General features: G+C 44.2%; 1 protein-coding gene and 1 pseudogene across 1 annotated transcript; one reads left to right on the top strand and one right to left on the bottom strand.

The window, feature by feature from the left end:
• The first annotated feature begins 20,314 nt into the window (after nucleotides 1–20,314).
• On the top strand, nucleotides 20,315–20,763 carry LOC130115998 (protein tyrosine phosphatase type IVA 1-like; annotated as a pseudogene).
• A 5,929-nt stretch (nucleotides 20,764–26,692) lies between these two features.
• On the bottom strand, nucleotides 26,693–71,168 carry LOC130115387 (vomeronasal type-2 receptor 1). The gene is made up of 14 exons (XM_056283018.1): nucleotides 71,014–71,168; nucleotides 68,557–68,848; nucleotides 68,025–68,267; nucleotides 67,424–67,615; nucleotides 66,927–67,052; nucleotides 66,287–66,471; nucleotides 40,592–40,712; nucleotides 40,020–40,247; nucleotides 38,661–38,784; nucleotides 32,091–32,251; nucleotides 29,865–30,060; nucleotides 29,167–29,405; nucleotides 27,228–27,427; nucleotides 26,693–27,014 (listed from the first exon to the last, which is right to left on the bottom strand). The coding sequence occupies exons 1-14, from the start codon at nucleotides 71,088–71,090 to the stop codon at nucleotides 26,693–26,695; spliced, it is 2,706 nt and encodes a 901-aa protein (XP_056138993.1). The 5' UTR covers nucleotides 71,091–71,168.
• Between the last annotated feature and the right edge of the window lie 921 nt (nucleotides 71,169–72,089).

Below are 72,089 nucleotides of genomic sequence, written 5' to 3'. Positions count from 1 at the left end.
AGCCTACGTTGTAATATGTTAAATGTCTTTCGAGGAACCGTAATTACTACTACTGGACAATTGATAGGTGGTTAACTAGAGGGTTGTCCTAACTTGTTCAAAGGCTCCAATGAGATGACTACATTTTTGTGATTAAATGTGCAGACATTGCCATAAATATTAATTAGTTGTTTGTAAGTCATAATTTTACCTTCCTTATTAACAATGTCATTTATAAAAATAATGCTTTTATCAAACATATTTTCCCAAAAATAAGCTTTATATCATCAATATATTAGAGTTTAACCATATGATTTGATGTAATATTTGTTCTGTATTTTCTGGAGGATAAACTGATGCATGCTGATCTTGGGCTGCAACAGCTGAATGTTGGTCTTGGAATAAACTGATAGCAAAGATTCCATCTTTGACAACGCCACATAAATGGGATAGGTGTTGTTAGTTAGCTTGCTTGCTTTAGTTTAGTCCAGCGGTTTGCTCGCCAGTTCAGCAAATTCAGCTATTGTGTGATCCCTGCCAACATAAAACAAAATCGCAATAATGCGATTGTGCACTGGGTGCCTTTCAGACGGTAGACACGAACACACGGTCACCTAAAGTCATTGCATTGCTAGTTTCTCTCAAATTCAAACAGCCACAAACACTGGTTGATGCTACTGTAACTTAGCTAAGTTAGCTAGCAAACGTCAGTTAACCACTAGCTAACATACAGTGACCTGTAATTCAATGCAGCGAAAATGAAGACTGGTCACGATTATAAAATTTGTTTTATTGTGTTGAGTGGTAGAAGTAAAGAAATGTCTAACATATCATTTGTTTGAACTACTTATTGGACTGGAGGTTAATGTTAGCCACCACAGAAAGACCGTTAGATTTCCCACAGGCACTGTAGTACTCAGGAGGAGGAGGGGGGGCGGTGGCAGTGGATCAAACCATTGTGATGTAAAGGGCGGGGGATCGCGATCATTTGAAACTTAAATATGCACAATTAAGTGTCTATAATCGGCACAGGTGCTTTCGTTGTGTGTTATTAATATTATTGAAATTACATAGTTATGTTTATAGTGATATATGGGGGGGGGTATATCATATTTTTCCCAGGATAGGGGGGTCATGTCCTCCCCGCCCCCCCCCCACCGCCCCCGGGATTTCCGCCTAGAGTTGGACAGGTTGACGGACGAGATCAGGCAGGAGTCTCCATGGACGATGATATTTGCGGATGACATTGTGATCTGTAGCGAGAGTAGGGTGCAGGTTGAGGAGAGCCTGAAGAGGCGGCGGTATGCACTGGAGAGAAGAGAACTGAAAGTCAGTAGGATCAAGACGGAATACCTATATGTGAATGAGAGGGATGACAGTGGAATGGTGAGGATGCAAGGAGTAGAGGTGACGAAGGCATATGAGTTTAAATGCTTGGCGTCAACTGTCCAAAGTAACGGGGAGTGCAGAAAAGAGGTGAAGAAGAGAGTTCAGGCAGGGTGGAGAGGTGGAGTGGGTGGAGAAGAGTGTCAGGAGTGATTTGCGACAGAAGGGTACCAGCGAGAGTTAAAGGGAAGGTTTACAAGATGGTTGTGAGACCAGCTATCTTATATGGTCTGGAGACAGTGGCACCGACGAAAAGACAGGAGGCGGAGCTGGAGGTGGCAGAGTTGAAGATGCTAAGATATAACTGCTGTGTTGGCACAGGGAGAACCAGGCCAGGAGAGGCCCATCTTGTTCCTGAGTAGAAAACTTTTGGAACAGGAGAAGAAATATTCTACTGTTGAGAAAGAGGTTCTGGCCATTAAGTGGGCAGTTGACTCCCTGCACTACTATCTCCTGGGAGGGGAATTCCAGCGGCAGACCGATCATCGAGCGCTACAGTGAATACACTCAATACAACATCAGAATGCCCGGATCCTGCGGTGGTGTCTCGCCCTCCAGCCACACCAGTTCACCATTGAGCACTGTCCGGGTAAGAAGAACCTTATTGCAGACTATTTGTCAAGGTTACATGAGATGTGTGTGCCAAATGGAGAGGGGGTGAGAAATGTCATTGAGCCTTCTCCTTCCATTTCCAATATATGCTATGTATGCTGAGAGGAAGGTGCACATTCCTCTCGCTCATCTGATCAACATTCATGTATCTGGTGATGTTTGTGACATGCTTGCTCACTTGCTCTTAGTCTCATTCAGGTTTCCTCTATAGGGGGACTTTTAATTCTCTGAACTGCCTGACGTTTAAGAAGACGTGTACTGTCCCCCTGAAATGGCTTTAGGTTTTGTTTTTGTTTTTTTGCTGAATTATTAGTTAGTTCCAAAGAAGGGAATGTTTGTTTATTAATTTCATTAACAATGTGTGTGTTTTGATTTGATTTTGATTCATACTTTTTACTGAACTACAAAGGAGCACCAACTGAGGGGAGATTGACACCACCTGTGTCAAATTGGTATTTATTACAGAGGCTCTCCGATTGGCAACAGACAGCAGGTGACAGGGTATAAAAGGTGAAGACTGCAAACTGGTTGGTTTGTGTTTTTCCCTCTTCGGGACAATGGAGAGGTTCAGTGTTTTGTGAATCGAGAGGAATTTCCCACGATTTTTTTTTCTGCAGAAGATAAAATGGCTGAAATATTTTCTTTGATTCTATTTTTTGTGGCTGATCTGAATAAATGTTTTATTCTGAACATCAACTCCTCTCTGCTGGTTATTCCTTCCCATTCACATTACTAACCATTCTCAAAGTATAACAACGGGGATTCGAATGTTGGTAGGCAACAGAATGGACCGCTACGCCACTCGGATGCCCCCATCTAAAATACATTTAACACATCCACCTTATTCCTAGTCCCCCATGATACCTTGCGTGAATTATGGGCGCAACTTCTGGCCCGTCCTGTCACTGAACCGGAACCGGCGTTTTCCATGGTAACGGTACGCTAACTGTCTTTCTTAGAGCGATTGTACGGCGTCTCATTCATTCATGAAGCGCTAGACAGCCAAATTAACTAATGATGTGGGAACACAACTTCACGGAGCTCAATAAGGGTGAAATAAGAATACCTTTGCTGTCCGTAATAGATGGTTGGGAAGATGACGTAAGAAGTGGACTTGTATCACGTACGGTAGCATTTTTAGCTATTTTGTTGAGTCCGTTGCCTGTGATGGTAAGGCGATGAGCAATTTCAAATGCTCGAAGGCGTACCAATATCTATACAGCAATAACGTCCGCCGGGTGTTATTTAAGGATGTTGGAAACGACCTTGTCTACCTAAAAGCAGACATAGAGCTGAGTAAGAGCCTCATTAGACTTGGGTCCCAGCATCAGTGACAGGTGACCTACGTACAGACAGTAGGTTGCTCATGTATTGCAGGGCCAGGATGCTCTTGTGGTCATGCAGCAGCAATTCTGTAGAATGTCACTAAAACAATGACATGAATAGATAAAAAAAAAATTGATTTTGTTGTGATATTTTTACAAATAAATTTATTGAACTGAAAATTGGACTGTACTTCAATTAATTCAGTGCTTAATATGATGTCGTTGTTGTTGTGGCACACAACCTCAAATCACACAACCACGTACATTTAGTCAAGTACTGTGCTTGAGTACAATTTTGAGGTACTTATGCATTACTTGAGTATTTACATTTTATACTTCAAGTCAGGTCAGCCGTTGCTGCTACTATTATGATAGTAGATGGTACAATCTGCATTTGTTTCTACTGCCTTGTAGATTTGCCTTTTTAGGCAAAGGCTAGGAGAGGGTAACTCCGAATTCAAATCCAAGGAGGTGCTGGCAGCAGCGCTCGATGGTTTGTGCAGCAGAAGAGCCCGATAGGATCATGAGCCCTATCGGACCAATGGCACAAACATCAGATAGCATGCTGAGGAACCACTCTGTTGGTCAATGGATTGCATCACTTGACAAGTATGCTGTCACTGCGGGGCAACCGCTTTATCTACTGAGCCCGTTGCACTATGGTGTGCCACTTAGGAATGGGTTCTGAGGTCCAGAGAGACTGTTTGGCAGAGACACGACACCGACTGTCTTAACTACTGTGCAAGGCATGATGTGACGAGAACTCGATGGGAAAAGCACTTGCGAGGAGTAGCGGACAGTGTACCAAGCGCAGACAAGCTTCTCATTTTAAGAGACTTCAATGCAAGGATAGGCAAGAACCACTTGGGTGTCATCACAAAGTTTGGCAAGGGCAATAAGAATACCAATGGCGACCGCATGTTGAATTTCTGTGCTGAGCGTGACCTGTGTATCACAAACACCTTCTTCTCTCAGCCCGAAAAGAACTATTTCAGCTGGATGCATCCAAGATCAAAACATTTCCATTTGTTAGACTACATTGTGACTCGCAGGGCAATCCTGACAGAAGTACTCTCAACAAAGGTGATGCGTGGAGTGGAATGCTCAACTGATCACTACTTGGTCCAAACACAGCTGCGAATGAAACTAAAGATGAAGTCATGAAAAACACCCTGTGAAGCACCGAAGAAACTGGATACCAACAAGCTAGCAAGTAGAACATCAAATGAGACTAGCTGCAGCAATCACATCTGCTCTTCAAGATGAAGAAAGGGTTGCAACAGGCGCAAGTAACGTTGAAGAATGCTGGACACAAATGAAAGAGATGATATATAATTCAGCAAAAGAGGTGCTTGGTCATCCAAAAAGAAACTCGCCTGACTGGTTCCAGGATCAAGATGAAGCAATCCAAGAACTGCTACAGGAAAAGCAAATGCTTCACAATGCCTACCTGAAAGAGAACTCAGAGGAGTCAATCAGCCTTCTGGGCAATTAAAGCCAAATTTCAGAAGGAGATTAGGGTGATGAAGGACAACTTGTGGGGCAAGAAAGCAGAAGAGCTGCAGGCCTTAGCAGATCAAAATGATATGCATGGTCTCTTCTCTGCACCGAACGCAATCTACGGCCCAAGAAGCAATACAATAGCACCAGTAAAAATGGCAGATAGAAGTAAGCTGTGTACTGACCTGAAAGAGATCACAGAAAGATGGAAAGAGCACTTCTGCACCCTCTTGAATCAAGAAGGATCAGCAGATCCAAATGCCTGCCAGTGGCTTACAAGAAGGCCGATAAGAGAAGACCTCTGTGAGCTAATCACAATGACTGAAGTAGAGAAGGCACTTAAAGACACCAGAAGTGGGAAGGCACCAGGACCAGATGGCATCCCATCAGACATCCTGAAGCATGGCGGCTCAATACTTAAGTCAGAGCTACTAAAGCTCTATAATGGCCTGCTGGCAGAATCTATGCCTTCCTCAAGACTTCAAAGATGCTTTGATTGTGACCATCTACAAGAAGGGTGAATGAAGCCATTGTGGAAATCACCGTGGGATCTCACTTCTGTCGACTGCTGGAAAGGTCCTGGCTAAGATCATACTGAACCAGATAACGATACTTTCAGCAAACGACTTTGGTCCCACCATGACAGCAGGCTGACAACAAAGATCAAGGTCTACAACACAGCTGTTCGCCCATCTCTACTATACTCCACTGAACGCATGACCCTGTATCGCAAGCACATCAAGAAGCTCACCAGCATACAGCTTCATCATCTGCTGCTGTGAATCAGATCGGAAGACAAGGTGCCCGATGTGGAAGTATTGAGACGTGCTGGTACTGTCAGTGTTGAAGCCCTAATAACAGCCTCCCAGCTCAGATGGGCCGGCCACGTGAGAAGAATGCCAGACAACCGCCTACCAAACAGAGGTTTTCTACGGGGAGCTGTGCCAGGGAAAAAGGAAGCAGCAAGGCCAGAAGCTACGCTTCAAAGATGTGCTCAAGCGCCACATGAAGATCTGCGGCATAGATGACTCCAGCTGGGAGACAGTGGCCCTGGACAGACAGAGATGGCGCTCCACAGTAAGGCAATCGAGAACAGCTGTTGAACAAAAGAGACAAGAAGCCTACGATAAGGCCCGCCATGCAGGACATAACAGATCAACTCAAACAGCATTTGTCTATGACAAATGTGGACGATATTGTCACTCTAATGTGGACCTAATGGCCCATAGGTGTGCTTGCCAAGCATAAACTGTATCACAGTTATCATTGTTTCGATGGACTGCTGAAGATATGTTATATTATACTATACTATACTTAGTGCCACCTTGACCAACTACAACATTAAAATTACCTACTGCTTACATATTTATGCATCAATATGATTCAATAACAATGTAATAGAACTGACAGTCGGCACTGTGTACTACTGAGTACTTTTATCTTTGATTCTTTAAGTATATTTTGTTGCTGACAATTCTGTACTTTTACATGGTTGATCAGTACAAAACACAAAAAAAACATGAAATGTATTGCTTCAGTAGTTATCAATTCAAGCAGATGGAAAAGTACAGAAAATTGACAGAAATTAAATTTACTCTGAAGAGGCATGGCGGGACAGCTTAACTCGTATTCATACGTCTTCATTGTGTATACGACATGGGTTAATTCAGTTTAAGGTGCTTCACCGTCTTCACTACTCGGGGGACAAGCTTGCCAGAATCTTTCCCACCACAGACCCTAGCTGTCCGAGGTGCAGTCATAGTCCAGCCTCGGTGGGACACATGTTCTGGGCATGCCCCTCCCTCAACAGTTATTGGGGACAGATATTTAATGTATTCTCACATATCTGTAAACAGACCATAAACCCCGATTTTCACACAGCCGTCTTTGGCATACCACCCCCTAACTGTAAGGTCACAACTTTGCAGGCAAATGCTCTAGCATTTGCCTCATTACTAGCACGCAGACTTATCCTATTTAACTGGAAGTCAAATAAAGCGCCATCATTTTTGCAGTGGTTGAGGGAGGTGCTGTCCTTTCTACCTTTAGAAAAGCTCCGATATAAAATATGTAAAACCCGCAAAAACTTTACTTTGACCTGGAGTCCTTTCATAGACTTTATTGAAGGGTTTCCCTTTTATTGAATGTACTTTTTATTTACCTGGTTGTAACGAAAATACTTATAGATATATGTGTACAACTTTATATTGTCTTCAAAAATATGGTTATTATGTGGAATTGGAATAAGAAATCCCTGCGTAGTCTTTTTTTTTTTAGCCTTGGGGGGAGGGGGGATTCCTGCATGTTTATTTTTGTTGTTGTTGTTGTTGTTGTTGTTCGTGTGCTTTGTATACCTGTTCCAAAAAAACTTGAAAATTGGAAAATAAAGTTTATAAAAAAAAGAAATTAAATGTACACAAATGTAAAGTACAAACCCCAATTCCAATGAAGTTGGGACGTTGTGTAAAACGTAAATAAAAACAGAATACACGATTTGCAAATCCTTTTCGACCTATATTCAATTGAATACACTACAAAGACAAGATATTTAATGTTCAAACTGATAAACTTCATTGTTTTTTTTGCAAATATTTACTCATTTTGAATTTGATGCCTGCAACACATTCCAAAAAAGCTGGGACAGAGGCATGTTTACCACTGTGTTACATCACCTTTCCTTTTAACAACACTCAATAAGCATTTGGGAACTGAGGACACTAATTGATTGTTGAAGCTTTGTAGGTGGAATTCTTTCCCATTCTTGCTTGATGTACGACTTCAGTTGCTCAACGGTCCGGGGTCTCCGTTGTCATATTTTGCGCTTCATAATGCACCACACATTTTCAATGGGAGACAGGTCTGGACTGCAGGCAGGCCAGTCTAGTACCCGCACTCTTTTACTACGAAGCCACGCTGTTGTTACAAGTGCAGAATGTGGCTTGGTATTGTCTTGCTGAAATAAGCAGGGACGTCCCTGAAAAAGACGTCGCTTGGATGGCAGCATATGTTGCTCCAAAACCTGTATGTACCTTTTAGCATTAATAGTGCCTTCACAGATGTGCAAGTTACCCATGCCATGGGCACTAACACACCCCCATACCATCACAGATGCTGGCTTTTGAACTTTGCGCTAATAACAATCTGGATGGTCCTTTTCCTCTTTAGCCCGGAGGACACAACGTCCATGATTTCCAAAAACAATTTGAAATGTGGACTCGTCAGACCACAGCACACTTTTCCACTTTGCGTCAGTCCATCTCAGATGAGCTCGGGCCCAGAGAAGCTGGCGGCGTTTCTGGGTGTTGTTCGTATATGGCTTTCGCTTTGCATGGTAGAGTTTTAACTTGAACTTGTAGATGTAGCGACGAACTGTGTTAACTGACAATGGTCTTCCGAAGTGTTCCTGAGCCCATGCGGTAATATCCTTTACAGAATGATGTCGGTTTTTAATGCAGTGCCACCTGAGGGATCGAAGGTCACGGGCATTCAGTGTTGGTTTTCGGCCTTGCCACTTACGTGCAGAGATTTCTCCGGATTCTCTGAATCTTTTGATGATATTATGGACTGGAGATGATGAAATCCCTAAATTCCTTGCAATTGTATGTTGAGAAACATTGTTCTTAAACTGCTGGACTATTTGCTCACGCAGTTGTTCACAAAGTGGTGAACCTCGCCTCATCCTTTTGGGGATGCTCCTTTTATATCCAACCATGACACTCACCTGTTTCCAATTAACCTGTTCACCTGTGGAATGTTCCAAACACCTGTTTTTTGATTATTCCTCAACTTTCCCAGTCTTTTGTTGCCCCTGTCCCAGCTTCTTTGGAACGTGTTGCAGGCATCAAATTCAACATGGGTGAATATTTGCCAAAAAACAATAGTTTATCAGTTTGAACATTTAATATCTTGTCTTTGTAGTGTATTCAATTGAATATAGGTCGAAAAGGATTTGCAAATAATTGTATTCTGTTTTTATTCACGTTTTACACAACGTCCCAACTTCATTGGAACTGGGGTTTGTAAAATGTTCAGATAATATGAGTTAATGATTAGTTCATATTATTTGTGAAGGCTCTGGAAAGGCAAATAATAACAAATTAGGGCTGCTTTAAATAAACAATTTTAAACACTGTGCCTTACTTGTAGCTGTTGTCAGACTATTCTCTACTGCAAATAAGCACTCAAAACCAAGTGGTGGTGTATGGGGGACTAGGGTTGGCTAATCAGAATCTAACTTACACACAGACATCAGGATACACAGCCTAGGTTTAATATTTTCAAAATAAATATTCTGTATCTGTTGGTTAAAACAGGGAATGAAATTAGCACCTGCCAAATAAAGGGCAACGTTAAATGTCGGTGGGCCAAGTAAAAATGTCAGGTCACCTTGCCTGTCACCATGGCAGACAGGTTTTTCTTATACGAATAATATATTTTAAAACAATGCTTAAGTTGAGAATAGTCAGGGATCGTCTGATTCTGAAAACTGAAAAAAACGTGGTGTAAACAGCTAGCAAACTAGTCGACGTCACATTAACTTACCTGTTGTGACATGATGAGTCGGCGTCTCTTCTTCTCAGGTGGCCGCTCGTAACCCAGAAAAAGGGTGTTGGGTAAGGGTTATCCAGCGTGAAACGAGCAAACAGAGTTTGAGGGGGCTTTTTTAAAATTTAAGTTCTTTAGCCAATTTCTTTTTGCCTTGTCGTCATGTGGGAGGCAATGGAAAGTGTACCATCGCTGACAGAAAGTCTGATTTAGTTTTAGGCTTATGATCGAAGCACTCCCGTTTAAGCCACTCAAGCTTCGTCTCGTTGTACGTACAACCCCGAACAGCACATGTTGTCCCTGAGCTCTGTAACGACATTTTATATGTAGATTAGCAACTTTAATCGTCTTTTTTAAAACACGAACAGCAATAGCTAACACTTCGTCAGACAAATCTGCAACCGGTCTGTAATACTGCATCCACCGAAGACCGGAAGTATTACCCATAATATTTTCCCCAGTGACCCCCCCCCCCACGAAACTCGTGGATAGTTGCAATAATTAAATGGTCAAAAAGTTCAGTTTAATAAGAAGTAGACTTTTAATTTCCTCTTGCAAGCTATACATACAGAAATTAACTATATCTGACTGAAACATACAAGCATTTAAATACAAACACACATCAGATGCTTCCTACACATCGGACCTTCCTACACATGCTCACAGGTATATGACACTGAATTCTGTCTCACAGTACAGAAGCCAAGTGTGCTGCTTGAATCGCACACATGCTTCTCTGTCCGAGGTCATCTTTGCTTTACTTTAACTACAGAAAAAGCAACAGCAGCAATGAATCTAAGCATCGCCAGGTGTTATTATCTTTTAGCAAAATTTTCAAAGCATTATATATGACATTGTTATATGTATATATAACTGATTATATATTTTACAAGATGCTTGCGAAACCTTTTACACACTTTTCATGCAGCTGACAGTCTTATATGTAGTTATTTTTTGTGAGTTATTTAAAAATTTAACTGCACACGTAATGTTTTTGAAGTGAAAAAATTTAATATATGGCTTTATTTCAATGAAAAACATCAGACATGGATGAAATCTGCATATCCTGTAATAAATCTGCTAACATGGTGCCCCTGTTGGTTGAACTCTACCAAAGCTATACAATTTCAAATGCTTACTTGTCGAACGTTTTGTCCACAGACATCACACATATAAAAAAAAGTAAGAATATTACTGACACCACCGACAAGAGAAATAATTCTAACCACACAACCATTCACTCTTTCTTGTCTATGAAATTAGATGCAATTAGCCCCCCCCCCCCAAAATCTTAAGTTCTGAGTATTTTTCAGAATTGAGAGAAGGGCAGAACAACCCAGCCACTGAGGATGCACAAGCCAGTACATCCTTAGTGCCGGTCCCAAACCCGGACAAATGGGGAGGGTTGCGTCAGGAAGGGCATCCGGCGTAAAATCTTTGCCAAATCAAATATGCGGATCATAAATAAGACTTACATACCGGATCGGTCGAGGCCCGGGTTACCAATGACCGCCACCGGTACTGTTAACCAGCAGGGTGTCGGTGGAAACTATGCTACTGTTGGGCGAAGGAGAAGGAGAGGGGGAAAGCATGTCCAGAGGCAGCTAGAGAGGAGGAAGGGTAGGCATGTGGAGGTGAGAGTTGGAACTTTGAATGTTGGCACTATGACTGGTAAAGGGAGAGAGCTGGCTGACATGATGGAAAGAAGAAAGGTAGGCATACTGTGTGTGCAAGAGACCAGGTGGAAGGGGAGTAAGGCCAGGAGTATCGGAGGTGGGTTCAAACTCTTCTACCATGGTGTGAATGGGAGGAGAAATGGGGTAGGGGTAATTCTGAAGGAAGAGTATGTCAAGAGCGTGCTGGAGGTGAAGAGAGTGTCAGACAGAGTGATGAGTATGAAGCTGGAAATTGAAGGTTTATTGCTGAATGTTATCAGCGCATATGCCCCGCAAGTTGGGTGTGAGATGGATGAAAAAGAAGAATTCTGGAATGAGTTGGACGACATGGTGGAGAGGGTACCCAAGGAGGAGAGAGTGGTGATTGGAGCGGACTTCAATGGACATGTTGGTGAAGGGAACAGAGGTGATGAGGAGGTGATGGGAAGGTATGGAGTCAAGAAGAGAAATGTGGAAGGACAGATGGTGGTCGATTTTGCGAAAAGGATGGAAATGGCTGTGGTGAATACATATTTCAAGAAGAGGGAGGAACACAGGGTGACGTACAAGAGTGGAGGAAAGTGCACACAGGTGGACTATATCTTATGTAGAAGGCACCATCTAAAAGGGATTGGAGACTGCAATGTGGTGACAGGGGAGAGCGTAGCTAGGCAGCATCGGATGGTGGTCTGTAGGATGACTTTGGAGACCAAGAAGAGGAAGCGAGTGAAGACACAGCCGAAGATCAAATGGTGGAAGTTGAAGAAGGAAGACTGTTGTGTGGAGTTCAGGCAGGAGTTAAGACAGGCACTGGGTGGTAGTGAAGGGTTGCCAGATGGCTGGAAAACCACTGCAGAAATAGTGAGGGAGACAGCTAGGAAGGTACTTGGTGTGTCATCAGGACAGAGGAAGGAAGACAAGGAGACTTGGTGGTGGAATGGGGAAGTACAGCAAATTATACAGAGGAAAAGGTTGGCAAAGAAGAAGTGGGATAGTCAGAGAGATGAAGAAAGTAGACAGGAGTACAAGGAGATGCAGCGTAAAGCAAAGAGAGAGGTGGAAAAGGCAAAGGAAAAGGCGTATGGTGAGTTGTATGACAGATTAGACACTAAGGAAGGAGAAAAGGACTTGTACCGATTGGCTAGACAGAGGGACCAAGCTGCAAAGGATGTGCTGCAAGTTAGGGCGATCAAGGATAGAGATGGAAATGTGCTGACAAGCGAGGAGAGTGTGCTAAGAAGGTGGAAGGAATACTTTGAGGGGCTGATGAATGAAGAAAATGAGAGAGAGAGAAGGTTGGATGATGTAGGGATAGCAAGGAGGAAGTGAGGGCAGCTATGAAGAGGATGAAGAATGGAAAGGCAGTTGGTCCTGATGACATACCTGTGGAGGCATGGAGATGTTTAGGAGAGATGGCAGTGGAGTTTTTAACTAGATTGTTTAACACAATCCTGGAAAGTGAGAGGATGCCTGAGGAGTGGAGAAGAAGCATACTGGTACCGATTTTCAAGAACAAGGGCGATGTGCGGAACTGTAACAACTACAGAGGTATAAAGTTGATCAGCCACAGCATGAAGATTTGGGAAAGAGTAATAGAAGCTAGGTTAAGAGGAGAGGTGACGATCAGCGAGCAGCAGTATGGCTTCATGCCACGAAAGAGCACCACAGATGCGATGTTTGCTTTGAGAATGTTGATTGAGAAGTATAGAGAAGGCCAGAAAGAGTTGCATTGTGTCTTTGTAGATTTAGAGAAAGCTTATGACAGAGTGCCGAGAGAGGAGGTTTGGTATTGTATGAGGAAGTCAGGAGTTGCAGAGAAGTATGTAGGAGTGGTGCAGGATACGTATGAGGGAAGTGTGACAATGGTGAGGTGTGCGGTTGGAATGACAGATGGGTTCAAGGTGGAGGTGGAATTACATCAAGGATCGGCTCTTAGCCCTTTCTTGTTTGCAATGGTGATGGACAGGTTGACGGACAAGATCAGGCAGGAGTCTCCATGGACGATGATGTTCGTGGATGACATTGTGATCTGTAGCGAGAGTAGGGTGCAGGTTGAGGAGAGCCTGGAGAGGTGGAGGTATGCACTGGAGAGAAGAGGAATGAAAGTCAGTAGGAGCAAGACGGAATACCTATGCGTGAATGAGAGAGAGGACAGTGGAATGGTCAGGATGCAAGGAGTGGAGGTGACAAAGGCATTTGAGTTTAAATACTTGGGGTCAACTGTCCAAAGTAACGGGGAGTGCAGTAGAGAGGTGAAAAAGAGAGTGCAGGCAGGTTGGAGTGGGTGGAGAAGTGTGTCAGGAGTGATTTGCGACAGAAGGGTATCAGCAAGAGTTAAAGGGAAAGTTTACAAGATGGTTGTGAGACCAGCTATGTTATATGGTTTGGAGACAGTGGCACTGACGAAAAGACAGGAGGCGGAGCTGGAGGTGGCAGAGTTGAAGATGCTAAGATTTTCACTGGGAGTAACGAAGAAGGACAGGATTAGGAACGATTATATTAGAGGGACCGCTCAGGTTGGACGGTTTGGAGACAAAGCAAGAGAGGCAAGATTGAGATGGCTTGGACATGTGTGGAGGAGAGATGCTGAGTATATTGGGAGAAGGATGCTGAATATGGAGCTGCCAGGGAAGAGGAGAAGAGGAAGGCCAAAGAGGAGGTTTATGGATGTGGTGAGGGAAGACATGCAGGTGGCTGGTGTGACAGAGGAAGACGCAGAAGACAGGAAGAAATGGAAACGGATGATCCGCTGTGGCGACCCCTAACGGGAGCAGCCGAAAGTAGTAGTAGTAGTAGTAGTAGAGAGAAGGGCAGAACACAGCTGATGCTATGGGGATGTTACTCTTTAATTTGGCAACTCTCAGCAATTTATGTATCATCAAAAAAAATGCAGAGGCTGAATTCTGTGTACTGTACAAAGCATATAGGAACTTTCATTCGGAATATAGTGTATGACAGCTACTCGGTCCCAAATGACTGCTGACATTAAAACAAAGCATACTGTTTCTCATCAATGAGGTGATTATCACAGCTGAGATGGGACATTTGCCATATCTCTGAGAATGTATTTCATATTTTGTCATGGATGAGGTAAGAGTTTCATATATATACACTACCGTTCAAAAGTTTGGGATCACATTGAAATGTCCATATTTTTGAAGGAAAAGCACTGTACTTTTCAATGAAGATAACTTTAAACTAGTCTTAACTTTAAAGAAATACACTCTATACATTGCTAATGTGGTAAATGACTATTCTAGCTGCAAATGTCTGGTTTTTGGTGCAATATCTACATAGGTGTATAGAGGCCCATTTCAAGCAACTATCACTCCAGTGTTCTAATGGTACAATGTGTTTGCTCATTGGCTCAGAAGGCTAATTGATGATTAGAAAACCCTTGTGCAATCATGTTCACACATCTGAAAACAGTTTAGCTCGTTACAGAAGCTACAAAACTGACCTTCCTTTGAGCAGATTGAGTTTCTGGAGCATCACATTTGTGGGGTCAATTAAACGCTCAAAATGGCCAGAAAAAGAGAACTTTCATCTGAAACTCGACAGTCTATTCTTGTTCTTAGAAATGAAGGCTATTCCATGCGAGAAATTGCTAAGAAATTGAAGATTTCCTACACCGGTGTGTACTACTCCCTTCAGAGGACAGCACAAACAGGCTCTAACCAGAGTAGAAAAAGAAGTGGGAGGCCGCGTTGCACAACTGAGCAAGAAGATAAGTACATTAGAGTCTCTAGTTTGAGAAACAGACGCCTCACAGGTCCCCAACTGGCATCTTCATTAAATAGTACCCGCAAAACACCAGTGTCAACATCTACAGTGAAAAGGCGGCTGCGGGATTCTGGGCTTCAGGGCAGAGTGGCAAAGAAAAAGCCATATCTGAGACTGACCAATAAAAGAAAAAGATTAAGATGGGCAAAAGAACACAGACATTGGACAGAGGAAGACTGGAAAAAAGTGTTGTGGACGGATGAATCCAAGTTTGAGGTGTTTGGATCACAAAGAAGAACGTTTGTGAGACGCAGAACAAATGAAAAGATGCTGGAAGAATGCCTGACGCCATCTGTTAAGCATGGTGGAGGTAATGTGATGGTCTGGGGTTGCTTTGGTGCTGGTAAGGTGGGAGATTTGTACAGGGTAAAAGGGATTCTGAATAAGGAAGGCTATCACTCCATTTTGCAACGCCATGCCATACCCAGTGGACAGCGCTTGATTGGAGCCAATTTCATCCTACAACAGGACAATGACCCTAAACACACCTCCAAATTGTGCAAGAACTATTTAGAGCAGAAGCAGGCAGCTGGTATTCTATCGGTAATGGAGTGGCCAGCGCAGTCACCAGATCTGAACCCCATTGAGCTGTTGTGGGAGCAGCTTAACCGTATGGTACGCAAGAAGTGCCCATCCAACCAATCCAACTTGTGGGAGCTGCTTCTGGAAGCGTGGGGTGCAATTTCTCCAGATTACCCCAACAAATTAACAGCTAGAATGCCAAAGGTCTGCAATGCTGTAATTGCTGCAAATGGAGGATTCTTTGACGAAAGCAAAGTTTGATGTAAAAAAAATCTTATTTCAAATACAAATCGTTATTTCTAACCTTGTCAATGTCTTGACTCTATTTTCTATTCATTTCACAACATATGGTGGTGAATAAGTGTGACTTTTCATGGAAAACACAAAATTGTTTGGGTGATCCCAAACTTTTGAACGGTAGTGTATATATATATCTCAACACGGATACAGGAAAAAAGATTTTAATACAGTGCAGTACAGGCCTGTTTTGTGCGTCTCGCAATCATCAGCTACCTGTGAAAATGTATGTTGATATAATTTGAAAATGTATGTAGGTTTCGGGAAAAAAACGCTATACACATAATCTCGTAATGAAATCCTTCACACGTTTGTGAGAGTACAGGTAGGCTGCGTTCACTTCCCCCCTTTAAATCAACCAGTATACATATAAACTGCATTCTATCTCATAACGACAGCTTTTTGTTCAATTATGTTTCAACGGGGTGGATTTGACAAATCTCTAATGGCAATGGTTACGTTATCGACTTTAGCAGACTGGTGATGATGATGCTGCCATCTACATAAATAATAAACATTATTTGTACAGAACTGTTCTAAATGGGGTTACAAAGTACTTCACAGAACAGGATAAAACAGTTAAAAATGACACAAAAAATTGTAGAGACATTTTTAAAAAGCACTAAGAAATAAAACCATAAAATAAGAGCGAAAGGTAAGAGAGCAATTTGTTAACTGAAACAATTACAAAAATAAATAAGAGTAAAAAATAAAAGCAGTATAAATAAATAAAAACAAATATCGAACATTTCTAAAAGCTTTCATAAAAGAAAAGTTTTAAGATGAGATTTAAAAGAAGCTAGAGACTTGGTTTGTCTTAGTTCAGTGGGAAGGAAGTTACATATTGTGGGGGCTCTAACAGCAAAAGTCCGATCACCCTTTGCAACAAACCATGACCTGGGAATAAATAATAGGGCTCCAATCTGTGGAACTTAATGTTCGAGAGGGCATATACCAAGTCAATGTATGTAGGAGCAAGACCGTTTAAGGCCTTAAAAGTGAGCAGTAATTTTTTTAAATCAATCTGAAATATAACAGGGAGCCAGTGTAGGGAGGCAATTACAGGAGTGATATGGTCATGCCTTTTTGTCCCGGTATGAGCCGAGCAGGGGCATTTTGTACCACTGCAGATGGTGGAGGGAGCCCTAGTTGATACCCGAGTAAAGTGCATTGCAATAATAAAGCTGAGAATAGATAAAAGCATGTAAAACGTTTTGTAGATCAACAATTGATAAAAAAGGACAATTTTAGAGATTACCTTGAGCTGGAGGAAGCATGACTGAAAAACATTTTTGATTCGATTATAAAAACTGAGGTTAGCATTGAATATTACCCCAAGTAGCAGCCTGCTTAAGACAACGGACAGACCATCAAGAATAGTACCAAAAAGGGCTGATGGAATTTGGGGGACCGAACAGAACAACCTCAGACTTATCATCATTAAATTTAAGAAAACTTTTGGACATCCAGCATTTAATATCAGAGAGGCAAGTTGTGACATTTGCTAGGCTGCGAGGATCTGTGGGTTTTAGTGGCATGTATAACTGTTATCAGCATAAAAATGGTAAAACACATCATGATTTTGAATTGCCTGACCAAGACACAGCATGTATATAGAAAACAGAAGGGGGCCAAGAACTGAGCCTTGAGGGACACCAAAACTCAACTGAGCCTTTGAGGAAGTAGAGTTACCTAGAACAACAGAAAAAGTTCTTTTGGTGAGGTAAGAGCGTAATAAACTAAGAGCCAAGCCCTTGATGCCTATTCATGTCTCTAAGCGATGTAAGAGGATCTGTAATTTGTGATTTATGCATCTGTGATTTATGTGATTTATGATGTTTGTTTATCTTTCCTTTTATGTCTGTCCAAGTCAGAGAGTACTGCTGGGGTCGTGTGTGGCTGCCGCTTCCCCCCCTTGCAGCCTCCCCTTCCCATCCACCCCTGTATGTCTGTGTTAAGTTCATCTGTCGTCTTATTTCACTCCATTTATTGTAAAGCGACCTTGAGTACTAGAAAAGCGCTATATAAAATTGATTTATTATTATTATTATTAAAAGGATTGTAAATGTAGCCATAATGTTATTTACATTTCATATTAATGGTTGATTCCATGCTTGGTTTGTACATTGTTTGTTCGTTGGTTGTTGGGTGACACATGGTTTGATTTGTTTGTGATTGTTTCCGTGTGTGCATTTGGGTGTGGTCTCGCGTTGTTTGGGAGACGTGTTTTCGCCTTTTTTCCGGTCGCGCGCTTCCGCCTGCTTCCTAGCGGGATGATGCATGGACTTTCGGGTGGCCCGCGGTCTTTTCTCGTTGTTCGCGGGCATCATGGCTTAATGTTTGTCACGGAAGCTATAAGGACATCAAAGACAATCATTGCAAGTTTCACGGACAATTCCCTCATTCTGGCATGCAGCCAACGAGGTACGTTATGTATGTTATGTGTAGCCCACGTTATGTGCGGTCTGATTTTATGTTAATTGTGCTAATTGTATTGTTTCATGTATACAGTTTTCACGGTGTTGATGGAGATTTGGAGACTTCATTAAACCTGTTCAAGAAAGCTACTTGTGTTCGCCGTGCCTTGGGGGGATTTATAAGGATACTGTGATTGACTGTGTCAAAGGCAGCACTTAAGTCTAAAAGAACTAAAATCAAGCTGTCACTTCCATCTGCAGTTAGCAGTACGTCATTAGTAACCTTAACTAGAGCTGTCTCTGTATTATGAAGTGCTCTAAAACCAGACTGGAAACTGTTAAATACACTATTAGTGTTCATAAAAGAAATCAATTGAGATGAAATTACTCTCTCTAGAACCTTAGATAAAAAAATAAGACTTGGAGATTGGTCTGTAGTTACTTAAAAACAGGCGATCTAAATTAGGCTTCTTCAGCAATGGGTGAACAATGACATGCTTAAAACTATCTGGAAAAGAACCAGAGGCCAGTGAATTATTAAGAATTTGCAGAATAGTTGAAAATACCTCCTTGAGCAGCTTAGTGGGAATGATGTCTAAGATGCAGGAGGAGGAGTTCATATTGGAGACTGTACTCTAACATTGAAATTATAATTGGTTGAAACTGGGTAAAAGGCAGAATTAACATGGGGAATGGAAGGAATGCAAGAGCCAGGTTGGATTTTGGGACCTGACATTCTCCACCTTATTTACACAACTGAGTGAGAATTTTTTTGGAAAACTCAAAAGCAGGTACAAAAAAAGAAGTGGAGGGACCGTTAATAACAATGAATTGCCATAAAAAGAACTTTAGGATTGTGGTTATTTCTTGATATCAGTTCAGAGAAGTACACTGATCTCACATCCTTAACTGCCTTCTGGTAAATTAACATTTGGTTTTTAAGGGTGTTATGTGCTAATTCAGACTCGTTGGCCTTCCATTGTCATTCTGATTTTCTACGGAGTCTTCTAAAGGCATGAGAATGATCATTCAGCCCGAGGATGTTATTTGCTTTTTGTTTCTTATTTTTAAACAGTGCAATTTGGTCAAGGATGGATAGGCTCTGATCATTGAATGAATTTAACAGTGCATCTGGGATTGAGAAGCACTATAGAGGGTTTAAAGGATGATGAATTAAAGGCATCACAGAATTCAATGGCAGAACCAGCGTTGAGAATGCGAGAGCATGTTTTAGGATAGTGACTAGGAATGGAGAGCTGTAATGGAACTTTGAAAACAACAGCTTTATGGTTAGTTACATCTATATCTACCAGATTAAGACACTTGAGAGAGAAACCAGATGAGATTACAAGGTCTAAAATGTGACCTTTGGAATGTATGACCCCTTGAATGAGGTGAAAAGAGTTTATAAGATCTAAAAGAGGTGAAGTCAGGGAATGGGAAGGACAACATATATGAATATTAAATTCACCAAGAATAAGTACCCTGTCATATTTTGGCATGACAATAGATAGAAGCTCAGAAAACTCAGAAATAAAACTAACTGAATTAAGGGGCCTATAAATTAAGATGGCGAGTAACGGGGGAGGGCCAGAGATTAAGAATCTCAAAACCTCAGCGGAGGAAAGAGAAAGTGTTTATGGTGCACAACAATTTAATATTTTTTACTTTTTTTTAGGGACCGGCAGTATGATTAATCTACAATCTACAATGAGTAAGCACATCCCACAGTTCTGAGGTGTTCTAGCTGACACATTTATGGAGTTTCTGAAGGGCAGTGGCGACTACTGCCAGACTCAGCACGCTGCCTATGCAGACGAGTGAACAGCCCAACTTGCTATTGTCCCAATACACTTGAGCCACAGGAGGGACTCCCCTTCCCCATGTGCACGTTGGCTGGACCGGGACACCTCCCAACATGGCCTGAATGGGGTAACTCTACCTACTGCACAGTGACCTCGTCGGCTTTTGCCTGGCCAGAATCGAGGTGGAACCAGTCTTGTTCGGTTTTATTTTTCAAATTTTTTTTTCAATCGAAGGAGGACTTTTTTTTTTTTATTGTCTGTTTATTGTCTGCCCCATTTTGTCCGCCAGCTCCCCACCTTCCCTTCTTCCTCACCAACTTTGTAAAAATAACAGAGGATTTTGTTTTCTGAGTCCCAAGGAGCCCTTTGGGCATTTTGTTTGATATTTCCCTCTGTTTTACTCATTGTTTACATTCACCTTTTTTCAGTTCTGTGGAGGACCTTGATTTTGGGGTTCTTTTGTGTTGTTGTTTTTCCTTTTAATTGACAAAATGGCTCTTATGAACAGACCAGCCCCTGTGGAGATCACCTACAAAAACACGAGGTTCCTGATCACCCATAAACCCACCAACGCCACACTGAATAAGTTGATCAAGGAGTTGAAGGCGTATGGCGTGAGTACTGATGTGAGAGTTTGTGAGGCCACTTATGATGCAACCTTGGTTGGTAAAGAAAGAACCCAGGTTCTGGATTGGCCATTTGATGATGGCACTCCTCCCTGCAACCAGATTGTTGATGACTGGCTGAACCTCCTAAAGGTGATGTTTAGGGAGCAGCCCGGCTGCTGCATTATGAGGATGCGGTCCAGTTTATTTGACAGAAGCGTCGAGGAGCCTTCAACAGTAAGCAGCCGTTCTACCTGGAGAAACATCGTCCAAAGATGTACCTATACTTCAAAGACTGCAACAGCCATAGCAATAAGTACTGCATCCAGTAGAGCCAAAACCTGGACATACCAACCCCCATTACACACACACACACACAAAAAAGAATTTAATATTGCTAGCTTACTACCTGGCAGGCTTCTTTCGTTTTGTTTTTTTTATTAGTTGTTGTGTTGAAGTATTTCCTTTGGAAATCCTCTCAGTAATTCAAGTATTTCCTTCCCTCATCAGTTTCAAATCCAAGTGTCGGGGGGGAAAAAACAGTTGTGTGAAGCAAACTTGCAGTGTGTTCTGTTAATGTACCATGGAGTTTGAAAGAGCAGTGCAGCCAGTGAGTCTTGTATCTTTGTGAAGTGTCAAGATGTTCGTGTCTGAGAGATCACGTGTGCTCTCGGCGGAGATGATAGCTTCAGAAAGGTGCTCTAGTAAATCTGACACTAAAGCAATATTAACAATGATACGACTCCACTTTTATCATTAACAACTTGTTAACAATAGTTTAGAAGCTTTCTTTAACTGATTTACCAATGTTGAACCGTGAAAAAACCGAAAAACACTGCACCCAAAAGATCCAACCCAACCGTTGGTCAGGCAAAGGTGTCCCCTATCAGCTCTGCTGTACTCCTTGTTGGCAGAACCGATAGCGGCACTACTGAAGGGAAATGATAGAATTAGGGGTATAGAGCTACCAGGAGGGCAGGTGAGTTTAGTTTATCAGTATGCAGATGACACAACAGTTACAGTAAAGGACAAGGAAAGTGTAGTTGAGGTATTAGATAGTTTAGAGCTGTGTGGTGGGGCATCAGGGGCTAAAGTAAACATAGAGAAGTCTGGTAAGCATATTTGATAATATGTGCAGGAGCAAAGTCATGTTAATTAGCATATGTTATGTACGGTGATGTCATTATTATGCGCGTACATGTTAGAATGCTTTTGTGAGCATGCGCAGAAAATAAACGGTCGGTGTGAGTTCCCAGACCAAAAGAGACGATGCTGGTGTGTCACTTTTCTCCCGGGAATGAACCACATTAAGATAGAGAAATGTCTATTGCTACAGGTTATGGGCCCAGTCATGCAGGCCAAAAGTGGTTCAGATTATTATTCGACGGTGATGAGAAAAATTATGAACTCTGGGAAACAAGGTTTCTGGCATACATGGAGCTGCGCGGCCTCAGAGAAGTGATTGTGGGAGTCCCAGATATAGATGAGGAAGATGAAGCAGCGCTCGCAGAAGATGAAGCAAAGAATGGAGAAGCATATGCCGAGTTAGTGCAATGTCTAGACAACAAAAGTTTATCGTTGGTAATGAGGGACGCTAAACGAGACGGAAGAAAAGCACTTGAAATTTTGCGCGAGCACTATGCGGGCAAGGACAAACCCTGTGTGGTGAGTTTGTACTGTGAACTTTCCTCGCTCCACAAAGCTAGCAATGAAACAGTCACCGACTACATTATTCGAGCAGAAAATATATTCACGTCATTGAGAAGAGCAGACGAACATATCAGTGATGGGCTGCAAATAGCCATGGTAGTGAAGGGGCTACCGGACTCTTTCAAGCCGTTCGTCGTACACGTCACCCAGACAAATGACACTAACTTTCAGTGAGTTTAAAAGTAAACTACGCAGTTATGAGAGCACTGTAAAATATGGAAAGAGTGACATGAATATAGAGGAAGACAACGTGATGAAGACCAGCGGGACAACGAGATCGCGCTGACAAGGAAGAGGAAAGAAAATGGACCTAGCTGATGTCGAGTGTTATACGTGCAGTAAGAAAGGACACATGGCTAGGTCATGTCCAGATAAATACCAGCGGAGAAGAGAGGAACGAAAGTGGGACACACCACAACGAGGAAGAGGGCGCGGTCGAGGACGCGGCCGCGACCAGGTAAAGAAAGCTGATGGAGAAACGGAGGCAGAGCCTACATCGTTCTGCTTTTTCAAGATGAGTGACTGTCCAACACAAAGAGGAAATAAGAAAGGTCTTATGGTTGACTGCGGTGCCACAACGCACATGATCAACGACTCCTCCAAGTTTAAGACAGTTGACAAGAGCTTCAGACCGGGAGATCACGTGATCAAGCTTGCCGACGGGACCAAAGTTACCGGGATGGCAAAGATGAGAGGTGACGCTGAGGTCTACTTGCTGGACAGCAAGGGACGACAAGTGAAAATGAGGCTCAAGCAAGCACTCTACATCCCATCGTTTCCACAAGACATCTTCTCAGTCAAAGCAGCTACAGCCAACGGAGCTGAGGTCCGCTTCAGGGACGGTGAGGACTGGCTGATCAACAAGGACGGTACCAAGTTCAAAATTGATGTATATGGTAGGCTGTACTACCTTAGCACAGTAGAAGATGAAAATGTTGATGAAGTGAAAGGTTGCCATGAAATCCTATGCCAAACGTGGCATAGGATACTTGGCCATTGTAATTTTGATGATGTGGCAAAGTTAAGAAAAGATGGTTGAAGGAATGTCGATAAAAGGAAAACATGACAAGTCTAATCAAAACTGTGAAATATGCACACAGGGCAAGTTTACGCAGAGCAGAAACAGACAGACAGACACTAAAGCTAAGACAGTACTAGAACTAGTACATACAGACTTATGCGGTCCAATAGAACCAGCTGATAAAGATGAATATAAGTATGCAATAGCATTTACTGATGATCAAGCAGTGTCCAGACGCCACCGGAACAGCCCAGGACCCAAGCCACGCGACCACCATTATCATGTAAAAAAAAAAAAAGGATTTATAAGATATATAAAAAGAAAATGTGATGAGGGGAATGGCAGGCAGTGTCCAAGTGGCAACTACCATCACCAAAGAGACCTGAGAAGAGAACCGACTGCATGCGCACACAAGGGAGACTCACATGACACAATTCATACACAGAAAAAGAGAAAGGAAGAAGACATCATTCAGAGCGTGAAAAGACATGTGAGAGAAGAGAACAGTTTGCCATAGTCATTAGTCATAATCAATTAAGTCATCAATTAGTCATAATCTATATGCTATAATCTTCTGGCAGAACAGTGGTTGGTAAATTCATTGAGACAGAAACCGACCCGCCATGCAGTACAGGTTGTGAAGCACTCAACTTAAAGGCAACTAATTGTAAGCTAAGGCAAAAAGATGAGTTTTAAGTTTGGATTTAAAGGACTCAACAGACTCTTGATTGTCTGATGGCAGCAAGCAGATTATTCCACAAGAAAGGAGCCGGATAGGAAAAGGCCCTGCCACCAGCTGACTTCTTTTTAACTTCGGGTACCCACAGGAGCCCTGTATTTTGAGAGCAAAGAGCTTGAGATGGAATGTACGGTTTAAGGAGATAAGACAGGTAAGATGGGGCAAGCCCATTTAGGATTTTAGAAGTCAGCAGAAGCATCTTGTATTCTGATCTAACATGGATAGGAAGCCAATGAAGGGAGGCAAGAATTGGTGCAATATGGTCAAATTTCCTAGATTTAGTTAGGATTCTAGCAGCAGCATTTTGAACCATCTGAAGACATGTGGCAGACCTGAAAACAGAACATTACAGTAATCAAGTCTGGATGAAACAAATGCATGTATTAGAGTCTCTGCATCAGCCATGGAGAGAAAAGACCGAATTTTAGCTATGTTATGTAAGTGAAAAAAGGCAGTCTTGGTGATTTCTTTAATGTGCTTATCAAAGGAAAGGCTGGGATCAAACATAACACCAAGATCTTTGGCTGCCACACTTTGTGAAACCATAGAGTTGTCAATTGTTATCGTTACTTGATCAAATTGATGTCTGTGTCTAGCAGGGCCAATGACCAGCGTCTCGGTTTTATCCGAATTTAAAAGCAGAAAGTTAAGTGACATCCAATTTTTGAGTCTAAATGACTGACACAGCAGATTTTAAGCTAGTCAGCTGGAACCTTAAAGGGCTTAATCATATCATTAAGGAAAAGAAAGTTTTAGCATACCTCAAGTCATCTAAAGCCGATATTGCCTTTATCCAAGAGACACACCTTAATAAAAGGCAATCAGGAAAAACTCCAATGCTCTTGGGTAGGAAAGGTGTTTTCCAGCCCAGGTTCTAGTAAAAACAGAGGGTTTCTATCCTCATGAGCAAGAAAATTAATTTTACTGAAACTAAAGTATTATCTGACTCAGATGGTCGTTATATAATAGCATGCGGGCAATTGATGGATACTCCGGTGGTTCTCTGTAATATCTACACATCCAATGCTGACAGGCCGGAATTTTTCCATGGTTTATCGCAAACTCCTTTAGAACTCAAATAACAACGGGGTGATTTTAATCAGATTTTGGACCAGAATCTAGATAGATCTCAGCCTAGACATGGCACAGAGGGAAAATCAGCCGCAGAAATGAGACAATTGGCTAGTGACCTAGGTTTGGAAGATATTTGGAAATTGATGCACCCTGACGGGAGAAATTATTCTGTCTTTTCTCCTCCTCATGTTTACACCACAATTGACTATTTTTTAATTTCCCAGTAACTAGTGGATAGCACTCTTAGCTCTAACATAGGTAATATAGTCATATCAGACCATGCACCTGTCTATACTTGCTTCTCCAAATTGCATGGGAGGAATCTCATACCAGATGACTGCTGTTGGAGATGTAAGGGAGCTGAGCCTGAGGCCTCTATTTCACACATACTTTGGTTATGCCTGGCACTAAAGGTCTGGTGGAATAACATTCAACAAGTTTTATTTGAAGTTGTTAAGAGGCAATTCCCAATCACCATAAAGCTGTTTATGTTGGGCTTAACAACGGAACTCAAGAACTCTGGCCTCTCCTCCTTTGAAAAGAGGTGGATTATCCTGACCACTACAACTGCCAAATGTATACTATTGAGACATTGGGGGAAAAAAAGAGTACTCCCCTCCCTATGAAGAGTAGGCCACAAATATGGCTCAGCTGGCTAGTTATGAGAGGGTCTCATACTCTCTTTTGGACAAGATCGACCAATTTGAGCTCACCTGGAGCCCATTTGTGGCTTGGTCAACAAGGACATAGAGGCGGAATTGTGTATTGAATGCTGTATATGATATTGTTACTGAATTTTGAGGGGTAATTTTATTTATTTATTTTGTGTGTGTGGGGGGGGGGTTTTTTGGTTTTTTTTATTATTATTATTTGTATTTATTGTATTATTATTTCTTTTTCTGTCCTATCTTTCTCTTTGAAAAAAGTTAATAAAATTGTTCATTTCTTAGTTTTGCAAACATACCCAAAGATTTTAATTGGCCCGTGTTTACATTGCCTGAGAATCTGCTACAAAGAGCTTTTTTTTTTCATTTCAACTTAAGCATTTATGTACCCCATTAAAATTTTTAAGTTTTGCATTACAAGACTGAAAAAAAATCTTAAAGCCTCAAAGGAGATAAAATTACCAAAAAGTAACAGTTAAGCCACCCCCTCTTCCAGAGGCCCTGGGAATATGAAAATATGCAAAATCAGGGGGCCTAGCCTCAATCAGGGGAACAGTGTCCCCTGGGGAGAGACATGTCTCAGGAATCATATAAAAGTCCAGATTATCACAAACAATAATCTCATTAATGCTAAAGGACTTGTTACCAAGAGATCTCACATTCAGGAGGCCAAAATTGTTTAGTGTCAAAGCATAGTAAAAAGCAACAGTACAGCAAATAGAACGTAAATTGCAGATATCCGCTCCAGATATTCGGTTGTTGTTGTTTCTACTATTAGATATGTAGTGTGGATGAGAAAGCAACAGGAGTACAGCAAATAGAATGTAAATTGCAGATATTTGCTCCAGATATTCAGCTGTTGTTGTTTCTACTCTTAGATATGTTGTGTGGATGAGGGGCACGGTGCAGAACAGCATCTAAAAACTTGAGGGATTGAAACTCCATTTTAAGTAAAGTGGGTCTGTATGTGTGCAGCACAAACCGCTACTAGATTTGCTTGAAATGAAGGAGAACCCAGCCTACCCTTGATGTTCAGCCTTGTCTAGTTTTCTTTAATCATCAATAGCAGTTGAGGCAGTTGTGGCATTGACCTCTGTAGCAGTCGTAGCCAGGGAGGCCGAGGTCCCGCTTGACATGCCATCGCGTGGTTTGGAACGGGGCCTCATCCGCTCCTCGATGTTGCGTTCAGGTTTGACCAAAAGGACGTAGCACTTGGGTAGGAATATGCAGGCCAGCAAGCCGAAACTGGAGGCAAGGATAGCGAAGATCTGGACGGCGACCATGAACTTGCCACGCGTGCTAAGGTATGCAGGGACGAAGGAGATCCACACAATAAAGAAGACCAGCATGCCGAAAGTCATGGACTTTGCTTCACTGAAACAAAGATTAGGTAGCATAAGCGTTCTTCAAACCAGAATAGTTCACGCTGCACTGAATGTTAAAAAGGTTAAAAATAAATAATTATATATCTTTTAAATGATGTGGTTATTGAGCTTTTAAATCCACACAGCATCAAGCTCAAGTATTCCAGCAGCTGACTGCCAGCCTAGATATTCATCATTTCACCAGGTGCCCCGTGTTGTGTACCTGAAGTGGTCCTCCAGTTTACGTGCCATGAAAGCAAAGATGAAGGCCAACAAAGCCAGTAGGATGTCATAGGCAAAGATACAGCAGATGAAGACTACTGAACCTTCATCACATTCCAGGATGATCTTCACATTCTGGGCTGCTGTGTTTTTGACAGGATATGGTGGGAGGATGATGAGCCAAACCGTACAGGCCACCGCCTGGATGAAAGGGGGGGGGGGCGGTTTAGAAAATTGCAAAGTTACACAGTAGACAGGTAAGGAGCAAAGTTGAAAGGTCTGATAGGAAGGAAGACAGAGGGGAATGATAAATGATAAGGAACCAAGACTAGGTCAAAACCTAGTACATGGCTGGTCAATGTTCGAAATTGTGAACAATTTTGTTACAGGGACAGTGGAGATAAGGTAGTGGGAATGGGAATTCCTAGATATTAAAAGTTAATCTGCAATTTTCTATAGTGGTCCCAGTAATATTTGTTTTTAAAGTGCACTGAAGTAGCATATCACATGGCATAGTTAAATTACATTTGAGTAAAATAAGGATATAAATGACAGTTGCAAGAACAATACTTTCCACTCATATTTTGGGATGTTTGATTTGAAAGAGAACTTAATGTAATTGTAATTATAACTATTCAAATTATCTGTTAACTCCCCCTCCTCCTTCATCTGTTTCTATCTGTGGATATCTCTGATTTTCTAAGACTCACTCTGTATTGACAGGCGAATTCACAAAGAATGGATCACAGCCACTGATGGCACCATGACTTGCACATCACTTGCAACCACGATCTTCTCCATCTCAAGGTCTGATTCACAAGATATTGCACTAATGATATTACAGGGCAAATACACCCATTAAGTTTTGCAGCTGAGTGCAATTTGGTCTTGTTTTGCACCTGATTGCAATTATCCATGTGGCAAAGTATAAATGGTGGTTTTGCACCAAGAACACAGTAGGCAGGCTCAATGTCATCCTTGATGTCATCAAGTATAACAAGAATTGTTTGACCTCACAACCTCTATCTGCAAATGATTTCAGTCTCAGTTAATCAAAAAACGATGCACTTCTTCAAAATATCCACTCATGAGCACGCCTGGCATGACGATGCCTACGCCTGGCTACAATAACTGCTGCCATGACCACTGTAGAGTCTGGGCATCACTTACCATCAACCCTCTGAAGAAGCCAATAATCTTCCCTCTAACTAGCACTGGTGTTTTGCAATGACGCTCATTTGGATAGAAAGGGGCCAATTTTGCGCCAAATGTATGCATATTATCTAATTTAAACATGTGCAAATAGCACCGGAGCACCAAGACGCTATTAGCCTGGCAGTGCAGGTAGGGGTGCATTTCACCCTTTGTAGGTGCTTTGAGAACTACACAGTTTCTTTTTGTCTTAACTGTGCAGGTTTAGTGGCCGCAAAAGCCATGCAATCCTTTTGTGAATTTGCCAGTGAGTGTTTTGTCAGAGTGATTGTTATTTGGGATGCTTTAACTGTACACTCTCCCTCGTGCCTCTCAGCGCTCAGCCGATCAATTGTGTAACTTCAGTGACCTTGTTGGTCACCTGATCCAGCAGACCAATCATGTTAAACATGATCACTCAGACAGTCACTCTAACGTTGTCACTCAGTCAGTCAGTCAGGGACATTCGTTTGTAGGGCTGGCCTGCTGGCCGGTCAAGCCAAAGAGTAAATTATTTGTCCATACAAACATGCATGTGAACAATTGCCAGGTCTTTCAGCTCAAAATGAACTATTTTCTTTTAATCAATGATGTCCCCCGAATAAATTATCAAGCTAAATAAACGAGTTAGATGTCATCCCCAGTGACCGCAGACATTAATGGACTACACACTGGAGGGCTTCATCAGATGTATTGCCACATTACTTTGAATTTGTGAACTGTAAAGGTTTCGTTTCGTTTTAACATACCTGAATTAGTGTTGCCACAACAGCAATTACCCTCTGGTGGGTAAAGGTGAGGATATCGACTTCGGGGTTCCCACCTACGCAACCGTCTGTGTTGTTATTTGTGTTGGTTACAATTACATCCGGGCTGCCGCTGTTGTCGGCTGCCTCAGCGGCAGCTTTACCCACTTTGGCTACTGCCTTGGCCTTGGTGCGGGCCACCTTCAGAGCGCGGGCCCTCAGCATCAACACCACTGACTTACCTGAAGCAAGGCGATATCAAGATATTAAAAATAAAAACAGAGGAGCCAGGAGAGTGCTTAGTCTTGGAAATTTTAGATAATGCTCTTCATATTGCAATCTCAGCCTGAGCATTTAACATGACAAAAAAAAAGGTAAAAAAAGAGGCACATTTAATCAGCAAGAGGAACTATGACTGTGGTGTCCAAATGTGTTATTAAGGGCCGTGTGTTTGAAAGTTTTCATAACAACCCAACACTACACAATCTGACTTCCATGACTCACAAACACCCTAAACCAAAACCCAGATGATGGCACACAGCTGGACGCAACTGAACTGAGTTCATAAACAGCTCTCTCTCTCTCTCTCTCTCTCTCTCTCTCTCTCTCTCTCTCTCTCTCTCTCTCTCTCTCTCTCTCACACACACACACAAACACACTCGCACAAACAGAAAGAAACAGAAGGACCCATCAGTGCCCACCCATAATGGAGGATAGGCAGAGGGCGAAACCCAGAGCCAGGGCTACTTGGCTGGTCATGCAGCTCCAGGGTTGGGGCTCTCCGAGGAAGACAATGGAGCAGAGGAAGGTCACCATCAGGGAGAACAGAAGAGAGAAACTAAGGAGAGCATCATTGGCTTTCACCAGGGGAGTGCCAAGATGGATGATAAACACCCCCTGGAAAAGAGCAGAGCAAAAAAAAAAAAAGAAAAAAAGAACTAACATTCAAGTATTTTGTCTTTATGCATGCTCAATAATCCAGGTAAGAAAATCAGAGAAAGTTGAATCAGTTCATCTGGATATAATGTTTATTGAGAGAAACGTTTCATCGCTCATCAGTCTCAACTGACTGTAAGTAACCCTACCCTTATAAACAATACAGTGGCATAACGACCAAAACCAATGATAAGTTTCATATGCCAATTGCTGTGAGCATTAAGTTATAATGGCCATGTGTACTATTCACAGAGGATTGGGGAATGGTTGCAATCACAGCATTGTAAGATGGTGACAGATGTACTCTTAGGACCCCCCCCCCCCCTCAGTTCAGGGATAGATAAGACTCTTGTGACTCCCCATTCAAACCAGCGTTCCTCCCCATCAAGGATGTGCACATCCTCATCCTTGAAAGAGTGGCCACTGGCCTGTAGATGGGTGTAGACTGCAGAGTCCTGGCCTGACATGTTAGCTCTTCTGTGTTGTGCCATCCTCTTTGCCAGCATATGGTTTCCCTGATGTAAAAGTCAAGAAGTCAAAGGGGCCATCTATGTGAAGAGGGAATGACCATCCCTGAACCGAGGGGGGGGGGGTCTATAAGTACATCTGTTGCCATCTTACAATACTGTGATTGCAACCATTCCCCAATCCTCTGTGAATCATACACATTGCCATTTTAATCTAGTTAATGGTCACAGCAATTTTCATATGAAACTGATCATTGTTTTTGGTCGTTATGCACTGTATTGTTTATAAGGGTGGGGATACCTGCAGTCAGTTGAGACTGAAGAGGTCACTCAGGTAAGTGATGAAACGTTTCTCTCAATAAATGTTGTGTGCAGATGAACTGTTTAACTTTCTGTGATTCAAGTATTTTCTTTTAGTAAAACAGACTGTTTGCTCTTTTGATTCCATATGCTCATTATCTTTTGTCTAGCACACAAAAGCGCTACGATTACAGTGCAAAATATCTGCTTTAATTTGTGATTATTCAATTACCATGCATAACCAATGAATAGGTAAATGCTGACAGGAGCAAAACATAAACATGGCACTTTGGAAAATCCTATGAAACCCAGAGCGATGTTGGGGCCTCTGGTCTGAAGCAAAGCAATTTTGCAAACGATCATGACGGACAGCAACACTTTCATATTTCACTTTCTTGGGACATACTTCTTGATGTACAAATCCAATTCCCTACTGAGCTCAGTCCTTACCACATACTTTATTACCTCATAAATTTGCCCTGGTATTACCATGTATACATGCATGCAACGATGCACACACTGAGAGGAAAACTACTTATCTTAATGTCTTGATGCATGCTCAATAATCCAGGTAAGAAAGTCAAAGAAGGTTGAATCAATTCATCTGGATACGTTTATTGACAGAAACGTCTCATCACTCATCTAAGTGACCTCTTCAGTCTAAACTGACTGCAGGTATCCCCACCCTTACAAACAATACAGTTGCATAACGACCAGAACCAACGACCAGTTTTATATGCAAATTGCTGTTTGCAATCACAACATTGTAAGAGTACATCTGTCCCCATCTTACAGTGCTGATTGTAAACATTCCCAAATCCTCTGTGAATAGTAGACATGGCCACTGGAACTCTAGTTAATGGTCACACCTACATTTGCATATGAAACTGGTCGCTGGTTTCGATCGTTATGCAACTGTAGTGTTTATAAGGGTGGGGATACCTGCAGTCAGTTTAGACCAAAGAGGTCACTTAGATGAGTGATGAAGCATATCTGTCAATAAACATATCCAGGTAAACTTGATTAAATATTCTTTGATAATTTATCTTAATTTAAACAAATGTAATACACCACTTTTGTATCTTTGTTGACATGCCATGATGTGAATTATGTCCTTTATACATTAATATCACATAATCCCCAGCCAACATTTTATAAAATTTAACTTTACAGTTCAACCATGAGGGTCTCTATAGTATTAGTTGACCCCTGGTGTATCCTCACCCCCACAGCTATGGTGACCAGGGCCCCGAAGGCAGAGATGACAATGAGGGTGATCCCCAGAGGCTGTCCAAAAGCCAGGAACTCAATGGTCTTGGGGATGCAGGTGTCACGGGCAACATTAGACCAGTAGTCCTCGCCACACTGGATACATTCACGGGCATCTGTCGGAAAGGAGGAACAGGAAAGGAAAGGAAGTGGACCTATAGAAAACAGGTTCTGTAGGGTCACCTGTTGTACAGATCTACTGTACGACAGGGTACTGTACTAAGGTTGATAACGGGTTAAAAATTATTGGATGAAGTTAGAAAAGTTGTCCAGGCTGAATGTAATACAACTACTTCTTCTAAGATCTAGACAAGGTTTCTACTCCAGCTGTTGTCCCCATCAGGACACTATTTTCTTTGTTTGGTTTCTCTCCCCATGCTGGCAGTTCCTTGTATAACATCAGTTTATGCATTTAAGCATGTGACCTTTGTATCAATTCAATTCAAAACTTTATTGCAGACTCAGGGTCCATAACAGACAAAGACAAATAGGTGAAAAGACAATCCCTAGACAATACACAATAAAATTACATAAAATGGAACAAGTCAGTGTGTTAAAAGAAGGCAGCTATACCAGTGGTCCCACAGCCGGGATTGGTAGCATGTGGCACTGAATCTTATATTAGTTAAACTCTCTCGATGATTACATTATCAGAGTCATTAAGCCGGCAAATACATTTATACATAAGATTTCTTAGAAGAGCCTGAAAGGTACTGACTCCTGCAGCCACAAACATTTCACTTGCACTACACCATCTAGGTCTTTTCAGCAGTATTCTCATGGCATCATTATAAGCCACTCGAAGCCTCTGTAAGCTCGCGTTTTTATAGTTTGACCACAGGTGTGCAGTATAGTGTTGTACAATATGCTCTGAACAGAGACATCGTCACACTAACTGAACACATACCAAACTGTCGTGACAGAGTGTTTGCTTGTGCATACATCATGCAGCATTGCCTATAAATATCATCATCGTCTGTCATTTGTTCAGTAATATAGTGCCCAAGATATTTCACCTTATTACATACCACAAGATTATTATCAGACAATTTAAAATCAGGAAATTTTAGATGATTGACCTCTTTGGTTCTGCAGATCATGACAACACTCTTACTAGCATTGTATTTGATATCATGATCCATACCATACACAGAACATATATCAAGGAGCAGCTGGAGACCAGTGCTACAGGGACTAAGAATGACAAGGTCATCTGCATACATAATATGGTTCACCAAGGTATTGCCAGTCATGCACCCAGTGTTACAGGCTTTCAACTGCTTGGACAAATCATCAAAAAATAAATTGTAGAGAGCCGGAGACAGAATTCCCCCTTGTCTGACACCATTGCTAACCCCAAATGGGTTTAAGGCATATATACATAAGTCAGTGCCATGTCTAGCTTTAAAACCAAACTGGTTATCTGTGGAGTTGATAAACTCATGCACTCTATCCAGCAGTATTCTTTCTAGGACTTTTGACAGTATGCTGGCTAGAGCTATAGGCCTGTAGTTATCTAGGCTGCATACTTTACCAGCTTTGTCCTTAATTACTGGCACTAACAGTACAGACAACATTGATTCTGGTAACAAGCCATGGATCATAAAGCCAATAAAACAGACAGCAAGGGGAGGAGCTAACCTCAGACTGGCATATTTAAGGTGTTCAGCAGTAATATGATCTAAGCCACTTGCCTTGTTAACAGCTTGGTACACCTCGTGTGACATGATCACCATTGAATCATCACTCTCAATATTGCCCACCTTATACAGATCGCTGTGGACACAATTGAATAAGGTACTATAATGCTGTTGCCATAACTCAGCAATATTGTCTGTACCGGAGATACCATCAACAGTGCATGGTAGAGATGTTTTATAGTTGTTGAGAGCGCTGACTTCTTTCCAAAAAATAGCAGGATAATTTCTTAGTAGCTACTTAGCCATGGAATCTGCCCTCATGGCTTGCTCATTTTTAAAGATGAAGCGAACGGCGTACTTGTATCTTGCATTAGTGAGATCTTGTGTTCAAGCTCAGGCCCTTGTCTGGGTTTGCCTGCCATAGCCCATGATTTAAAGGCTTCACGTGCTTCTTCATAATACCCAGCTACATACTTGTTCCAACCAAGACTGATGTTATGTGTCTTATTTTTATATTTGTAGTAGGGCTTACTACCTTCATACAGAGCACTAACAATATCATCATACATGCAGCAGAGATCTCTCCTATGCCTCATATCCTTACAATTAATGTCTCTGCACAAAACTGTATCTCTAAGCAGATGTATATTACTCAAGATTTCATCTGTATGGGCATGATAGGCTAAGATGTCCTCCTTTGTGAGAGTTGACCAGTCCAACCTTTCTAAATTATCACCATCTGCATTACTAGACAGCACAGGCAGATGTTCAACATTTATAGCCATAGCAAGAGGTATGTGATCAGTCGTTGCTGCCCCATACATAATACCCATACTCCCCAACGAGGCATGTGCATCAGCAGTGCAAATACAGTGGTCCAGCCATGACGTAGTGTGCCAGGCCTCACTTATGTATGTAAAAGTACACTGCTCAAAAAAATAAAGGGAACACATAAGCAATGCAATGTAGCTCCAAGTCAATCACACTTTTGAGATATCAACCTGTCCAGTTAGGAAGCAACACTGATTTGTGAATCAATTTCACCTGTTGGTAAATTGTCTAATTTCCACAAGGTGGAAATTAGACAATTTGCAAGACAACCCCTATAAAAGGAATGGATTTGCAGGTGGTGGCCACAGACCATTTGCCTGTCCTCATCTTTTCTGGCCGATCTTTGGTTAGTTTTTCATTGTGCTAGTGCCCTCACCACTAGAGGTGGCATGTGGCGGTATCTGCAACCTACAGAAGTTGCTCAGGTAGTGCAGCTCATCCAGGATGGCACATCAATGCGTGCTGTGGCAAGAAGATTTGATGTGTCTCCCAGCACAGTGTCCAGAGCATGGGGGAGGTACCAGGAGACAGGCCAGTACACCAGGAGACGTGGAGGGGGCCGCAGGAGGACAACAACCCCGCAGCAGGACCGCTATCTGGTCCTTTGTGCAAGGAGGAACAGGAGGAGCACTGCCAGAGCCCTACAAAACGACCTTCAACAGGCCACTAATGTGCAGGTTTCTGCTCAAACAGTGAGAAACAGAATGCATGAGGATGGTATGAGGGCCCGACGTCCACAATTGGGGCCTGTGCTCACAGCCCAACACCGTGCAGCCCGATTGACCTTTGCCAGAGAACATCTTGGTTGGCAGATTCGCCACTGGCGCCCTGTGCTCTTCACAGATGAGAGCAGGTTCACACTGAACACATGTGACAGACGTGAGAAAGTCTGGAGATGCTGTGGAGAACGTTCTGCTGCCTGCAACATCCTCCAGCATGACCGGTTTGGCGGTGGGTCAGTGATGGTCTGGGGAGGCATATCCTTGGAGGGCCGCACAGACCTCTACGTGCTAGCCAGAGGTACCATGACTGCCATTAGGTACCGGGATGAGATCCTCAGACCCATTGTCCGACCATATGCTGGTGCAGTGGGCCCTGGGTTCCTGCTCATGCATGACAATGCTCGTCCTCATGTGGCCAGAGTGTGTCAGCAGTTCCTGTATGTTGAGGGCATTGATACTACTGACTGGCCTGCACGTTCCCCAGACCTGAATCCAATCGAGCACCTCTGGGACATCATGTCTCGTACCATCCGCCAACGCGATGTCGCACCACAGACTGTCCAGGAGTTGACCGATGCCCTGATCCAGGTCTGGGAGGAGATCCCTCAGGAGACCATCCGTCGTCTCATCAGGAGCATGCCCAGACGTTGTAGGGAGTGCATACAGGCACGTGGAGGCCACACACACTACTGAGCCTCATTTTGAATCATCTTGAAGAATTTCCACAGAAGTTGGATCAGCCTATGTTCTCATTTTCCACTTTGATGTTGAGTATGATTCTGAATCCAGACCTTAATGGGCTAATGATTTTGATTTCCATTGATCATTCTTAGGTTATTTTGCTCTAAACACATTCCTCTGTCTAATAAATAAAGATTTTCAGCTGAAATATTTCATTCATCGAGGTCTATATTGTGTTTCTAGGTGTTCCCTTTATTTTTTTGAGCAGTATATTTGTAGGCAATAAGACTTTGCTTGACAATATAAGATTATTATCTTGACAGAACTGAACCATGTGATTAGCAAATAACGAATTCCTGTCCGAGATATCAGCATTCAGATCCCCAATGACATACACACTGGAAGAAGTATTAGCTTGAATAAAGGAATTGATGAATGCAAGCCTATTTAAATATTCATCCTCATTCTGCTGGCAATCATAAGGCGTATACACATTTAGGATAAAGAATTCCCTGTCACTGTGAGTAAACTGTATTGCAATGCACCAGTCAACACCAAGCCTAACCACATTTATCAATGAGTCAAGCTTCTTATTCTATAGAATAGCCACACCCCCTGGTATCATGTGACTCAGTCAGGAAGTTGATTGTGAGCAGAACAGCCACATGGTTTTTGTCTACATTTGCCTTTTTCAATCTGCTTCAATCTTCTACGTTCCATGCCTTTAGTAGCATTCTCGGTATGTCAAATGTATACTGACATACTGTTCTAACTTGTTTGTTGATTATGCTTACTAAGTTTGATATGCAATGTGAATATTTTGATGTCGATTGTTTGATAGCTCATATCAGGAGAGCAGCATGCTATTATGTTTCAGTAAGCTAGTTGGCTAAACTTACCTTGTGTTATGCTATAAAGTCGATTTCAGTTATTTGAATAAGCGATATAGGTTACATTACTTACACTGTATAACATTGCATTGCATTATTGCTCACAAGCCTTAATGTTAGCTACAGCAATACTACAGTAATATAGCTATATGTAGTTATATTTTCCGTATTTTCTTTTGACAGTTATTATTGTATGGTGTTTGGGACTCATCTCTATATTTAAGTGACGTTGGTAATTGTGTTTTATTTCTCAGTTTCACCCTTTTTCTGTCAATGAACTGATGCAAGACGATCCCAGTCTCCAGTGAATGATGAGAGGTGTTTAGCTGCTTGTCAGATTGCACAGGGTTACATGTATGCAGGACAAGATATCGGCACTCATTCTAAATTAAACATGGGACAGTGACATATAATCCCATATGCGGGTAAATGTTCACTGAGTTGGTATAATGTATGCTTTCTCATCCCCTTTCCTTCATTGTTGCTATCTAAAAATCAACAAGTGCAGTATGGCATCAACACTAGTCTGTCTGGCCATTAAAGCTCTATTTCATCATTACTACATTTACTAAAATGCTGTTTTTATTGCATTGAAAGCATCTTATTTACTTGGAAATTCATGGTCTGAGATGTAGTATATGACAAATGACTGAATGTTACAGCTAAACATGAGCATTTTTATGCAATTTGAAGAAAGTCTCAAAAAATCATCAAAGGCTATGTGAATATTCTCTAAATTTCAATGGTCAACAAATTCTGAACATTAGTAAAGGAACTGAATATAAAGAAATAACATTGCATGAACACATTTTTTGACTAAAAACCACTCACTATTTGTAAGCATTAAGGACTTGTGCTGACCTTTACTCTGTCCTGCATCGTCATAATTCACCCACCTTCTCATGTTTCCATACACTGTTTCACAACTTATCTGCTTCACTATTTAAAAGCTCTTTTGACTACACTCACAAACTGCTCCTACCATGAACTGAAATAAATGTGCGGATTTTGGCCCCATGTAAGGTCTTCGACAACCGTTGTGGTGGTGATGGTGGAAGACAGTGACTGATATATCAGCAGTGCACCAGCTAACCCACCGTCTGCACACCAGCAACCCGATAATCTGCACACAAGACAGTAGTCCACGCGCTGACTCAGGACTCTCGGAGCTGGAATCCTGCCTTGTGTTTTCTCTTTCTTTCTTTCTCTTCTCTCTCTCGTGGCGGCATGACTGAGGAGGTAAAGTGGGTCGTCTAGTAATCAGAAGGTCGCTGGTTTGATCCCCGGCTCCTCCAGAGAGCATGTCCTTGAGCTAGACACTGAACCCCTAACTGCTTCTGATGAGCAGGTTGGCCCTCTCTCTTGCTCTCATATATATGCGTATATGTATATATGTATATATATATGTATATATGTGTATATATGTGTATATATATATATATATATATATATATATATATATGATGAAAACTTTCAAATCCCCGTGCACAGTCTACCCAGCTGTCAGTACCCAGAAAGGGTAAACCAAGGGTAAACCATTCCCCGGGCGCTGCATGGCAGCTGCTCACTGCTCCTAGCTACACAGCTAGGATGGGTTAAACGCAGAGAGTGAATTTCATTGTATGAATGTACAAATGACAAATAAAGTGTATTATATTCTATTCTACCAAAGCACAGAAAGAACCATCTCTTTTTCCTCAACACAATCTATTAGCCACAATCAGAGTCATGTAAAATATAAGATATAGAACTCATACTGACTGGTTGTGTTGCTGACCTCGCCTTCAGCACAGGGGATACAGTCAAAGCAGCACACAGGCTCTCCCTGCCTGATACCCTTTCTGGTGCCTGGCTGACAGTCTTCACTGCACACTGACCGAGGAGGCTGGCAATAAACACAGAGAGACCAGCTTGGAATGGATGTACACACACACACACACACACACACACACACACACACACACACACACACACACACACACACACACACACACCATCATCGGCGGTCACTCAGGGTCGAGTATGACTGTCCTCTTTCTTGGTCCTTGTGGGTCTTCAGGTGGGCGAAGAGGCCAATCCTGGAGCCGCATATTTTGGTGCAATGTGGGCAGGGGTGGGCGGTGGTAATTGTGGGATTGGTTTGGTCCTTTTTGGTGGAAACTCCCTCCTTTCTGAGTCTGCGCTTGTCTTCTGCAGCACGTCGGAGATCATTATTATAAAGTGCAGCTCCTTCCCGGACAAGTTTTCTCCAGGTCGCCCTGTTGGTTGCTGTGTCCTCCCAGGTCTTAGGGGCTATGTGGCATTTTTTGATGTTCGTTTGGATGTTATCCTTATACCTTTTCTTTTGACCATCCGGGGCACGTTGTACGTTGTCCTGTGAGAAGCTGGGAGTATAGGACTTGTTTTGGAAGGTGAGATTCAGGCGTACGGATGACATGGCCAGTCCATCTGAGCTGGTGTTGGGCAATGGTGGCAGTGATAGCGGGAATGTTAGCCTCCTCCAGGACGCTGGTGTTGGTGCATCTATCTTCCCAGGTGATCTTGAGGATTTTTCGGAGGCACCTCTGATGATGTGCCTCTAGTGCCTTCAGGTGCCAGGGTGGGCAACACTACCACTTCGTAGACCAGAATTTTTGTTTTGGCCTGGAGGTCGCGGTTTTCAAAGACCCTTCACACACACACACACACACACACACACACACACACACACACACACACACACACACACACACACACACACACACACACACATAAAAATATCTTCAAATAGTGCTGTACTTATGTGGGAGTGAAGAAGAAGGACAGGATTAGGAATGAGTATATTAGAAGGACAGCTCAGGTGGGACGGTTTGGAGACAAAGCAAGAGGCAAGATTGAGATGGCTTGGACATGTGTGGAGGGGAGATACTGGGTATATTGGGAGAAGAATGCTGAATATGGAGCTACCAGGGAAGAGGAAAAGAGGTTGTTAATGAATGTGGTGAGAGGACATGCAGGTGGCTGGTGTGACAGAGGAGGATGCAGAGGAGAGGAAGAAATTGATACGGATGATCCGCTGTGGCGACCCCTAACGGGAGCAGCCAAAAGTAGTTGTAGTAGTAGTAGTAGTACTGTACTTACGTCCAATACTTCATTATTCCACATAATGGATTCATTCAGTATGGTCATCCTGGCCTGATGGGGTGCTGTGCCATTGTAGGTGCCCACAGGGACATAAGACACTGACCCTTCACCTCGGACCTGCCAGTTAATGATTTCGTAGTAGCCATCTATGTCCCCATCCTTAAATAGTATCTCCTCTTCTGTGTGGGGAACGTTGAAATGCACATTCTTCAGATAGTACATCAACTACAGAAACAGGGAAGAGACAGACCTAAGTCAAATACTCTTTTCAAGTAATATTGAGTATTTGTTGTAACCCTTGTGTAGATGAGCAGGGTTATCACATCAGAATAATTATAGTCCCAAAAAGAACTCCAGATCAGACAAATTAAAAAGGACAAGGACAAGAGGACAATATTGTGAAACATAAACAGGCAATGTGTGTACATGAGCCACACACACACACACACACACACACACACACACACACACACACACACACACACACACACACACACACACACACACACACACACACACACACACACACACACACACACACACACACACACACACACACACACACACACCTGCCATGGCTCAAAGTTAGAGATCTCAGCACAGCTGTTTCTGTTGAATGGCCCCTGTCCAGACACACAGTGTTCCAGGTTGTGTAAGGCGTGGGCCACTGCATACACTGCCTTGTACACACTGTGAAGAAACACAAGACTCTTATTCTCATCATTAGAACCATTTTACACTTAACACAATAAATTAGCAGTTAACTAACAGCAACTAGTAACAGTAACTAGCAGTGTGTTCATACCTATATTTATACTGCATTTTAAACTATTACAGCTTATGTGCATTTTTCCATTCAGCTGTTGAAAACATCAAACCCAAAATATTTTCTATTTCGTAATGTATTTCTGCTTATGTATTTTAAATACTTATGTTTCATAGCATTCTAACTGTGCTGAACTCTCCAGACTTGTCGTTTTTCCTATTTTCTTGTATCATCTATTGCCTACATTATGACATCGCAACTTTTGCGACAAACAATTAATAACCATGACCAGTGAACAGCAATCATGGCATTTTGGGAACCCACCACCACAAACAAGCAATATTGTTTAAAAAATAACATTATACTTGGAGAGTTCTGGTGTCATGGCGGAGTAAAGACGCGAACTCAGGCACTCCCCACGTATTGCTAATTAATAACTTATATCGTCAAATTATTTTAACCGAACACTCACATTTCGTTTATAAGACCGCATGATGAATGGTAAGCCAGCCCAGTACGAGAGCAACAAACACGAGCAAACACGCGGCCTCAGCTAACGATAACCATACCACACATGTAAGCTACCGAAGCTAGTGCTAGCCCTGAAGCCACAGTGTCTAACCTTCAGCAACTTACCCATAGCTATTTGAAAGGAATGCTCAACGCTATTCTGAGCGCCGAAGCACAGTCGCCACATTGCAATCTGCTCACCCTCAGCGTGGCCTCACTGAGTGATGCCTTGGCATGCGGTGAAGCGCAAACTCTCCACCAAGACCTTCATGTACTGCCGATTTTCCTTGACAAGCGCCGAATGCCCCTTATCAAGCATGTTCACTATTTTAGAGCCGCTTTCCTGTTTCATTTTGAATTTCGTCCATGCCTCCATTGAAAATGTGTGCCCCGCACTTTCATTATGAGCCTTAAACTTGGCTGTAACTTTTTGCCAGTTTTGGAAGCCGGTGATGGTGAACGATGACTCGGAATGAAATCTGTGCTGACCTGGTCGTAAAAAATGCCTGCATGCGAAACAAAAAGCTGCATCTTTAGTGATGCTATATTCCAGCCAGACATATTGCTCGAACCAGCTTCTACTGAAACTCCTTTGCTGAGTCTCCAACATCTGTGATCGGTATGCTTTAAGAACTGGACGCCTTGGCCCTTCCTGTGGATGTTGGCTAACATCTGTGTTAGCGTCCACGTTGGCCATAGCATCATCAAACTGATTCTCCTCCTGCTCTAGCTGATCTCCCATCTCTAAACGTGTTTCAGGAGACTCGCTATCAACTGTTGCGGGTTGACCATTCACAAAACGTGGCCGTTTGAAGACCAAGAAACAATCAATTTCGGACGGTATTGGTCACTGACTTCTGCGTTGAAAATGCATCTTCGATCGCAGCAATGGGGGGGGGGTCAGGGGAGCAATTATGGGGTCACAGCAATCAGGGGGCATCCAAGAAAGATGTGGTCGGTCAGATCCAGGCACAAATTTCATTGGAGCAAAACTAGTCTTAGAGGAGCTGTACAGATTCTTCCGACATTCCAGCATTTCCGACACTTTAGCGTAACTCAAGCACTACATCCACGTATCTCAGTCGTCGATCTGCCCACGTCCAACCCCCTTTACGGCTATCCTGCTCTGCTTTACGTCACTCACAGCGTCGCAATCAAGCATACCGTTACATCTCCCCCTTTAAATTCTTTCCCCTCTCACCATAGTGCAACTGCTCAACATTTAAGTAACAGTTAAGCATATTCTGGCTCACTACAAAACATTAGGTAACCTGAACTAGAACATTACATTTCTTTTATTGAGTTTTACTGTTCCGTTTGGCTACTTTTACTTTTCTTACTTTTCTAGAACTCTTTTTGGAACTCTTTTCACTTTACAGGAACAATAAGTAACCACTAATTAGTTCACAGTTTTCTCTGGAACTCTTTTTTTCTTTACATTACATAACCAGGAACTTAACAGTATTTCAACAGTCCATTTCTTGCCCCGTTACCCCCCCCCCCTTTTCTCATTAGTTTTTTCACAAGTCCAGTCTCTTGACTGGTTTACTGGCTCTGCCGGACCTGGTCCGTATCAGTCCATCAGTGTCTTTGGGTTTTCTCTCGCTCAGGACAGGAGGCCCATTCTTTGGCCTTACCGGGGTGTCCAGCCGCTGGTCTGGGGTAAGTATGGGTGTGGTGTCTGGCACCAGTGATCCTGCAGTGAGTACCGCCTGGAGGTGGTGCCTGTTACGGCGAAGTGTAGCTCCCTGGTCCGTCTCAATGACGTAGGACCTCGGTGTGACACTCTCCTTGGTCACTACTGCGGGTGTAAGCCAGGACTTGTGGTTGTCCAGCTTGGTGAGGACATGGTCCCCTGGCTGCAAGGAAGGTAGGCATCTCACCACCTAACATTGGTTGTGTGTATGTTTTTTTTCCCTTTTCCGCAATATCCTTGGTCTTGATGCGATGCCTACTCAGCCACTTGGGTAGCAGGTTGCTGTCAAGGGTAGGCAGGGTTGTTCGGATCTTCTGGCCCATTAAGAGTTCTGCAGGGCTAGCCCCTGTGCTGTTGCATGGAGTGGATCTATAGCACGAGTGCTAGAAGAGGGTCTTTTTCTTTTAAGATCCTTTTCGCTGGGGCGTTCGGGTAGCGTAGCGGTCTATTCCGTTGCCTACCAACACGGGATCGCCGGGTCGAATCCCCGTGTTACCTCCGGCTTGGTCAGGCGTCCCTATAGATACAACTGGCCATGTCTGCGGGGGGGAAGTCGGATGTGGGTGTTAGTCCTGGTCGCTGCACTAGCGCCTCCTCTGGTCGGTCGGGAGATCGGCAGAGAGGGGATGGAGCAGTGACCAGGATGGCTGGGGGTAATTGGCCAGATACAATTGGGGAGAAAAAGGGGGAAAATTGAAAAAAAAAGATCCTTTTCGCTGTTTGCACTGGCCTTTCAGCGTGCCCAATTTCCTGGGGATGGTGTGGGCTGGAGGTTATGTGTTGGAAGTCAAGCTCGTGCGCTAATTCTTTGAATTCCGCAGTAGCAAACTGTGGCCCATTGTCACTAACTACCTCCTCTGCTATTCCATACTGGGCAAATGTTGCCTTTAACTTTGTGGCCACTAGAGCACTGGTGGTCATGGGCATGTGCAGTATTTCTATATACCGTGAATAGTAATCTGAGATGACCAGGTAACTCTGCTTATTGTGTTCACACAAGTCTATTCCTATTCTTTTCCAAGGTCTGTCTGAAAGGGGTGTGGAGATTAGTGGCTCTCTGGACTGCCCTCTTCTCAGTTCCTGGCATGACGGGCAAGACAAGACCTTGTTTTTGATTTAGGATGATATCCCGGGCCATCATACCGAGGTGTTTGCTTGATCCCTGCATTTAGTCAAGCCCTGATGGCCACCATGTATTCGGTCTAATATGTCTGCCCTCAATGTTTCCGGAATGACTATTCTGTTAACCCTCGTCACCAACCTGTTGTGCACTGACAGTTCATTTCTCATGGGGGAAAACTCTTAACAGTCAGGTGTGTTTTACATATGTGTTCTGGCCATCCAGACTGTATGTACCTGATCAGGGCTTGTAGCTTGTAAGCTGCTGCTGTGGCTGATCTGATGCTGTCCATCATCTGCTCTGTAGCTGGCATGCCATCGATGATGGATGCGACATAGCACTGTACAGCCGATTGTGTGTCTTGGCTGTTGTCTCTCAAGGGGCTCCTGGACAGGGTGTCCACCACGACCAGGGTCATGCCGGGTGCGTACTCCACTGTGGGGTTAAACCTCATCAGCCGCATTAGCAAATGGGTACGTTGTCCAGATCCTTGGAGTTCATCAGTGGGACAAGGGGTTTGTGATCCATGATCAACTTAAATCCCTCTAGGCCGTTCAGATATTTTCCAAACCTCTCACAGGCCCAGATGCCCATCAGACACTCTTTCTCAATCTGAGCATACCTGGGGTCTGCATCGCTCAGATGTTGGGAGCAGTATGCCATGGGCTTCCAGTCCTCGCCATGGAGCTGCATCAGCACACCACCAACCCTGTAACTGCTCGTATCTGCAGAGACTGCCGTGGGCTTGTGGACATCGTAATATGTCAGGGTATGTGAGGTTGTGAGAAGTACTTTGAACTGTTAGAATGCTGACTGTTCAGCTGGACCCCACGTCCACTCTGACTTGGACTTCAGCAGTTCATACAGTGGTTGGCCCACAGTGGCCAGGTTGGGGATGTATTTCCCCAAGTAGTTCACCATACCTAGGACCTTCTTGAGTTCCTGAACATTCTCGGATGGGGAGAGCTCATTGACGGCTGACACTTTGGCTGGGTCGAGCCGCACACTGTCTGCGTCAATGTCATGGCCCAGAAAGTGTAGCTTTCTCTGTCTCGGTGCACACTTTTTGGCATTCAGTTTCAGCCCAGCAGACTCCAGCCACTCCATGACACTCTGTAGGTGCTGGTCGTGCTCTGCCATGTCCCTCCCATGAACGATGATGTCATCCATGTACACAGCCACCCCCTGCAGGCCTTCCTGTGTTTCTACCATTTTCCTCTGGACTATTTCTGGGGCACTGCTAATGCCAAAAGGGAGCCATTTAAAGCAATATCTGGCAAAAGGGGTGATAAAAGTTGTGTCTCTGACTGTCTTCGTCGAGTGGTATTTGCCAGAACCCTGCTGCTGCGTCCAATGACGAGAATACAGTTGACCCACTCAGTTCAGCTGTGATCTCCTCTGTCATTGGCAGGATGAATCTCTCCCTCTTAATGGCTTTGTTTAGTCTTTTAAGGTCTACGCAGAGACGCACCTTGCCTGATTTCTTTGGGGCTGGCCCCATGGGGCGCACCACTCCATGGGTTCGCTCACCTTCTCAATGATGCCGTTGGCCACCATCCTTTCCAGCTCCTCCTTGACTGGCTTCATGAGGGGGATGGGGACCCTGCGTGCGGCGTGGCCTGCATAGGGTTGTGCGTCCTCCCTTAGCACTATTTTTACTGGCTGTGTCTTGAGCAGGACAAACTCTCCGGTGCTGTGAACCGCATAAAATCTGTTCACTAGGCCCATTTCCCGTGATACTGGTCGGCTGAGCAAATTGCACATGCTCTCTCCTCTGACAACATAGACCTCAGACATAGTATAGTTGTTGTCCTTGTGCACCCGCGTGTGCTGCTAATTGGCCTACACATTTCAACCGGTTGCCTTGGCTCCACAGTACAGTCTTAGCCTGCCGTATCTTTCTCTCTGGTTTTAGTGTTTTGAAGGTCCCCTCGCTCATGACAGACACGTCGGCCCCAGTCTCTATTTTGAATGTGACAGGTGTGCTACCTATGTCCAGTTGTGCAGTGCACTGTTTGTTGTTTGAGAATTTGCTATTAACTGAACCCAGAAACTAAGATGCATCCCCTTCACCCTCTGTGACTTCACTGACCAGTTTGCTTTTGCACATCCTTTCCCAATGTCCCGTTTTCTTGCACCTGTGGCACGTGGACTTGGCTGCGGGGCATTTATCTTGTTTCTTGTGCATTGCTTTACCACATCTACTGCACGTTTTGTCTTTGAAGCCCCTCTCCCTGTCTTTTTTTTCCTGCCATTTTCTGTGCTTTGCATGCCCCTGCGCTACCTCCTGTATGGTGCATGTCCCCTCACTTTGTTGGCTAACCTGGGTTTTCACCTCCTCCAGTTGACGCGTTTCCTGCACCGTCATCTCCAGGATGAGGTTCGGGCTTAGTTGTAGCTTGCGAGACAGTTCCTTATCCTGGATTCCTACCAAGATTTGGTCCCTAATGTGTTCCTCACGTTTAGCTCCGAAATCACAGTGCTCCAAAACCTCATAAAGAGCGCGAATAAATGTCTCCACTCTCTCCCCTGCGCGCTGCACCCACTGTAAAAACAGGTTGTCTCGTGAATGACATTAAACTTCGGTATGAAGTAGGTGTCAAACTTCTCCATAACCACCCCATAGTCTGTGTCCCCACCTTCCTCAAAAGTGAACGAACTAAATATATTTTCTGCCTCGCCACCAAATGCATAGATAAGAGTGCTTACTTGCATGCCTCCATCCTCTTTATCTAGCTTTGTAGCTGTCCGATAGCGCGTGAAGCGTTTCTTCCAGACCACCCACTCCGCCTATTTTCGAAGCAGAAATTCTCCGGTGGATTAAACTTTACCATCTTCTTTCTGCCACTTCTAACACCGTGTAACACACCCTTTTGGTGTTTATTGTAAAAATAATCCAACGTCCAGTCTTAGGTTTTTCGTTTTGTTAACTTTACTTAGCGTAACTCAAGCACTACGTTCACATATCACAGTCGCCCACGTACAACCCCCTTTACGGCTATCCCGCTCTGCTTTACGTCACTCATACCATTACAGTGTCGGTGAAAATCGCCTGTTCTAGTCGGGCTATATCTCTTCAGAGACGGCTATTTCGTGCATATCTGGAGAAGGCTGACTGCAACCATAAGGACCTCTAGCTACACCGACGTCAGATGGCCGCGTAGGGGCAAATTCTTGCAAAGATTTCGAGAGCTTCTACCGGAGATGAGGGGATTTCTCCTTGGCGCTAGACATACAGGATACAAACAATTTGATGATCAGTGGCTACTAGATTTTGCATTTTTAACAAATCTGACCTACATGCTGAATAAGTTTAATTGGGAGCTGCAAGGAAAAGACTAAACTGTGGCCAACATGATCAGCTCAGTTAAAGCTTTCAAATGAAAACTCCAACTGCTGCCTTCAAAGCAGCAGAACCACGATTTGGGCAACTTCCAAAATATCGCAAGTGAACAGGAGCAGTAAAAGGAACGCACGAAACTTTACAGTGCGCGGTACACAGAGCAGATTGAAAATGCCCGGTCAGACATTGACAAACACTTTCGATACTTTGCTTTACTCGAGCCGATAGCAACATTCATGCAAGACACAGGTTGATTCTCTGGTATCAAAAATCGCAACCCTGTTTCACATGAACTAGTACTGCACGATTAATCTAATCGCAATCGCAATGTCCGCCTGTGCAATTATATAACCGCAAAAGGCTGCGATTTAATTAAATAATAAAATGTGCGTGTGTGAACGTCTGTATGTTTGCAGTCCGCATATCCGTCCATCCATTATCCAAACCGCTTATCCTTACTCAGGGTCGCAGGGATGCTGGAGCACATCCCAGCAGTGCGGCAGGCACGGAGAAACCCTGGACAAGTCGGCATATCTACGTCCAAAATTAAGAGATGACCAATCAGTCTCTGTATAGGCAGCGAAGCGTGTGCAGTCTACGGTCACATGACTACCCGGTGTGCTGTGTGCAGACCAGAAAGAAGTAAATAGTGGATATCGATGACAACGAGCAGGTTAGAGCTGATGGCAAAAAAACGCGACCCCTGTTACATGGCAATATTTTGGATTCAAACTCTTTTTCCCTTTTATTTTATAGAAAAAAAAACAATCATAATACAACATACATATTGTGGCGAACGTAGAAGTAATGAAAAAAGTAACTTTTCAGTTTCCCTTATTGAACTCACGCAGATACACAATACATGGGACTTATCTACACGAACAACAAAGTTGATCAGAGTTTAAGTACCAAAGTTACACAACACAACAGAATGACAACTACAATTACCCCACACCAAATAGTAATCACATAAACGCATTAAACCACATAAAACACTTACAAAACATTTAATAACTGACAATCTGAACGCATTGCCTGATGGGTAAAACAGTAGGGCACAATTCTAACGGGGTAGCCTCTTCGCTACATTACCCCCTCCAGCGTGTCGCCTGTCCTCAGCCGACTACAAAGTCCCTATAGCGAAGGGGAAGCCCTCTCCGCCGCCGCGGGGGCACGGGTCCCTGTTCCCCACTGTCCGTCCGGTTGGTAGAGCCTGTGAGTGTAGGAGGGACCGTCCCGGGTGGGCTAAACTGATCTGCAGGTTCTTCAGCCAAGGGTCGGTAAGGTGCCAAACGGTCCCGGTGCAGAACTACCACCCGCCCCCGGACACAGTTTCACCCGGTACACAACATCCGAAAGCTGCTCCAACACCTCACAGGCCCTACCCACTGGCTGGCGAGCTTGGGGGAGACTCCTGTCTTCCGGGTTAGGTTGAAGACCCACACTTTCGCTCCCGGTGTAAAGGAGCGGCCCTGACAACGAGCGTCATACGCCCGCTTTTATTTCGCACCTGCCTGTTCCTGATGCTGCTGAGCAAACTCGTGTGCCTCGGCCAGACGTTGTTGGAGGTCCCGCAGTAAATCGAAACCGGGTGTCTTGGTTAGGTCAGTGCCAGGGGGCGTGCCAAAGGCTAATTCCACAGGAGTCCGCAGTTCTCTCCCGAACATGAGCGCGGCCGGTGTAAACCCAGTACTTTCTTGTACTGCCGACCGGTACGCCACAGGACCAAGGGTAGATGACAGTCCCAGTCTGACGTGATAATAGTGAGTTGTGTTGTGAGCGATCGATTGAACCTCTCCACCAGTCCGTCGCTCTGGGGTGGAGGGGCGTTGTCCTGGTCTTCACCCCCATGCGTTGACACACCTCAGCGAACACCTGTGCCTCGAAGTTCCGAAGAAATACACAGCCTGATCGCTGTGTATTTCTTCGGGCGCACCGAACCGACAGAATATCTCACACACCAGCCGCTCGGCTGTAGTGGCAGCGCTCTGGTTTGGGACCACATACGCCTCAGGCCATTTGGTAAAGTAGTCCATGGCCACAAGGACGTACCGGTTTCCGTTGTCTGTGGTGGGAAATGGGCCAAGGAAGTCCACACCGACCCGCTCCATGGGGGCCCCCACCTGATATTGTTGTAGAGGGGCATGGGAGCGTCTAGTTGGTCCTTTCTTGGCGGTGCAGGCATCACAACGGTGCACAAAAAGTTCAGTGTCATGCCTGCATCCGGCCCAGTAGAACCGTTGGAGCAGTTTGTTCAGCGTCTTTGCCACCCCATAGTGACCTGCCCCCACCGAGCCGTGGGCCGCCCGTAGCACTCGTTGGCGCCAGTCCTTGGGCACCAGTAACTGCCACACACTTCTTCCCCGGCCCGGCGCTCACCAGACTCAGTATAACAGTCCATCTCGCCGGGCCAAGGTGGCCCACTGGGAAAAGTAGGCCTTGGTCTCCACCGACATGGCAGAGACAGTTTGCCAGTGGGGGCGTGCCTTGGCGTCGACCCACTGTCCAGGGTGGGATCACTATCCTGCGCTGTTTGCCACTCCTGCTTGTCCATTGCCATCAGCCATGCCTCCTCTGGCTCAACCTGCCGCATGGTGGACATTTGGAGGATTGCTCTGTCTCGCTCCTCTTGGTGCTCACAATGTCTGCAGTCCTTGCAGGGACGACGGGAGAGGGCATCTGCATTGTTGTGCAGGCACCCAGCTCGGTGCTGGGTCTCGAAGTCGTAGCTCTGCAGCTCTTCAATCCACCTAGCCACCTGGCCTTCGGGCTCCTTAAAGCTGAGCAGCCAGATCAGGGCCGCATGATCCGTCCGCAGGAGAAAGGCCTGGCCATAGAGATAAGGGCGAAAATGATTGAACGCCACGACCACCGCCAGGAGCTCACGTCGTGTAATGCAGTAATTGCGTTCAGGGCGGCCCAAGACACGACTGTAGTAGGCCACCACTCTCTCTCCCCCAGCAACCTCCTGAGACAGGACGGCCCCCAGCCCCACACTGCTGGCATCTGTGTCCACGATGAAGCGGCACTTAGGATCAGGAAGGGCCAGGATGGGTGCAGTGATCAAGGCGGTGTGGAGCCAGGCAAAGGCGGCTGCACAGTTGTCGTCCCAGTGGAACTCCCGTCCCTTCTCGGTGAGACGGTGTAGGGGACTGGCAATGAAGGCAAAGTTGCAGACAAAACATTGGGGTAGTAGGAGATGAGCCCCGTGAAGCTGTGCACCTCGCTGACATTTCGCGGAACTGGCAATTTCTCGACCGCCTCCACCTTAGTAGGATCAGGGGCCACGCCCTCTGCCCCTACCACATGGCCCAAAAACTTGGTCTCACGTCGAAGGAGGTTACATTTCTTGGGGTGCAGGCGCAGGCCCGCCTCCGAATGACTTGGAAGACCTGACGGAGGTTCTCTAGGGCCAGCTCGAAGTCAGCGGCATGAATCAAAAGTTCATCAAGCTAAACCACGCATCGGTTGCAGGGAATGTGAGCCAGCACCCTCTCCATTAGTCGCTCGCCGATGGTGAAGGCCGTCTTGGGTCTGGCTTCTGGCGCCAGCTCCACCTGCCAGTAACCGCTCGGTAGATCAAGTGAGCTGAACCACTGTGACCCTGCAATGTGGCCCAGAGCGTCGTCAATGCGGGGCAAGGGGTAGGAGTCCTTACGAGTTGTACTGTTCAGCTGACGAAAGTCCACACAGAACCTCCAGGTGTCGTCCTTCTTTTTGACCAGGATGGCAGGGGCGGCCCAAGGGCTGTTGGATGGCTCTATCACCCCGGCCGCAGCCATCTCTAGAATCATTTGCTCTGCAGCTTCATGCTTGGCAAGCGCTAACCGGTAGGGTCGCAGTCTAATGGGCAAGGTTTTGCCAGTGTCGATTGTGTGCTGCACCAGGTTGGTCTGGGTGCACTCCTCTTCGCGTGCAGCAAAAATCTCAGCTAACTGTTGGAGCAGGTCTTTCAGCTGTTGGCTCTGCTGAGGGTCCAGCCCTTCACTGCTCCGCTGATACAGATCCTGGATGGTCGCAACACTGTCCAGTGAGGGTGTCTGAGGCACGGTAGCCTCAATGAGGGTCGTCGTCATTGTTGGTGGGCCGGGCAGTGTCGTCATCCCCTCGGGTGGCAGTGGTGGTGACAGGTGGAGTTGGCTGGATGTAGATACGTCCCACCTTCCTCTCTGGACGGCGCCGGAGGGCCAGGGTCTCAGTGCCGAGGTCAATGGCATTACTCGACACATCGACCAGAGCCCCCCAGCGAGTCAGCAGGTCCAGCCCAATGATGCAAGGGTCTTGTATTTCAGCCAACCAAAACTCGTGGGTGGCTGCGGCTTTCCCTGCCTGCACCTGCAGTGCTCTCTTCCCCAGCATGCCGGTTAGTTCCCCGGTCATAGTTCTGATTTTACAGGTGGTGGGCCTCCACTCTGTCTCTGGCAGCACCCCTGGACACACAATGGAGATGGTGGACCCTGTGTCCACAAGGGCCCAGCAGCGGTGTCCACCAATGGAGCAACAAAGATAGAGACCATGTGCGTGGCCCACTCTGCCGATCTGGGAAGAGTTCTCAATGGGGGATATGGGCGGTTGGCGTCGGCCTGGTTGCTTTCGGCATGGTGACGGACGAGCCTGGCAGACGACCCCTCTTTCGATGTCTCCCTCATCTGCGTGGACTTCAGCCTGACGCACTCAGGGTCTTGGTTGGTTGTGTGGGGCCATCACAGCCTCCACCCTCTCTGCCTCTTCCAACGCAGTCTTGAAGTCTGTAGGTGCCGTTATGCGGAGGTGCTCCTTCAACCTCTCTGGGGTGAGCCCCTGGATGCAGGCACTCAGGGCTAACTCGTCACAAGCTGCTGGATCAAAGGTGGGGTAGCCACAATGTGCAAAGAAGCGCACGTCCGCTGCATAGGTTCCCAGGCTCTCGCCCTCTTGGCGGCGCCGGCAGGCCAGTCGGTCTCGCATGCTGTCAGTAGAGACCCGTTGGCCAAAGCGTCGTTCTAAGGCAGCGGCCAGTGTCTCGTAATCCTGCTGTTCTTTTTTTTTTTTTTGTGATCAAATATTTTTTATTTTAGCATTTTTTAAACAAGACACACAAATGAACAATAATGCAAACAGAAACCCACCCACAAACGAGGAAAAAAAAGGAAAAGAAAAGAAAAAAAACTACAGAAAAAATTGCAAAAAAGAAACAGCATACAGTACTCGGTCAGTGTTCAGTCAATAAAGTTCTTCAACTCAGCGGCCACAGAATTCCACATGTCTATAGTTCCAGCCCTTGCTCCATGGATCCTTGCTGTCGAGAGCTCCAAATATACAATGTCCAGATATAAGAGGGACCAATGACGAGATGACAAATCATCTGGAGCTTTCCAACGCATAGCAACCATCTTCTTGGCTGCTGTGAGTCCCACAAGCAATATGCGCTGCTTGATTTGTGGTACATGTAGTGCAGAGAAGTCATTGAGAAGTAATACCGCAGGCTCAGCGGGTACAGTAATCGACAAAAATTGGGACAATTTATCAGCAACCATTTCCCAAAACCCTTTCACCCTTGGACATTCCCAGACCATATGAAAGAAGGTTCCAACCACATTCAGCGAACAAAGTGTACAGTTTGGGCTATCAGCAAGTTTCATACAAAACCTCTGTCATGGGGTGCGATATGTCCGATGTATAAAATTATAGTGTATCTGCTGATGATCTGGATTCCTAGACGCTAAGAGAATACTAGACCACACCGTCTCCCAACAGAACTCAGTATCCAGATCGGGCACATCTGTTCTCCAAATTGTGTCCAGCGCAAGGGGTTTGTATGTTCTTTCCAGGATAAAGCCATACAGCACAGAAACTAAACCCCTAGTACTAACCTTTTCACTAATTATTCTATAAAGTGGATGCACTAGGAGAGAAGAGAGCCACGGCACCCCGTGAGCCTTCATGGAAGCCCTCAACTGAAGATAGAAAGAAAAAGACCAGGCCGGTATTCATATTGATTCCTGAGATCCTCAAAAGAGCGCAGACCACGGTCATCACACAGATTACCAAGAGAGTGTACACCCCTACTGGACCAGCTATTATGCGGGATAGGACGACGATCAACAAGGAGACCTTGGTTGTAAAATATAGGAGAGCAGACGTTCCACTTAGCGGTGATCTTACATGCCGACTCCACAGATCTCCAGACCGCAACCAGGTGTGATATGATGGGGCCAAATCGTTTCCTACACTGGGCAGTAGAAATATTAGAAATCTGCTAGTTGTATGGGGTGAACCAAGTTTTCTTCCAAAGATTTCCACGCGACCTCTGCACCAGGATCGAGCCAGGTCGTAAATGAACGCAAGGTGTAGGCCCAACAGTAATACTTTAAGTTAGGGAGCGCAACGCCACCATCTGATCTGTTACGATTCATGGTCATGCGTTTGAGGCGAGGAGGCTTGTTCTTCCAGACGAATTTGGTAATCGCTGAATGGAATTTATCCCAGTACCGAGGAGGGGGCGGAAGAGGGAGCATAGAGCTAACAAAATTAACCCGTGGCAATATATTCATCTTGATGATGGAAACCCTAGCACGAATGGAATTGGGCATTGAAGCCCATCTAATCATGTCCTCAGAGACCTTCTTAAAGGTCAAGTCGAAGTTAGATTTTGTTGTGACTGTCAGAGACGGAAAGATGTCAATCCCTAAATATTTGAAGAGGCTTACAATCGGAACAAGCGGGGGAAGTACGGCCGACCGCATGGCCTCGTTCAGGGGCAATAACGCTGATTTGGTCCAATTAATTCTGTAACCCGATAAGGAACTAAATTGGTCAAAAATATCCAGGAGAGGAGGAATTGATTTGGGGGCATCGGCTACATACAGGAGACAATCGTCTGCGTATAACGAAATAAGGTGAGAGGTACCATTGAGCACGAGGGGAGCAACGAGATCAGACTGCCTAATAGTCTGTGCTAGGGGTTCCAGTGAGAGCACAAACAGCAGGGGGCTAAGGGGACAACCCTTCCTGGAGCCCCTGGCTATATCAAACAAGGGTGAAGAAGTCTTCCCGGTAAGAACTCTAGCAGTAGGGTTAGCATACATCACCCTGATCATATTAATAAAGGGATCACCGATACCCATGGCAGCCAGCACAGACCAGAGAAAAGACCACTCAAGGCGGTCAAAAGCTTTAAGAGCATCAAGTGACAGCACAGCAGCAGGCGTTCTAATGCTAGAAGCTTTGTCAATAATGTGGAGCAAACGTCTGACATTGTCAGAGGCCAGCCTTGTTCTGATAAACCCAGTCTGGTCGCAGTGTACTAACTTAAGCATATAATTTTGGAGGCGGCCTGCTAAAGTTTTAGCGTAAATCTTAACATCAGCATTGAGCAGAGAAAGAGGTCTATAATTGCCACATTCAGTGGGATCTTTGCCTTTCTTCAATAATAATGAAATAATAGCAATATTCACATCCCTTGCGAGAGACCCTTCATCAATAGAAAACAATATCATGTTGAGAAGGTGTGGACCCAGAACTTCCCAAAAAGTTAAATAGAATTCGGGGGGGATGCCATCACACCCAGGCGATTTGCCTCTGCGCATAGCCTTAACCGTCTCCTTCAACTCATCCAGAGTGACAGGAGAGTTCAGTGAGGCAGATTCCTCTTCTGTGAGACGAGGTAGTACGAGATTGTCTAGAAAATCTTTATGCTGGGCTGCATCTGGAGTAACCTCAGAGGCATACAGGTCTACATAAAAGGACTGGAGTACCTTGTTCACCTGCACAGGATCAGATCTGACTATGCCATCAGCATCCTTGACAGTAGAAATATCAACACAATGTTCATTAGATTTCAAACGCATGGCAAGCAGATGACTCGGCCTTGCCCCATTAAAATAATAAAACTGCCTTGTGCGGTGTATTTGGAATTCAGCTCTTCGTTTAAGGAGAGAATTTATTTCTTTTTTAACTAAATTGCGCTGTAAGGCTGTGCTGTCACTGTATTTGGCCTGTAACTGACTGTCCAGAGCGGTAAACCTATTTTCAAGATCACAAAGCTTCCTAGCCCTCGCCTTAGTTAGAGTCGAAGTATATACTGTAGTATTATTCAAAATAAAACCCTTAATCGCATTCCAAAGAATCCTTGGGTCACCAACTGATCCGACATTAATAACTAAAAAGTCTTTCATAGCAGCCACAAACTGTGTCTTAAATGACTCATCATTCAGGAGGGAGGTGTTGAAGCGCCAGCGAGGGGCCTTGTTTAAAGAAGGGCGGATAGAGGCCTTAGCTAACACTGCTTTGTGATCGACAAGGGTCATGGGGACAAGTATAACATTATCAATATTTTTGGAATAAGCCCTGCGAAACAAAAATATAATCGATTCTCGAGAAGGACTTATGCCTTGCTGAATAAAATGAGAAGTCCTTAGCAGATGGATTAAACCCTCTCCAAAGGTCCATCACACCCACCTCATCAGCCCACCTTACGAGCATATCAGAGGCCGCCTTTTGATCATGCGATGCACTACTCCCTGACCTGTCCAGCACATTATTCATGACCGCGTTAAAATCGGCCCCCACAACGAAAGCACAATCGGAATATTTTAACATAGTGACAGTAATTAGATTGAAAAAGTCTTTGACACAGCCATTAGGAGCATACACAGATACAAGAGCAATACGTCGCCCTTCAACAAAAACCTTAACCAAAGTTATCCTACCCGACTCGTCAGAGAAACCCTCATGCACAACCATATTTAATCTGTGGCGGCAGAGTATTGCTACCCCTCTCGTTCTACTGTTTGCGCACGATGATGCCACAACCTTAAAATATTTATTAGCTAGTCCGTTCACATCAGAGGATAATCTGTGGGTTTCTTGTAAAAGGAAGATGTCTGCCCCCCTCTTACGAACCACCTCCATCAGTGCAACACGCTTGCTATGGTGATTCAGACCATTGGCATTAAGGCTAATAAATGTTAGAATCGCCATGGGCTGAGAGTGTAAAAACGGCTGACTAGACAGACCACTGACCTGGCATTCATCCGAGTGAAAGATGCATCAATGAAAACAGTAACAAAAAAACCCCCAACTAAACCCACCCACATAACATTAACCCCATTGCGCACACAGGCATAGAGATGTTCCTGCATTTCTCTAGGCTGTGACTGGTATGCAAAGCAATGCTTCTATCCAGCAAATTCGACCAGAATTATATTCAAGAAACAACATGAAAGATAAGCAGTATATGAAGATAATTAGGCCACTACGAACAGTAGCCCAGAAACAACCATCGACAATAACATTAGAAGTAGGCCTACAGCCAGAGGGAGTGCGACCAATATTGAATAATAGCCTAATGGCTAGGCCTGAGTTGGGAGGGGAGAAAAAAAAAACACATACTGTATTATGAAATAAAAATAATAATTGCAAAAAGCCTCACCTCCCCACACTATAAAAACAACATAAAAGATAGGCCTAAGCAGTATATGTAAATAATTGGGCCACAACGAACAGTAGCCCAAAAACAACCATCGACAATAAAATTCGGACGTAGGCCTACAGCCAGAGGAAGTGCGACCAATTTTGAATTATAGCCTAATATATGGCTAGGCCTGAGTCGGGAGGGGAAAAAAAACACATACTGTATTATGAAATAAAAAATAATAATTGCAAAAAGCCTCACCTCCCCACACTATAAAAACAACATAAAAGATAGGCCTAAACAGTATATGTAGATAATTAGGCCACAACGAACAGTAGCCCAAAAACAATCGACCTTAAAAGTAAAACCATAGGCTATAGGCCTAGAGCCCAGGCGGAGGCGGAGAAAAGTGTAGGCCTATTACGAAAATATTGATAGGCCTAGGCTAATAAGCCACTGACCTAACCTTACACGGTAATGAGTGTTTGGCCTTTCACACAAACCACACTTCCATGGTAGGACACAGGAAATAATAACATTCAGAAGTAGGCCTACAGCCAGAGGGAGTGCGACCAATATTGAATTATAGCCTAATATATGGCTGAGTCGGGAGGGGGAAAACAAAAACACATAAGCCTACTCAACAAAATTAGCTTAATGATAAATGTATTATGAAATGAATTACAGAAAGCCTCACCTCCCTACACCTTAGGCTAGATAAATAAACAGCCAGATAGGCTATAACAATATGTATAATATATATTATTAAACTGGCAACTTCTTCAGGACATTGAAGACGGCCTTAAAATGGCGCACAGATCTTATCCAAACTGGCGTCCAATAATGTAGGCTAGGCCTAGATCAGATTATTGTGTGAAAAAAAAACGACCAGATAGGCTAATATAGAAACGAAAAATATAGCCGTCTGGCCGACTACAAGTAGCACACAGACATCAAACTCAAGAACAGGGCACCTACCCCAGCAAGATTACACATTAGTGAACGGCATCAGACGTCAGTCCAGGTCCACAAACGAAGCTCAGTGGCAGCTAGTAGCGGAGATTAGCCGCCAAGATCAGGCTGGACCCAGGGCGTCCAGAAACCGCATGACTTTCTTGGGGTCGGCAAAGACGTGCTCTCCGGGTTTGGGGAGCAGGACCAGACCGGCGCTGAAGTTGTAGTGGTATCTGAAGGAGGGGTGGTCCTGTCGCAGCCTCCTCCGAACCTCATCAAACTTGGCCCGTTTCTGCGCGTGGACGGTAGAAAGATCCGGAAAGATGTGGATCCGTGCGTCCTTGTATTTAAGAACACCCATCTTCCGCGCCTTCTCCAGAATATCCTCCTTCTCCCTGAAGGTCTGCAGGCAGAGCGGGTAGTGCCTGGCCGCGGGACGGTTCCCTTCTTCCCCGCTCCGCACGCGTCCCACACGATGAGCTCTCTCAACTCTGGGCAGAGTGGTCAGGTTCAGCATGTCTTTCAGGAACCTCGCAGCAAACTCGTGCTGCGGAGGCGACTCAGAACTCTCCGGCAGGCCAATGATTCTCAGGTTATTCCTCCTAGACCTCGATTCAAGATCAGCACAGCGCTCGGTCAGATATTCCACCTGAAGTTCCAATTTACCGATTTTTCCATCTCTGGTATCACCCTTGTTCTGGAGCTCGAACACGTCCGCTCGGTTCAACTCGACAGACTCCTCGCATTTCGTAATGGCGGATTCCAGTGCACGCGTCTTCTCAGAGAGGCACTTGTCCATCTGATCAAACTTGGCTAGAATCGGGTCGATGTGCCTCTTGATCTTCTCGTCAAACGTGTCTCTGAATTCTCTGACCATATTCTGTACCTCCTCCATCATTTTGGCCAGCGGCTCAATCTGTTTCTGCTCTTCTTTTGACGAGCGGCCCGTCTTCCTTCTGGGAAGCGACTTGTTGCTAGCAGGTGCCTGGCTGGATCTGCTAGCATCGGAATTTTCATCCCCAGACGACATTCTTCGGCCAAAAAATCTAATAGAAAGTCGAAATACACTGCGATAACGTGAACTTGAATACGAATGTCAAGAATACAGGATTTTGCTCGATAGAAATATGAAATAAAGTCACGGGCCTCCGGAGCTCACAGCAAACGTGGCATTCCGCTCGCTGGCCAAACCGGAAACCGTAATCCTGCTGTTCTGATGGCGTAAGGTCGAGCAATACCTGCAACGCATTCCCTGCAACGCATTCCCTTCGAGCGCCAGGGCAACATGGGCAGCAGTGTCTTGAGTGCTCCACTGGTTGTGCCTTGCTGCCAGTTTTACTTGAGCTAGGTATGGCTCCAAGGCCGTGATGACAGCATACCGTGGGAGCTTGAAGATCACTGGTGGTGGCAGCATCGCATTAGCAGGGGGTGCTGGGGTTGTCGTGACATTGGTCAGCGAAGTGGTGACGGTGCCCGGTGACGTAATGGCGGCGATGGGTCGGCGCGGGGCGCTGACTCCGTCAGCCCTCCCTCCGCGGAACATCCTCCTCCGAACGTCAATGCTTTTCCCCCGGGTAAACTCTGTTTCAAGATGCCGAATGAAGTCCTCAATCTCGCGGAGCAACACGCGGAATGTACTTCTTGACGTTGCCATCTTCGGGTTTGGGTATTATCTGCGATCCCACACTGACACCAGTGTGGCAAACGTAGAAGTAATGACAAAGGTATCCCAAGGAATTGAATCAAGTACCTTTACCATGACCTGAATGACTGAGAACATTCACAGAAATGACAAAGGTAACTTTTCAGTCTCCTTTATTGAACTCACAAAGAAACAAGAGCTTCAGAAAATTGTGACACAATACATGAAGCTTATCTACACGAACAACAAAGTTGATCAGAGTTTCAGTTCCAAAGTTACACAACACAACAGAATGACAACTACAATTACCCCACACCAAATAGTAATCACATAAACGCATAAAACCACATAAAACACTTACAAAACATTTAATAACAACTGACAATCTGAACGCATTGCCTGATGGGTAAAACAGTAGGGCACAATTCTAACGGGGTAGCCTCTTCGCTACAATATTTTAAACCAATAAGGAAATAAAATATCTCACAACACATCGAACTCTACAGAATCAAAGAGGATAGTAATTAAAAATTAAAACACGGGTAGACAAGACAGAAAATAGATAACCTGTAGGCTTTGGCATGGCTTCCAGCCTACAGACCCCCCCTCCCCCACCAAATCAAAGAAATCAAATAAAAATAAACATATACCATATACGCTACACCAAAATCCAACATCGCCCTCCCTCCCCAATCACAATAAACGTGCTCCCCTCCACAAATCCACTAATAAACTCTTCTTCTCTAACATAACTGTGTTGCCTTTAAGGCATAATGATGGGTGGACTTTTATTTTAACAAGACCTTTATTTTGATAAGTGTTAGTCATCACGTCCTCTCAGTCATGTTGAGGAAGCTGGCTGAATTTGTTTAATATGTGCGTTCGTTTAGTTACAAATCCAGGGAAATACGAGATAACCCACACTGTAAACGCCACAGAAGCAATGTCGTGAGTAGATAATTTCATTGTTACACTTATGTATAAGTTAATGTTAAACAAATTATTTACACGAAAAAGCATTTGATTTGTTAGTGATTAAAAGGGTTTATTTACATGTATTTACATTTGAAAAAACGCATGCTACTAACAAAATGGTGATTGTTTCTATTGTTTTCGTTTCAGTTTTCACTCTGTCTGTGTAAGATGGTGTAAAGAGCCCACAGTAAACAGTGAGTAAAGCTTACTACGACTCAAGTCATCATTTTTGCAAGAAAGCGTTTAGCTAGTTGGATAGCTGCAGCTTCTATGCTGTAGTGAAGACACTGAAAAGCTGGTGTTGTACATCGTGGTAAGATGGGTGCAAAACAAAGCGACAAGATTTCACTGGCGAGTGGAAGAAGTTCAAAGTCATCTGCGTCGACAGTTAGCTCATTAACACATGCTCGCGCTAAAGCAGAGGCAGCTAAAGTGTGCCTTGCATTTGCAGACAAGAAGCTAAAGCTAAAATAGAGAGCGCTGCTAAGGAGGCTAAGTTACGGAAAGAAAAAGCCAACAGAGAAGCTGAATACCAGAAAGAGAAAGCAGCTAAAGACCTAGAAGCGTAGCTAGAAAAGGCAAGAAGGGATACTGAGCTAGTAACGATCAGAGGCAGTGGCTGCCGGAGCCGAAGTGGCTGTGTGGGAAGCAGCAGATACAATGGAAAACTGCGTTGTATTGGATGAAGCAGGCCCATCAGAGGATCAGGCCCATCAGAGGCCCATCAGTGTGCTGATCCATCAGAGGATCAGCACACTGAGGCTCCTCTTTGCAACTCACGGGTTGTCAGATGTCATTGTTTCTGACAACGGTGCAGCCTTCACATCAGAAGAATTCAAAGAGTTTGCCAGATGGAATGGCATCAGAGCAGTGACTACGGCCCCTTACCATCCTCGTTCAAATGGCCAAGCAGAACGTATGGTCCAGACAACCAAGGAGGCCCTGTCTAGGATCACTATCGGTGACTGGCAGACACGCCTGGCTAGGTTTCTGCTGTCACAGCATGTGACTCCCAATTCAGCAACAGGAAAGAGCCCTGCCGAGCTTCTCATGAACCGGCGTCTTACCACGGCCTTTGATCGCCTTCATCCTGACTATGAAAATGAGATGCACCTCAAGCAGGAAGTGAGTGCAGAAAAGCTGCAAGGCCCAAACAGATGTTTTAGGCCACAGGACACTGTGTACATGAGGAGCTACACTGGGGGACCCAAATGGGTCCCTGGTGTGATAGCCGATCCTACTGGCCCAGTTTCATATAGAGTGCAGACTCCTGATGGGCAAATGCATCGACGCCACGTGGATCAGCTGCGTGGTAGAGCGACTGCACGCACGGATGTGGTCGCTGGAGAATCCATTGTTCCTGGTGAGCAGTCACCTGAAGATGGGCCGCTCGAGTCTACCTCTTCTGAAACGCCATGACCAGAGACCAGCGGGTCTGTTGAAGATCCCTCTGGTCCTGTGTCCATTCCTGTGCCCACTACCCCTCTACAGCGTCCGGCAAGAGACCGGCACCCTCCACGCCACTTGGCGGATTTTGTTGACTGGGGGAAAGGGGTGTAATGTATTGGGACTTACACTCACCGGCCACTTTATTAGGCACACATGTCCAACTGCTCGTTAATGCAAATTTCTAATCAGCCAATCACATGGCAGCAACTCAATGCATTTAGGCATGTAGACATGGTCAAGACGATCTGCTGCAGTTCAAACCGAGCATCAGAATGGGGAAGAAAGGTGATTTAAGTGACTTTGAACATGGCATGGTTGTTGGTGCCAGATGGGCTGGTCTGAGTATTTCAGAAGCTGCTGATCTACTGGGATTTTCACGTACAACCATCTCTAGGGTTTACAGAGAATGGTCAGAAAAAGAGAAAATATCCAGTGAGCGGCAGTTCTGTGGGCGAAAATGCCTTGTTGATGCCAGAGGTCAGAGGAGAATGGCCAGACTGGTTCGAGCTGATAGAAAGGCAACAGTAACTCAAATAACCACTCATTACAACCGAGGTATGCAGAAGAGCATCTCTGAACGCACAACACGTCGAACCTTGAGGCAGATGAGCTACAGCAGCAGAAGACCACACCGGGTGCCACTCCTGTCAGCTAAGAACAGGAAACTGAGGCTACAATTCGCACAGGCTCACCAAAATTGGACAATAGAAGATTGGAAAAACGTTGCCTGGTCTGATGAGTCTCGATTTCTGCTGCGACATTCGGATGGTAGGGTCAGAATTTGGCGTCAACAACATGAAAGCATGGATCCATCCTGCCTTGTATCAACGGTTCAGGCTGGTGGTGGTGGTGTAATGGTGTGGGGGATATTTTCTTGGCACACTTTGGGCCCCTTAGTACCAATTGAGCATCGTGTCAATGCCACAGCCTACCTGACTATTGTTGCTGACCATGTCCATCCCTTTATGACCACAGTGTTCCCATCTTCTGATGGCTATTTCCAGCAGGATAACGCGCCATGTCATAAAGCTCGAATCATCTCAGACTGGTTTCTTGAACATGACAATGAGTTCACTGTACTCAAATGGCCTCCACAGTCACCAGATCTCAATCCAATAGAGCACCTTTGGGATGTGGTGGACCGGGAGATTCGCATCATGGATGTGCAGCCGACAAATCTGCAGCAACTGTGTGATGCTATCATGTCAGTATGGACCAAACTCTCTGAGGAATGTTTCCAGTACCTTGTTGAATCTATGCCACGAAGGATTAAGGCAGTTCTGAAGGCAAAAGGGGGTCCAACCCGGTACTAGCAAGGTGTACCTAATAAAGTGGCCAGTGAGAGTATGTTAATGCGCATGCTCTCTGGTTAGTCTTTGATGGGGGGCTCTCGCGAGACGAGACCAGGAAGTAATGTTAAGTATGAGCCGAACTGGAGAAAACGCAGATGTAGCCTGATGGCTGAGTGAACTTCAAAAATTTGTTACACTGACTTAAACGAGTCCACACAGCCTTTCCAGCCCCAGTGTATGCCGACAGCTAACCATGGTGCACCTGCAAACGAACACCTGGCACAGTACTTAGCTCGCCGCGACTTGCTGAGTTCGAGTTTATATCGATTTGACAATAAGCCTGAAAACTATCGTGCTTGGAAGTCATCATACAGCAATGCCTCTCAAGGGCTAGGCCTCACAGCCACTGAGGAATTGGACTTGATGACTAAATGGCTCGGTAGGGAATCCAGCGACCATGTCAAACATTTATGGTCAGCGCACGAAACAAATCCAGTCACAGTACTCAAAAAGGCCTGGAAACATCTCCAGAAATGTTATGCAGCACCTGAAATTATCGAAAAGGCTCTTTTCAACTGGCTTGACAATTTCCAAAGAGTTTCAGGAAAAGAACACATGAAGCTACGGGAGCTAGCGGACTTGCTAATGGAACTACAGTGTGCCAGGGAGGATGGCTACCTCCCAGCTCTGTCCTACTTGGACACTGCACGCGGCATTGAACCCATAGTAGCAAAACTGCCCTATGAGCTTCAAGAAAAATTGATCTCTGCCGGTTCAAGGTTCAAAGAAGAAAATGAAGGACGATTTCCACCATTTGAATTCTTCACCAGGTTCATATGCTATGAGGCACGGAAGAGGAATGACCCCAGTTTCGCTCTTCCAAGTGCTAATGGCTTACCTAAAAACCCTGTCTATAAAGGCACAAGGAACCCTATTTCGGTTCACAAGACAAATGCTTCTTCAATAGGTTCGAGCACAAACAGTCTTGTGAAAAGTGTCAATGACCCAACCAAACACTGCCCAATACATGGCAAGCCACACCACCTCAAGCCATGTAAAGCCTTCAGAGCCAAAAATCTGGAGGACAGAAAGACTTTTCTCAAAGAAAGAAGAATCTGCTTTAGGTGTTGTGGCTCAACCACTCACTTAGCGAAGAACTGTGCTACTGCAGTTAAGTGTACGGAGTGTGATAGCACCTATCACAACTCTGCTATGCATCCGGGCCCTGCACCTCAAATCAAAGCTCCCTCAACTGCACCATACAATGGCGGGGAGGGAGAAGAAAGCAACAATGTCACAGCCATTGTCGACTCACACTGCACTGAAGTTTGTGAAACTGGACAAGTCAGCTGGTCTTGTTCTAAGAGTTGCCTTTTAAAAGTACATCGCAATGGTCAATTGAACAAAGCTATAAAGGCCTATGTCATCCTGGATGACCAAAGTAACCAGTTGCTAGCAAGGTCAATTTTTTTTGAGCTGTTCAAAGTCAAATGTGAACTATATTCCTACTCTCTGAGAATGTGTTCTGGCACAATGGAAACGTCCAGCCGAAAGGCTGAAGACTTTGTGGTTGAGTCACCAATGGAAAGGTCACAATCCCTCTCCCACCACTCATTGAGTGCAACGATATACTCAACAATCAGTCCGAAATCCTAATGCCAAATACAGCTCTACATCACCCACATCTTGTCAAGGTCACTGCAGGCTGACATTCAATTGAAGTTGCAGGTGCATGCTGGACAGTTTTGGAACTTACTCACGGAGGAAAAGTATCCAAATATGAGGAAATGTGCTACCTCACTGACTGCATTTTTTGGCTCTACTTATTTATGTGAGTCAGCCTTTTCCCACATGAAAATTAAAGTCCAAATACCGTTCCACCATGACTGATGATCATTTGGAGGCCTGCTTGAGACTAGCTACCAGCAGCTACTGCCCGGATTTATGCAACCCTGGCTGACTCCATTCAGTGCAAGTCATCAGTACAAGGTAGAGACCCTATATCTATTGAAATGTATTGTGTTGTGGAGTGTCCATGCAATAATGTAATGTATATTTTCTATGTATTTTCAGCAATGGGTTTTTTTTGTTTTTTTGTTTTTTAGTAGATCATATTGAGCTGGTCATTTTAAAAGTAGCTCGCAAGCCAAAAAAAGCTATGGGCACCCCTGCCTTCCATCCATCCATCCATTATCCGAACCACTTATCCTGTTCTCAGGTTGCAGGGATGCTGGATTCTATCCCAGCAGTTACTGGGCAGCAGGTGGGGAGACACCCTGGACAGGCCGCAAGACCATCACACAGGGCCGACATATACACACACATGCCCACACACATTCATACATAGGGACAATTTAGTGGGGCTGATTCACCTGACCTCCATGTCTTTGGACTGTGGGAGGAAACCGGAGCCCCCGGAGGAAACCCACGCAGACATGGGGAGAACATGCAAACTCCACAGTGGCGGTGGCGGCCAGAATAAAATCAGCTGGCATAGCAGCCTATTAGATTTTAAATAACTTACCCTTTGTGTTGATCTTCCTTTGCTGATTAACGCCAACTTTTCATTAAAAGTTAGTCTTGAAAACGGCGTGGATAATAAATCCACAACGATGACCTCCTCGCTAGCGGTAACATTACTCACAGCTTGCATTGTGAACCATCAGGCTAGCTAGCTAGCTATTTAACTGGCTTTTTCCCGCTAGCTTGTGATTCATGTCCCCCTGCAATGGGCGGAACTTGTCATAAAGTTAGCAATAGCAAAGCCCACACATTTAGAGGGAAGATGTGATTGGTCAGTTTTACTGTCATTTGAAAAAAAAGTTCTAATTACCTTTATTACAAACTGTTAACTTACAAAAAAAAATTTGAAATTATAACTGGACCACCAATCACAGAATTAAAAACCGAATTTTCTCCCTAGCAACTGCAGAAAGAGCTAAATTCTAATAGGGAGACAGATTTGAAGGGTTTATTTCCTCAGAAACATTTTGTTTAGGTGTTGATTATCAAATTATGAATTGATAAAATAAAATTAGAACTGATGGATTTTTTACATTTTTTTAGAATCTTAGGCCGCCTAGAGGACCCTGACGGTTCCCTTCTGATCTGGTGACTACTAACTTGTAGGTGAGTCGTAGCTGGGAGACATCAGTGTAAGTGTTATTGAGCTGCTTCAGGGACTCTAGGCCTGTACACAGTCCATCAGGAACCCCCCTCACCCCTCTGGACAGGGTACCACTAGCTGACATGGACACCTCTCTGGTCTGTTTCAGGGCCTTTCTGTAGTCCAATGTACAGTTAAACACCTACAAAGGACAGTTATGCAGAAAGTCATTATTCTCCTCAGCTTTGTTAATCATCCATACAAATTAAATGCTATTGCTGAAAGTCACATCCTTCTCTGCTACGTTTCCTCCGTATCTGTAAGCTTTCAAAAAACATGCACAAATATGGACGAAAAGAAACGCAGACTACGGACAGAAGGCTCCGTCCATATACATATACATATTTAACATAAACAAGGCCTAAAACTGTGGCGGACAGCCGTTGTGTTGCATCAATTGCGGATTATGCCTTTAAGATTGAATTCCCTTTGATGCTTTTTCTAAGTATTTAGTATGGAACTTTGCCTGCAGCAGTTCTTGAGTGGAAAGACAATTTAATTGATTAATCCTAGAAAAGGCATTTATAATCCCTTAATTTCAGTTACTACCCGTCCCCCGACATCATCCGGTCTGGTAAACTGCTTGGAAAAACACACCGTTTCCCAGAACTCCACGTTGAGTGGATCAGCATATGGATCCGTGTCCAGTAGATGGCGCTGAAGACCAGGAATATTAGCTCTCCTAACCCCAAAGCCCAGGGTACCACCCAACACTGAGCTCACCTGAGTGCCACACACACACACACACACACACACACACACACACACACACACACACACACACACACACACACACACACACACACACACACAACCTCTATCAACCTCAGCCCGGATCACCATGTTCCATATTTTCATAGATGAAATATTTCAGATGTGAAACTTTACCTTTCTGTCTCTCTCTTTATAAAGAGTTCAGAATAAATACATCTGATTTCATTATGTCATTCTGACTAGGTGACTTAGTTCAGCCACGTTAAAGCTATCCTCAGAATGCTGATTTTCCCAGATTTAATCTTTGTAAAATTACAAAATCAGTCAATAAATCAATCTGCAGTCAATCATCAAGTTTTCCTGACTGATGTAAGACTCACCCCTGGCTGGTTAATGAGAGCAGAGGTGACCCAGGCCTCGCTCGCAATCCAGGTCCGGTTGGTGACGTTGTGTCTGAGCAGTTCCACAATGAGAGGACTGAGGTCCACGTCTGAGGAGAAGACCACAATAATCTTTGCTGTGGACTCCATCACTGTGTCTACTATGCGCTGGATGTCCTCTGGAGAACTCACCTTGAAGGAACAAACAAACAGATAGATAGATAGATAGATAGATAGATAGATAGATAGATAGATAGATAGATAGATAGATAGATAGATAGATAGATAGATAGATAGATAGATAGATAGATAGATAGATAGATAGATAGATAGATAGATAGATAGATAGATAGATAGATAGATAGATAGATAGATAGATAGATAGATAGATATCAACACGGATACAGGAAAAAAGATTTTAATGCAAGATTTTAAAGATTTTAATTTTGTTGTTTGATTTTAATTAAAATCTTTTTTTCCTGTATCCGTGTTGATATTCCGCTCCTCATTAGTCGAGCACTCAACACCATTGACGGTTTCGGGAAAAAACGTTTTATATAGTATATGGTATCATATGATATAGATATGGAAAGGTTCTTACTTTGGGCAGAGTCTCAGAGAAGGAGATGCAAACCCCCGCCTCCTCCACCAGCTCCTTGAATTCCCTGATGCCGTACTTTCCGTAATCATCATCGGCGGCTATGGTGCCTACCCAGGTCCAACCAAAGTGCAGCACCAACTGGGCCATAGCTGCAGACTGGTGGTGGTCACTGGGTATGGTCCTCAGGAAGGTGGGGAACTGGAACTTGCTCTCCAGTGCTGAGCAGGAAGAAGAGTAGCTGACCTAGGGGCCAGAATGAGAGACTGAGGGGCAGGGCGAAGATGTAAAGCAATAATGGGTTGAAGAGAGGATGACAGGTCCTTTAAACGTACAAACACATGGACACAAAGGACAACATGCACACATGCACATCTACACATATCTCCAAACAGACAGATAAAATTGTGCAAACCCATAAACACACACCAGTAAACAAAAACACACACGAACAAACACATGCATACACAATCTATACAGCTCCACTACTCTACACGCCATACTAAATGTTTAAACCTAGTCTTCATCTGCCTACCTGTGGGAAGTGATAGAGTCCTAGTATCCTGGCAGTGGCAATAGACAGATCAGAGCCCCCCGCCCCCACCAGAGAGGCGAGGGGGGCCCCTGTACCACAGCGGTAGTTGGGCACAGCCTCGTCCTGGCCTGTCAGGTAGGTGAGGGTGCCCTCCACAGCCTTGGAGATGGTGAAGCAGGAGTCATAGATGACGTAGCCCAGGTCCGTGTCAGGCAGCAGGTCCGTGCGCCGGTTGATCTCCTCAATTGCAAACAGCATTGTCTGGGTCCAGCGGAATGTGCGAAAGTTAAACCTGGGCGACAAAAGTAGGGACTATATTAGTGAAATAAGTTCCTTTAAAGTCAGACCAAAATTTAAACCCTTAACTGCTTATTTTTAGCCATCAATAGCCTTTCCACTGAAGGAAAAAAAAGTATAAAAGGTAGAATTTAGTTTTTCTGTTTATCTCTTTGTAAAACAGCTCCCTCTAGTTCAGCTTCTCTCAAATCAACTTTTTTTTCTGGTACTCATGATGTCATCAGAAACATTCATTTACATACAACCAAACAGATCAAATCATCATAAATATGAAATCCTGCTCACTCTTACCACCAACCGTTACTTGTGCTTGTCACTCAAAGGTCACCTCATGAATATTGATGAAGACTAGACCATTTCCTCACAGTTCTTGAAACAATTGTCTCAAGAACTGTGAAGTCAGCTGGTGGCAGGGCCTTTTCCTATTGGGCCCCATTCTTGTGGAATAACCTGCCTGCTGCCATCAGACAATTAGTCTGCTGAGTCCTTTAAATCCAAACTTAAAACTCATCTTTTGCCTTAACCTACAATTAGTTGCCTTTAAGTTGAGTACTTCACAACCTGTACTGCATGGCGGGTCGGTTTCTGTCTCAATGAATTTACCAACCACTGTTCTGCCGATGAGATTATAGAGCATATAATATTGACTATTGTAAACTGTTCTCTTCTCTCATGTGTCTTTTCTCTCTCTCTGAATGATGTCTTCTCCTTTCTCTTCTTCTGTGTGAATGGTGTCATGTGAGTCTCCCTTGTGTTCACGTGCAGTCTGTCCTCTTCCCAGGTCACCGTAGTGATGGTGGTCGCCACCTGCACGCTACTTGGCATCCCCCTCATCACATTTTCTTTTTATATATCTTATAAATCCATATCATTTTGTTATCCTGTTTCAATGTTATATCCTTCTCTCACTAAGATGTGTGACTAATATTTTTTTTTTACATGGTGAGCTGGTCATGTGGCTCAGGTCCTGGGCTGTTCCGGTGGCATCTGGACACTGCTTGGCATCCTCCTTTTCATATTCTTCATAAATTTTATAATTCCATCATAATTATGTTATCCTCTTTCAATGTTGTATTGTGTAAATTGTGTAAACACATCCATTGCACATTGTCCGTCTTGGGAGAGAGATCCCTCCTCTGTTGCTCTTCCTGAGGTTTCTTCCTGTTTTTTCTCCATTAAAGGTTTTTTTTTTTAGGGAGTTGTCCCTTAACCGATGCAAGGGTCTAAGGACAGTATGTTGTGTTGCTGTAAAATCCCTTGAGGCAAATTTGTAATTTGTGATATTGGCCTATACAAATAAAATTGACTTGACAATTGAGAACAATTATGTATAAAGTTATTTAAAAAAAACACAACCATTTACATATAGAAAATGTTGTTGCTGAATGTTTTATTAAACATGTTCCAAGGTTTATAACCAGGAAAAGTTAAATCTGATTTCTGGCAGCAACTTTAAGGTCTGTTTTACCCTGATGTTTAGAGATCATCTGAATATAATCCTCATATGTCTTCCACTGCCTCAAAATGTTGGTAAAGCCCAGACTCAGCTTTCATATGCTGTAACAGCCCCATGTACTGCGATTTCAGTTGAATGAAATGTGTATCCATTTTCTTAGAATCTAGATAATTTTTTTTCCAAGAGTGAGCAATTTACTCACTACTATTAGTGTTTTCAGTGAAAATGGGAAAGTAACACTAATTAATTATTACCTACTAATTAATAGGTAATGGGAAATATAAAAACTTTTAACTGGATATCCAATAATAAAAGTACATTGCCTTCCTGCCTATATTTGCCACCAGAGAGTAAAAAGTCTCTTGAGGGTGTAGGGGGCATTCCATAATAGCGTATATTCAGTAACACCTCTATTCTCCCTGTGGCACTAACCCACTGTATCTTGATTTATTTGGGAAAATACTAGTTTAACAACACTCATGGGAGCTTCTTGAAGGTAAAAAAAAAGGAAAAATAAGTTGAACCATAATTCGTCCTCGTTTTTTGAACACTTAAGGAAAAAAAAGACTGATGTGATTTTGAAAAAAAAATCTCTTTGACATATCATAGTTTGCAAAAAAATTGACCTAAACTAGTTTCATTTAATCAGACCAAGCCAACAAGGTTGCATCATGGAAAAGGTCATGGACATTAACTTGACTCACCCCTCGCACCCTGATGAGACGGGACTACTTGAGGTGTTGCTGTCGGCAGAGGAAATCCGCTGGTGAACTGGAAACATCCCCCCAATAACCACCTTCTTCTTCTCCACATCCTTGTATCCGCTAAGATTGAACTTGGCCTTTAACTTGCAGGTAGACTCTGCTAAAATGGACCTGTGAAACAGGAACAATACACATATTCCAAGCAAAAAGTGTCTCATTCCCATGCTAGGAGGGTGCAGAAAAAGACTCGGGGAACTTGGCTGTGGCAAACAGTGCAGGAGATGTATTTGTGTTATGTTTCTCCATGTATTCCTGTGCCACCTATTCTCTGGAGAATAGGTGGCACAGGGGGGGCAAGAAAACAGATTCAACTTAACAGAGATAAAGACCGATACCCTGAAGTGACTGAAGTAATGTTAATCTTTGGTAAAGCGATGACATTTGAGAACTAATTTCCAATTTTCTTTCTTGAGGGTTTTTGGCATGGTGATTACTATGGTATTCTTTTATTAATAAATTATTAATAAAAAAAAACATGACTTTGATATCTTTAGTTAGCAGGCCTATGCTTTTGACTCCCTACAAAAAGCACAAAGATGCAGAGGCCTGGATCACAGAATTTGCACACACACACTTAATACTGGAATAAGCTTCCATATTTGAAGTTTGGTGGCATCATTATACAAAGTCTATCACTGTCTCTTCATCTCCCACTCCATTGATCTGTCTCTCTCCACCATTCTGCCTGTCTGCAAGTACTCATCAGTTCATTGGGACGTATTCATGTTAACAAGACAATTCGCCACAGGCCAAAAGTTAATTGACTGCTGCATGTGGCAACTTGTACTTGCTTTTACGCAAGAGTGATCACGGGACTCTGGTTGGACAAGTGACTGAACAACAGTGGATACTGTTCTTTAAACTCACACTATCTCTAGGGTCTAACTGGGTTTGTTGACATGTATAGGTAAACCTGTCTGCTCTTGCCTTTTCAGTCATCAGGGGACACACTGGCTTACTTTACAGTCGAAACTTAGAATTTGAGAAGGACATCTCCTCGGATGGTTTGAGACAAG

The sequence above is a fragment of the Lampris incognitus genome, chromosome 7, assembly GCF_029633865.1.
Source record: "Lampris incognitus isolate fLamInc1 chromosome 7, fLamInc1.hap2, whole genome shotgun sequence".
In the NCBI taxonomy this organism is placed as follows: Eukaryota; Metazoa; Chordata; class Actinopteri; order Lampriformes; family Lampridae; genus Lampris; species Lampris incognitus.
The sequence above is the reverse complement of the archived record's forward strand: the minus strand, read 5'-3'. Positions and strand labels throughout refer to the sequence as shown.

Bases quoted from the DNA above. Each gene is read 5' to 3' on its own strand.
- LOC130115387 (XM_056283018.1), bottom strand. From the start codon at position 71,090: ATGTTTCCAGTTCACCAGCGGATTTCCTCTGCCGACAGCAACACCTCA. The intron at 32,252-38,660 runs GTCAGTATGAGT...CCTTTCCGACAG, and splicing joins CGAGGTCAGCAACACAACCA to ATGCCCGTGAATGTATCCAG. The intron at 30,061-32,090 runs GTGAGGATACAC...GCTCTTTTCCAG, and splicing joins TGGTCACCATAGCTGTGGGG to GGGGTGTTTATCATCCATCT.